Source organism: Miscanthus floridulus, chromosome 6, assembly GCF_019320115.1.
Source record: "Miscanthus floridulus cultivar M001 chromosome 6, ASM1932011v1, whole genome shotgun sequence".
Lineage (NCBI taxonomy): Eukaryota > Viridiplantae > Streptophyta > Magnoliopsida > Poales > Poaceae > Miscanthus > Miscanthus floridulus.
Window position 1 is genome coordinate 10766333 of NC_089585.1, and position 71714 is coordinate 10838046.

Sequence of the window (71714 nt, forward strand, 5' to 3'; positions counted from 1 at the left end):
TGTAGCTCTCAAGGCAAATAAATCAAGCAATCAAGGCACCTCCAACAAGGCAAAGGGCAGCAAGCAAGCATCAACAAGTCAACCCAAAGAAATCAAGTCAACTCCACAAAATGATGATCCAAGTTCATCCTCAAGTGAAGATGAAGATGATGGGGCTGATTACATGAAGATCGATGACATGGCTTTGTTCATGAAGAGCTATCACAAGGGGTTGAAAAAGAATGGGTACAAAATAGTGCAAAGAAGGTTCCTAAACAAGAAGAAGAGGACTTGCTACAACTGTGGCAGCACGGAGCACTTTATTGCTAAGTGTCCCTATGACAAGAAAGAAAACAAATACAAGAGGGACAACAATGAAGGCAAGCATGAACACAAAAAGAGATACAAGCAAATGGGAGAGGCACACATTGGGCATGAGTGGGACTCAACTAAAGAGTCAAGTGAAGAGGATGTGAAGATTGCAACCGTGGACATTCAAAAGCCATCCTCTACATCAAGGCTCTTCAACAACATGTTCGATGGTGATGACCACCGCTCCACTCACGTTTGTCTTATGGCAAAGGGTGAGAAGGTAAAACGAAGAGTTAAATCTCCTCCGCCTCCTAGTGACATCTCCAGTAGTGAACTTAGTGATTCTAGTGATGATGATACTAGTGATGTTGAGAAATATGCTAAATTGACTAAAAAGTTAGATTCTAAAACCAAGCTCTTCATCATGAATCTAATGGAGGAACTAGAAAGTGTCAAAGTCGAGCTAGCCGATAGAGATGATTATCTTGAGGAAACCGAAAAGATGTATATTGGCTGCAAGGAAGCTCTTGAGTTAGAGAGAAGTGAGGTGGACTCTTTGAACAAGGCCTTGGCCGAAGAACAAAGAGAACATGCTCTCACAAAGAAGGCAAATATTGCACTCAATGACAAGTATTATGTCTTAGTTGAAAAGCACAACAAACTTGAGAAGCAATATAACCTTCTATGCGAGAGCACCCCACTTCCCTCCAACACAAATGACATTTCTATTCCCTCCACTGGCCAAGGATGTGGAAAATGCTATAATCTTGACTTAAATGTTTATTCCACTAACCTTGCAAACTTGGAGGTCATGAAAAAGGAGATTGCTAGGCTCAATGCTATGTTAGGAAAAAGGGGCATGGAAGGTAAGAAACCTGCTGGTGGCAAAGGTGAAAAATCAAAGAGGCCACAATACAAAGATGGAAGGAATCCACGCATCAAAGATGGGCTTGGGCACACTCATGGAGGTAAAACCAATGGGAGAAAAGTAATAAATGGATATGAGTGTGTTTAGTTCGTGAGCAAAGGGCAGGAAGGTACAGATAGGTCTGCACAGAAGGTGGCACAAGGCCAGCCCAGAGTAGCACTGTAGCCTATGGGCGGCAGTGCCGCCCCCCATAGAAAAGGGAAGACCACCTCATACAGCTCTGCTCATGTTAAGCCCAAGAAGAAGGTGTCATTTCCAGAGCAGGTTGTTCAGAAACTAAAGAAATCTATCTGGGTCACTCCAAATAGATATGCTTATCAACCAAAAGGCAAAAACACCTCCTCAATGTTTGGATTCTAACTTTGTTTTGCAGCACAACAGCAAGGGGGAGGTGTTTGCCAAGTTTGTTGGAAATGGTCGAAATGTTTATCATAATACTTTCATTTGGGTTCCTAAAGTTCTTGTGACTAACATGCAAGGCCCCAAGAATATTTGGGGACCTAAGACTAGGAACTAAACTTGTGTTGCAGGCATACTTCTCTGGTGGGTCAAGTTGGGTGCTTGACAGCGGCTGTACAAATCATATGACCGGAGAAAGGAGTATGTTTTCATCATACTCCCCAACTACAAATTCAGATGAGAATATTATATTTGGTGACAATTCAAAAGGGGGTGTGATTGGACTTGGTAAAGTAGCTATTACACTTGATCATTCAATTACAAATGTCTTACATGTTGATTCCTTGAAGTACAATCTGCTGTCCGTTTCTCAATTATGTGAGATGGGCTACAATTGTCTCTTCATAGATAAGGGTGTGGAAGTCTCTAAGAGGGAGGATTCCTCTATTGTCTTTACGGGTCACCTCAAGAACAAGCTTTACTTAGTTGATTTCAGCAAAAGTAAAGCTAAGCTTGAGACCTGTTTAGTGGCAAAATCTAGCATGAGTTGGCTATGGCATCACCGACTAGCTCATGTTGGGATGAGGAACTTGGCCAAACTCCTAAAAGACAACCACATACTTGGACTAACCAATATTCAATTTGAGAAAGATAGGCTTTGTAGTGCTTGCCAAGCCGGAAAGCAAGTAGGTGTACCTCACCCACCAAAGAGCATCATGACCACCACACAACCGTTGGAGTTGATTCACATGGATCTCTTTGGACCGGTCGCCTACATAAGCATCGGGGGTAACAAATATGGTCTAGTTATTGTTGATGATTATTCCCATTTCACTTGGGTGTTCTTTGTTTATGATAAGTCCCAGGTACAAGAGAAAGTCAAGATATTTGTGAGAAGGGCACAAAGAGAGTTCGGTCTTCCTATCAAAAAGATAAGAAGTGACAATGGGACCGAATTCAAGAACACTCTAGTTGAAGAGTTTCTTGATGATGAGGGCATCAAACATGAGTTTTCAACTCCTTACACCCCTCAACAAAACGGTGTAGTAGAGAGGAAAAACCGTACACTTCTTGATATGGCAAGGACAATGCTAGATGAATACAAGACGTTGGACCTCTTTTGGAGTGACGCCATCAACACCGCTTGCCATGCCATCAACCGTCTCTACTTACACAAGAAACTCAAGAAGACTTCATATGAGCTTCTAACCGGTAACAAACCAAAGGTGTCATACTTTAGAGTGTTTGGGTGCAAGTGTTTTATACTTAACAAAAGACCCAAAACCTCTAAATTTGCACCTAAAGTTGATGAAGGCATTCTTCTTGGTTATGGATCAAATGAGCATGCCTATCATGTCTTCAACAAAACCATGGGTAGAGTTGAAGTCACGGTAGATGTGACATTTGATGAATCTAATGGCTCTCAAGTGGAGCAAGTTGATTCAAGTATTGTAGGGAAGCAGGATCCACCATGTGAGGCAATCAAGCAAATGGCTATAGGCGACATTAGGCCACAAGAAGATCAAGCCACTGATGATGAGGATCCCCAGGATGTTGCTGCACAAATTTCTGCTGACGTACTCCATCGACAAGGGCAACACTCACCTGCTGAACATCAGTAGGGCGGTAGTGCCGCTCATGAGGGCGGCAGTGCCACCCCATCCACCTCAGTAGCAGCTCCTTCAACTCCTACTCCACCACCTCAAGGACTCAACCTGGAGCCTATCTTTGAACAAGAAGAGGCTGAAGGTCCAGAAGAAGAACAAGGAGGTGTTGAGCATCCAAGGCTACATCAAACTATACAACGGGATCACCCCGTTGACAACATCCTTGGGAGCATTCGAAAGGGGGTAACAACTCGTTCACATTTAGCAATTTTTTGTCAATATTACTTGTTTGTTTCCTCTTTGGAACCTCTCAAGGTAGAACAAGCACTTGGAGATCTGGATTGGGTCATGGCCATGCAAGAAGAGCTCAACAACTTTGAAAGAAATAAAGTGTGGAAATTAGTTGAAAGGCCCAATACCAATGTCATTGGTACTAAATGGGTCTTCCGCAACAAGCAAGATGAAAATGGCGTGGTGACAAGGAACAAGGCAAGATTGGTGGCCCAAGGCTTCACTCAAGTAGAGGGCTTGGACTTTGAAGAAACATATGCACCGGTGGCAAGACTTGAAGCAATCCGAATGCTTCTAGCCTTTGCCGCCCATCATGACTTTAAGCTGTACCAAATGGATGTCAAGAGTGTATTCCTCAACGGCCCAATAAAAGAGTTGGTGTATGTGGAGCAGCCACTGGGGTTTGAAGATCCCAAGTTCCCCAACCATGTCTATAAACTCCAAAAGGCGCTCTATGGGCTTAAGCAAGCACCAAGAGCATGGTATGAATGCCTTAAGGAATTCTTGCTCAAATAAGGCTTTGAAATAGGCAAAGCCGACCCTACACTCTTTACTCACAAAGTTGGAAATGATATATTTGTGTGCCAAATATATGTCGATGACATAATATTTGGTAGTACTAATCATGTGTATTGTGATGAGTTTAGTAGGATTATGACTAAGAGATTTGAGATGTCCATGATGGGTGAGCTGAAGTTCTTCCTTGGATTTCAAATCAAGCAAATGAAGGAAGGGACATTCATTAGCCAAACCAAGTACACCCATGATATGCTTAACAAGTTCGACATGGTGAATGCCAAGCCTATCAAAACTCCCATGCCAACTAATGGACATCTTGATCTAAATGAAGAAGGGAAAGCCATAGACATCAAGGTATATCATTCCATGATCGGCTCTTTACTTTACTTATGTGCATCTAGGCCGGACATAATGCTTAGTGTGTGCATGTGTGCTAGATTTCAAGCTAACTCGAAAGAGTGCCATTTAGTGGTTGTTAAAAGAATCTTGAGATATTTAGTACACACTCCTAATCTTGGCTTGTGGTATCCCAAGGGCTCCAAGTTCAATCTAATTGGCTATTCGGATTCCGATTATGCCGGTTGCAAGGTAGATAGAAAAAGCACTTCGGGGACATGTCAATTTCTTGGACGGTCCCTAGTGTCTTGGAGTTCTAAGAAGCAAAATTATGTAGCCCTTTCCACCACCGAGGCCGAGTATGTTGTGCTCAATTACTTTGGATGAGGCAAACCCTTCGTGATTTCGGATGTCAATTCACCAAAATCCCACTCTTGTATGACAATGAAAGTGCCACAAAGCTAGCAAACAATCTCGTAAGCCACTCAAGAACCAAACATATAGACATCTGACATCATTTCTTGAGAGACCATGAAACCAAAGGAGATATCGAAATTCGTCATGTGAGCACCGAAAAACAACTAGCCGATATCTTCACTAAGCCTCTCGATGAGTCAAGGTTTTGTGCTTTGCGTAGTGAGCTAAATATACTTGATTCTCGTAACATGGTTTGAAATATAGCACACCTCTGTTGGACTACTTAGCGAAATAGGAAAATGATTTAAAAGGGGTATTATATTGTGTTTCAAAACCATTTCAAAAGGCCAACTAAGTGTCATGACCATTGTCTGTATTGTTGATTGCTTACTGGTCATGATATTTAGAGAATATATATCCATATCTGAGGTGAAGGAGGTCATAAAGTTTCAGCGTAAACCCTACAAAATTGGTAGGGCGGCAGTGCCGCCCATCTTGGCCGGCAGTGCCGCTCTTTGAAAACTGGGCCATTTTCAGTCAATTTTGGCTAGGTCGCGGGGCCCGTTTTCTTCTACTTATTCCTTCTCTGGCCCCCGACCCAACTCTCTCCTTCTCTCCCAGCCGACGCCGACGCCTGTGCTTCTCTCTTCCTCTCTCACAAGCACGTGTCGCCGCTATTTCTTGCGGACTGCAACCCCAGCAGTGCCGCCCCTACAGCCGACCGAGACTCTTCTTCGCTGGTCACTGCAGGAGGCTCCTGGCCGAGCCGTTTCTTCTCTTCTCCCTCCACTCCAATGATTTGGAAGCAAGGTGAAACCCTAACCCCTTTCGATCTATGCAATGTGAAGCTTTTAGTCATGGATTTCAGTTTCTAGGGGGAGTATGAAGGGTTTAGAAAGGTTTTTGATGGTTGAATCGAGTTGATTTTGGATTTCACAGGTTGGACGATTTTGGGGAGAGCGACAATGCTGCCCTTGGGACCATTAATGGCACCCCTAGCAGATTCAAACTGCTATTCTCAAGTTCATAAATCCGATGAAGTTCAGAATGGATTGGATTCATTTATCAAAAATTGTTTCTAAAGTTTTTTATACTCAATCTTTCAAATTCATGGCTAGGGTTTCATGTATTCTTTGCTTAGACTGTGATTCTGAAATTGTGATGATGAATAGACACTATTGTAAATAGGATTTAACCAGAACGAGAAAGTTGAAGATGAAATAGTGAAGCAACTGAGGGCGGCAGTGCTGGCCTCAGGGGGCGGCAGTGCCGCCCTACCATGCTGATTCCAAATTCAGCACTGCTTCCTGTGTCATCTTCAAAATTCTTTTTCTTGTTAAAACCTGCTTGCAGCTGTGTCTAACTCATTATCTTATACAGTTTCTTATCAAGTCTCATTTATATTGCATAGATGGACCAATGTAAAAGGAAGGTGTTGACAACCAAGCAAAAGGTCAAGAGAGGCAGGGGACAGGCGAGCTATACTCCTAGAGACAGAAATCTTGATGAAGACCTTGCTGAAGAGGAAAATATTCAGAGGATGGGAAGAACCATTCATGTGTGGCCTGATTCTCCTCTACACATTTTAGAGTTTGATAGCAGCTACATGAGAGATAACACTAATAGGTTTGACCTCATTCCTCCCCAAAACAACGATGATAATAGAGTTGTTGATTATTCCATGAGTTGGAAGAAGACTGGTGAAGTCAGAGAGATTGATCCCTACTCCTCTGATAAATCAAATGGCATTGATTATAGATTTTGGAATGCTTTCCAATTTGATTTTTATGCCACAGCCATCCTATCCAAGTCAAAGGGCAAGATTAGCAAGATGTAGTACATTGACTTTGGTGACTTGGAGAGCAGGGATGATCATCAGTTTGCTACAACAATCAAGACCTGTGACCGCTTTGAGATGACAGACATCATGAGTTTCAGGTATGATTGGAACAAGGAGATTCTTGCCCAATTCCATGCTACTTACTATTGGAACAGGGAAGTGGATGAGCTTCATTGGATGACTGATGGGCGACATTATCGCATTGATTTTGTCACCTTCTATCGTATTCTTGGTTTTGGACACATCCACAGGGGATATGAGAGGATACATAATGAGCGTCATTTTGAGCTAATGGAAGTAAGCTTCATGTGGGAGGATCAAAATCTTGCAGTTCCTGATTGGTCAAGGACAAAGCTCAAGAGCTTCTATTACATCATGAACAATCTCTTCAGGATCACTCTCAACCCTAAAGACAATGCAACAGATTTGAATGGCTATATCACTAATGTGTTGTCTAGGTTTCCTAGCAGTGAAAAGTTTAATGTTCCAAGATTCATGTGGGTTGAGCTAGCATATGCCATGGATGATGGGAGGAGATCTTTGCCCTATGCTCCTTACCTCATGTTTATGATTGAGAGAGTGACTGGCATGTGGTTCCCTAAGGACTGTGAGCACACTATTTACAAGATTAAAAAGACACATGGTGGTTTAGGGGACTTGGCTCAGCTACTCAGCACACTGGTTCTGGAGGACTTGGAGATAGTGGGGTAGTAGGCTTTCACTCTTCTGGAGCTGAACACAGAGATATTCCTGAGCTGTCTAGGGCTAGGAAACAAAAGAAGAAGTCTAAGTGGGGAAAGATGAGTGCATGGATGAAGGCAATCTTTGCTCATTGTACATATGCTTCTCAGACTGCTTATGAGGATAGAATGGAGAACAGAGAAGCAGTGAGGCATACTAGGGAGATGGCAGGGCTACCACCACTTCCACCAGTGCAGCCACCACCTCAGTTTCCTAACTTGCCTCGCCTTTCTTCTTCTGATGAGGAGCAGGATCAGTCACATGAGCACCATGATGAACAGCCAGATGATCAGCAGCATGAGCACTCATATGAGCCATTCAGTCAGTACTATGGGTACCCACAGGGATAGCATTTTGAGGAGCCCCCAAGTCAGCAGGACCTTGGTGCAGAAATACACCCTACAGAGGCCGATCCATAGGTTTAGGCAGCTTTGTTTCGCACATATTCCAGGAGACCACGTCCTTCGACGGATTAGCCAAGGCCTTCCACTTCAGCTGGGGCAGCACCTCCGCGACATTCAGCACGCTTCACTTCACACACCCACGTCGCCGGACGTGCCCGTGTCGACTCCGACAGTGATGAGTGATCTCTCTGCTTTTTCTTCTCTTTTTGGTACTTAATGCCAAAGGGGGAGAAAATTAGAGGGGTCAATAGTTTTTCGACGCCATATGTTCTTTGCTGCTGCGCTTGATGTTCAGATCCGATGAGAGTAGTTGTTAGGTTGTGAGTTTGAGAGTCGCTTAAAACTCTATTTTATGAAATTATGCTACTTTGTGACTTTATTTGCTTCGGATATGGACATGTATTCATGGTTGCAGTTTTAGCTTGTCATATTCTGGGTTTAAATTGTTTTATATCCATATGATCTGTTGTAGAAATCTTATTGCTACCTGACTGACATAGTCAGGACGGCAGTGCTGCCCTCTACTGTATCAGCCAGAATCTTGTGTGCTTGAACTGATTAAACATGTCATATGCATCAAGTTTATTCCTGTGACACTTAGTTCAGCACCGCACAGCAGGCATGGATGTAGGGGGAGGTTCCCATCACACCTAAAATGTGAATCATGGTCTTTCATGCCAATTTGAGAATTCAAATCTTTATTCACATATTTAGGGGGAGGCTCCTACACCCATGGTTCAAAAATCTCAGTTTAGATTTCATATCATTTGTAAGCTCTAATTGGGTTGTCATCAATTACCAAAAAGGGAGAGATTGTAAGTGCAATCAAGCCCTATTGTGGGTTTTGGTATTGATGACCACCAAATTAGAGGACTAATAAGATTTATCAAGATGACAAGCAGGGAATCAAAGAATGAGGATGATGTACAGGTTGTAGGTGTCCTAATTACAAAAGGTGGCCAGACCTAGCTCAAAGGAGGTTTAAATTCGTTTGTGTTTTGAATTTGAGTTTAGGGAAAGTCGTACTATTAAGAGGGATTTTAGGACAGTTGGTCAACTGTTGAATCAGATGCTCAAATTCATAGATCTACATCCTCCCACCTAGTCAAAACAGCCAGCCAACTTTGATATCATATTACCTGTTTTGGCTAGGGCGGCAGTGCCGCCCATAACTGACCGTTGTGCTCGGAGGGTATTTATACCCTTCAGGCCCGGCCCACAATGGTCATCTTCTCCACTGAGTCATTCAGCTCGAAATAAGATAGAACCAAAGCTCACCTCTCTCCTCCATTGTTGCTCCTCCATCCCTCAAGCTAATCCTTGATTCCAACCATCAAAACTTGAGAGAAAAGGAAGCAAAACTCGATTGGAGAGAAGATCCACTGATTCCCAAAGTCTAAGAGCATTTGGTTCACGTTTGGCTGGTGGTTCTAGGGTTTATTACTCTTGGAGCTTGCTCCTAGCTGGCTAGGCATCGCCCTTGTGCTTGCCAACTTGTGTGGCAGCCTTGGGAGGTTTGTAACCTCATTCAAAAGCTAAGAAATCACCCCTCACCTCAAGAGTTCACTCTCTTGATTTGAGAACGAGGGTAAGGCAAGCCTTGGTGGCAAGCTCAAGCCTTTTGTGGCTTCCTCAACAACGTGGACTTAGGCAAACCTTAGTGGTGAGCTGAACCACGGGATAAATCTTGTGTCTCGTGTGCTTCATCTTTACTATACTGTTGTTTACCTTGTTGCTAGCTGTTGTTAGGGTTTAGTTGCTCGATTCACTGTTGTGTGAAGTTTCTGTGGTATTCAGTCTTCGAACTGGATCTTGGCTTAATATAGCAGGATTAAGCAACTAGTGGGGTCAGGTTCATATCTGTTAAATCTCAACTGTGTTAGATTATTTTTCATAGTGCGGCAGTGCCACCCTATAAGGCCGGCAGTGCCGCCCTCTGTTCTAATAGAGTTTTGAGTTGAATTTTTACAGGCCTATTCACCCCCCTCTAGGCCTTCTTTATCTTCCTGTAGATCCTACACTATCTAGTGTTGAAGATGCCTTCACCTTTAGGAGTTCTTGCCCTATGGGCCAACCTCTCCTTCGCCTACGCCTACAAGACAGAGAGTCTCGCCCTCGCCGAAGCCACCGACCTCTCCATCCATATGGCTAGTGTGGTCACCGACGCCAAGACGGTGCCCACCGATGACCTAGAGATCCTAGCGCTAGAGCCTCCACATGCCTCTGCCAAGTCCAAGGAAACAAAGGAGGTCAGCCTCAGCCTCGACGACCCCTCCAAGATCATCAAGATTGGGGCTCAACTCGACCCCAAATAGGAAAGCATGCTCATCTCCTTCCTATGTGCCAATGCCAACGTGTTTGCTTGGAAACCAGCAGACATGTCGGGGGTACCACGGGAGAAGATCGAGCACTCCTTGAATGTCTCGCCGACCGCCAAACCGATCAAGCAGAAACTCTGACGATTCACGCCAGACAAGAAGGAGACTATTAGGGTAGAAATAAAATGGCTCCTAGCTACCGGATTTATTAAAGAAGTGTATCATCCAGAGTGGTTAGCAAACCCTGTTCTTATTCAAAAAAGAATAAAGAATGGAGAATGTGCGTTGATTACACTGATCTCAACAAACACTGCCCTAAAGACCCCTTTGGTCTTCCTCAGATAGATGAGGTTGTAGACTCCACCACCGGCTACGAACTACTCTCCTTTCTCGACTATTACTCTGGCTATCACTAGATATCCCTCAAAGAAGACGACCAGATCAAGATGTCATTCATCATGTCTTTCGGTGCGTATTACTATACCACCATGTCCTTTGGACTCAAGAACGCCGAGGCGACCTACCAAAGGGACATCCAGATGTGCCTTGACCAACAGATAGGCCGCAACGTCAAAGCTTACATCGATGATGTGGTCGTCAAATCCAAAACCGCCGACAATCTCATCACCGACCTTGAAGATACATTTGCCAACTTGAAAAGATACAGATGGAAGTTGAACCCTTCAAAGTGCATCTTTGGAGTTCCATCCGGCATACTCTTAGGCTACATCGTCAGCGCCCGTGGCATCGAACCCAACCCTGACAAGGTCTCCGCCATCACCAACATGAAACGCCCAACCTACATAAAGGATATACAGAAGCTCACAGGCTGCATGGTTGCTCTCAGCTGCTTTATATCGCGCCTCAACGAAAAGGGACTACCGTTCTCCAAACTCCTCAAGGCCTCCGAGCGCTTCTCCTAGTCGGAGGAGGTAGATACATCTTTTGAGCAGCTCAAGTTGTTTCTAATGAAGCCTCCAATTATGACGGCGCCTCGACCAGACGAAACCCTACTGATCTACATCGCCACAACTTCTCGCGTCGTTAGCACAGCTATCGTTGTCGAGCGCTAGGAAGCCGGGCATGCCTACAAGGTACAACGTCCGATCTACTTCATCAGCGAGGTCCTTAATGGGTCTAAAACTCGTTATCCTCAAGTTCAGAAACTGCTATACGCCATTCTAATCACGTTGTGCAAGCTCCGCCATTACTTCGAGTACTACAAGATTGCCGTGGTCACCGAGTTTCGTCTGTGGGACATCCTCCACACCAAAGAGGCCAATGGCCGCATCATCAAGTGGGCTATCGAGCTCAGCACTTACTCCTTTGAATTCAGAAGCAGGCCTACCATCAAGTCACAGGCGCTCGCTGACTTCGTTGCTGAGTGGACTGAGATCCAAGAGCCCATCCCCACTACTTGCCCCGAGCACTAGGTGATGTACTTTGATGGTGCCCTCAATATCAATGGTGCTGGTGCTGGCATTTTATTCATTACACCGACCAAGGACAAGCTCCGATATGTTCTCTGAATTCATTTTCTAGCCTCCAACAACGCCGCCGAATATGAAGCATGTCTCCACAGACTTCGTATAGCCATCGAGCTCGGTGTCAAATGCCTCATGGTATACGAAGACTCTGCGCTAGTCATCAACCAGCTCAACAAACACTGGTCCTATTCCAGTGAGAAGATGGACGCATATTACGTCGAAATCAGGAAACTCGAGAGGAAGTTCTACGGTATCGAGTACCACCACGTGGTACGAGATCAAAATCAGCTCGCTGACCACCTATCTAAGATAGGATCTTCTCGCGCCATGATTATGCCTGGGGTTTTCATTCAAGACCTCTTTACGCCATCCATTAAGGAAGAGAAGGAAGTTCAAGAAATCCCCCCCCCCCTGCCGAGCAGCTGGTACTTGCAGTACCTTCACTGGCCGCCGATTGGAGGGAACAGTTCATCAAGTACCTCACCAGCATCAACGTACCCACCGACAAGACCAAAATTGAACACCTAATCCATCGCAGCAAGCATTACATGCTGGTAGATGGGAACTTGATGAGGAAAAGTGCCAAGGAAGGGATACTGCAGAAATACGTCACCCAAGAAGAAGGAGTGAAACTACTTCTCGAAATTCACTCTGGTTCCTATGACAATCACGCAGCCTCGAGAAACCTGGTGGACAAAGCTTTCCAAGCTGGTTTTTATTGGCCCACGGCCATCGCCGACACAGAAGACCTCGTCCAACGTTGTGAAGGATGTCAACTTTTCTCCAAGCAGATACACGTGCTGGCGCAAGAATTATAGACCATCCCAACTTCTTGGCCTTTCGCATGCTAGGGACTAGACATGATTGGGCCTTTCAAGCCAGTGCCAGGTGGTTTTTGGTACGTGTAGTCGCCATTGACAAGTTATCCAAGTGGATTGAATACAAACCGCTTGTTTCGGCTACTGCAAAGAAGGCAGTCGAGCTCTTCCAAGATATCATCCATAGATTCAGTCTCTCGAATAGCATTATCACTGACCTCAGAACTACATTCACTGGTCATCATTTTTGGGACTTCTGCGAAGACCGATGTATCTCCATCAAATACGTCTCTGTTGCCCATCCTAGAGCCAATGGCCAAGTCAAACGGGCGAACGGCATGATCCTTGATGCCCTCAAAAAAAGGCTATATCAGAAAGAGGAAAAGAATCCGGGCAGATGGCTCAAAGAGCTCCCAGCTATGGTCTGGGGACTATGCACTCAAGCTAGTTGCGACACTGGTGTGTCTCCATACTTTTTGGTCTACGGCTCAGAAGCCATACTTCCAGCAGACATTGCCTTCCGAGCACCTAGGGTGGAACATTGTAACAAAGAGCAAGCCATAGCTGTTCGGACATAGGACGTCGATAGGGCCGAAGAAGAATGCTTGATCACTTGCATCCGCACAGCCAAATACCTAGAAGGTTTGCGAAGATACTACAATCGCAACATAAAAGGTCATTTATTTGCTTTTGGCGACCTCATTCTCCGCAGAAAACAGAAAACAGAAGGGATGCACAAGCTCTCCTCGCCCTGGGAAGGGCCTTACATGGTCAAAAAGGTTACCCAACCAGGGTCTTACCGGCTATGCGACCTGGACGAAATCGATATCCCCAATTCGTGGCACATCGAGCACCTTATATGTTTCTATCCTTGAAATGCTCCAGATATGTACTCTCCACTCCATAATGAATGAAGTTTTTGTCGCCATAATTTGTCTCCATTATTTATCCACTACGGTTTAATCTCCATTTGTGGTCGCTAGCTCTAAGTTACTCATTAACAAACTCCGACAAATATACGTGATCTCCATAAAAGCTCTGCCACGTTTCTCCATACTAAAATATCTCTAAGATATTTTGCCAACCATTGAGCAGCACACGTTCCGCTCTGTGTTCTTTGGAGAAAACCCAGTCTCCGATCTCTCCCTACACGTGCTACGGGCTCCATGCACTGCGTTATGGGTGGTCGGCTACGATTCCTCGGTCACGTCTGTTCCTCCTACACATGCACGGGCTCCGCGCTCGATGTTATGGAATATGGGCTAGCCAAGGCCAAGAGCTTAGTAACGAACTGACTGCTTGGACGCTACTTATACCATGTATAATTGCATTACGGTTAACACTACATTGATTTTTCGCTGAAAGTGCTGGCAAACTGCATAAACAAGCATATGTCACTTTACAACATTTATACACATACATAAATGTTTGTCTACGCCATAGCGCATTTAACTATCCTCTCCAGATGTTCTATACATGATACTTTTTGAGAAGGTCATTGCGTTTGGCCCTCTTTGTCCACCTTGCTGAACAGATCAACGTCATCGGCCAGCTTCTTTGCCGCGTCCGCCACCTCATCCTCCAACTGCTGCTGCTTCGTCACACCCGTCCCTCTAGCAAATCCAGCCCCTATCACTCGAAGATCGATGGCAGGGTAATGAGACTGGACTACCACCAGGGCATGGGTCACGGTGGAGACAGTGGTGTCTCGGTTGAAGCTCTTGAAGTTCTCCCATGCCACCTTGCACCTATCGATGATGGTGTCCAGATGAGGCGGCCTCTCATCGGGCTGAGGAGCTGCCTCCATGTCGATGTAGTCAAGCAGCGACCTAACTCCGGCCACCATGGTGTCAAGCTTTCTCCTCGAGGTTTGCGCCTCTAGCTCCAGCACATCGAACTGCGCCCTGGTCCTTTGGCGATATTCTATAGGCACCAAAGGGATCCGTCAAACGAAGAAGTCACTTCAGCAACAACTCCAACCACCAACTACTCACCTTTCAGCTCCTCAGTCAGTTTCTCCACTCACCCAGATGCTTTCCTCTTCTCCTGGAGCTGACTGATGACCTGACGCAACTGGCTGAGCTCTGCATCTTGCTCTACAAAAGTGACGATCGTCAGCAACATTAAGACTGTTCGGCAATGTAAAGCAAATTCGCCGATCTGCCATACCTTTCTATGCTCGGAGATGTTTCTTAGCTGCTCAGATTTGTGCTCTAGCTGCTCAAAAACACTCATTAGCTGCTCAGAGATGGTGGCCAGCTGCTCAGATAGGATGCCCTTCTAGTACTCTAGGTCCTTGCATTGGACTCAGCAAGAACCTGCTCATGCTAGGCCCTCTTAACATTCTTCTCCATCAGCTTTACCACCTCCTTTAGCTTCACGTTCTCCTCGGCAAGGGGCTCCATCCTCTTGATCAGCTACTGTCGGTGTACGATAGTTCATGCTATGCCCTACAAAAGCACCAAGACCATGAAGAACTCCAATCTCCAACATCAAAGACAGACATTGCCGACGCAATACTAACCTTGATTTGCTTCATGGCTGTGGAAAGGGTGGACTCTAGCCTCCTGACCTCCCTGGTGGTGTCCTCCTCTTTCACGACCACCACTTCATCCCCCACTTGCGGAGGATCTGGATGGCTAAGGTCGAGATTCCTCACGCTCAATCTCCTCCACCTCATCCTCTTCCTCCACATCTGGTGGCGCCACCTGGGGGCTCAGTGGTCGCACAATGTGTCCGACCACGCCCTCTGACGTCTCAGGGAGTGTCACCTGCTCTTCTGGCACCACCAGCCTCCCTACCCCAGACTCTAGCACGACGTTGGTAGCTCCAGCTCCCGCCTTCGAAGATTTAGTGGCTCCCGCCGTCGCTCCTAGCATCTCTGTCGCATCGGCCGCCGAATCCTCCATAGGCCACCGAGCACCCGAGGACTCCAGGACGGGGTCTATCGGCATTGCCTCCACACCGAGACCAGCCCCTAGCTGCTCGCTAGTCTAGATGGATGGATTCAGATCCTCCATATGCCTCGCTCTACATCAGATTAGCTCGTCAATCACCGCAACTGTAAGGATCCAATAGCAAAATGAATCCAAGGCAAGGATACTTACACGTCGGCCTCCCGGTGCACGATTCTAAACCGATGCTACCTCCCTGAGCACCCATGCATGGCTCTAGGGTCAACCCGCATGCCCTGGGCTGGAGGTCTCATGGCCCCCGTCATTGGCCTCTCCTCCGCCTATCGCTCGGGGACTCCCTTCGCCTGCTGCTCGGGGACTCCCTTTGCCTATTGCTCGGGGACTCCCTCCCCTCCTTTCGACTGCACCTCTGCGCGCGTGTTGTGTGGTGGCGCCTCACTGCTCAGAGGAGGAGCTATTAGAGCCTCGTCGTCGTCCGACCACTCGAACATCGCCGCACTCTGCGTCCGAGTGGTCTGATCGCCACCAAGTGAGATGCCTCCCGACTTGCGGGGAGCTACACCCACCGTCTTTCTCTTCTTGTGGGCCGGCTCATCTATCGCCACCCTTTTCCCCTGGACTTTCTCCGACACCAGGGGGACTCTCCGTCTGACCAGCGCCTGTGCCTCCAGACTCCGACGAGGCGCTGATGACACCTTCCTCTGGCTTAGTGGTTGGTCGAGCATCCACTGCTTTTAGTCAATTGCTCCTCAGCACGCCCGAGAAGTACGCTGCTCGTTCCTACGAATGGATCTTTCCACAAGTGAATCAGTTCACTACTCGGCAACGGTACATGATGAAAAGGATTAGGAACAAACAGTTGAAACTTTTACCTGAGGAGGTGGGTTCGTGCAGTTGAAGGCTCTCGTCTGCCCTGACACGCTGAATGGGGTGTTTGGAGCGAATAGTTCGACTACTCTGTGTATCACAGCCTCCTTCGACAGCCTCTCCGTCCTCTCCCAGGTGCCATCAGTGTCACCCTTGAAATCAAAACCCACGTGGGCCCTCTCCTTGCAGGGCTGGACGTAGCGCACTATGAAGCTCGCCGCCACTAGTGCGCTGTTCATCTTTACGCCCTTTATCAGGCCGAGGAGCTCCCTCACCTGATCCATATTAGCACTGCTTGGCTTCTCCAACCAGCTCCTCTAGTTCTCCGGAATGTGGTCGACATCACAGCGGATGGCAGGATGACTCTGCTTCATGTAGAACCACCTGGCATTCCACCTCTTCAGTGAGGTGTCCAGTAGCATAGTGATGTACTCCCCAGCCATCCTGTCATGGAGTTGCAGATACACGCCGCCGACCACTCTGGAACCACCGCCGCCCTTCTTCTTCAGCCAGAACAGGTGTCGAAAGAGGTTAAAATGGGGAAGAATTCTGAGATACGCCTCGCAGAAATGGATAAAAATGAAGATGTGCAAGATGGTGTTGGGATGTAGATTGCATAGATTCACTCCCTAGAACTCCAACAGGTCTCGCAAGAAAGGATGAACAGAAAATCCTAATCCAAGCTAGAAATAATCTTCAAATATTACGACTTCGTCGGTATGCGGCATCGGGTAGGGCTCACCATTGGCCGGACACCATTCGACGGTGACACGGTCAGGGAGAATGCCCGCCTCCACCATCCCGTTGAGCTCCGCCTCCCCCATGAGTGATGGCACCCATTCCTTGTCACGGCTTGATTCGGCGACCGCTTTCTTTGGGTTACCAACTCCCCTCTTCAGCGCCATCTCTCAAATCTGGTTTGGGATTGGCGGCGGAAACGCGAGGACTGAGGAGGAAGACAAGTGGTGAAGTGGCAAAGGTGGGAGCACGGGGTACGGCGGCGCAGTTATAAAGCACCCTCCCCATTTTTCGCATTCAAGGGTTTTTGAGAAACCGCTCCATGATTTGCGCCTCTCTGAATTCTCCAAAGCGGCGTGGTGGGTCGTTACCTAGGCTTCTACGCAACTGCAGCCCATATCGCCCACTTTTCACCGCAACTTGTTACTGCACACCGAATATTCGCCGGCTTTTCCTCAATACCATTAAGGCTCAGTAACCACTACTGTACAACCACTACTCCGGTTTTTTCTCCACGATTTGATTTTCCAAGGTTTTCACTTGTGGCTTGGGGACTACGTCATCATTATGACTTGGTTTCTCACCATGCATGAGATTTTCTTCTGGTTACTGTTGTTTCTGACCCTGGCACCACGTGACCACGTCATCTACTGTCAGGCTCGGGGACTAAGTGGGCACACTTCACCTTGTGGTGAATGTGCTTTTCTCATGTTGGGGCTCTGCCCGAGGACTGGCTGCCTACTCAGCTCGTCTTCTGCTTTTCTTCTACTTTGGACCCTATCACCACATGACTGTGTCACCTACTGTCAGGCTCGAGGACTAAGTGGGCACACTTCACCTTGCGGTGAGTGTGTTTGCTTTAATCTGGAAGACTCCGCTCCTCCTGAAGTTGAAGAAGACTATCTCCCTTTCTCGTGGTTGGACTCTAAGTGGGCACACTTTGTCCACTGTGAGGAAATTTTCGATTTTGAACTTGAGCTCCTTACATCCTTATGGCAAGCCTTACTTGGGATACACTACTCAGCGACGGTTCACAACTGCTCGGTGACTCAGTATGGTGGTCGGACTATGAGTCTGACTGCTCGACTTTGTTCGCACCTGCTCGGACAAGCTCAAGATGGTGTTGCACAACGGATACAAGGCGCTCGGGGACTAGCTGTGGAGGGTATGACCCTAGATACCCATGGTAGACTATATGGGTTGTGCCCCCAGGGGTGGCCTAGCCCACAAGATGAAGCCTTGCAGAGCACGGCACTGCTCGGCGCGCCCCGCAAGACACCGGGAAGATATCCTAAAGATACTACGAGATCTGTTAGGATACGTATGATCCCATGATTCCTGTAATATGTTATTACTTTCCGATTATCTCCTAGACCCAACCGACTTATAACCCTGCCCCCCAGACTATATAAGGTGGGCAGGGACACCCCTCCAAAAACACGCAACATCATACAAAATCAATACAATCCAACAGACCACAAGAGTAGGGTATTACATCGCGCTGATGGCCCAAACCTGTCTAACTCTTATGTCTCTATTGCCTTCTTGTTCTTGATTACACGCACCTCTGCCGATCAATCTACCTTCATGGGATACCCCTCGGAGGACTGCCGATGATATTCTATCGACGGTACTATTTTACTAGACTAGAGTTATGCACAAAACACCCCGACAAGGATCGCCTTCGCAACGGGGCGGTCCCTGGCAGGCCCACACGCGGCGGCGCAGCACTCCGATGGCAATAGTGGCTGCGCTGGCCACGCTAGACCTATCGCGACCACCATAGCAGGCTGATCACCATCTACGACTTCATTCATAGGGATAGGTGGTGGTTAGGGGCTCTGGGATGCACTAACATGAGCTGCAACGGCAAGCAGTACTCCATGGCGATGGCACGATCGTTCCTATGAGCCTACGTACTCCCGGAAGAGTAGAGATGGTGGAGAGGCATCAACAGCTCATCGGAATTCATGCCGCGGTGGTAGTTGAGGCAGAGGGGTGTTGAGGTGGTCTGGCCATGTGCACGCAGCGAGGTCAACAGCGCTCCAGGTGTGGCACCGTCACGTCACTGCACCAATGGTGAGCACCCTGGCCCAAATGGCGCGAGCATCAGTTGTAGGGAGTCGAGATGAGCTCAGAGCCATGAGAAATTGAACTATTACCGATGTAATCCTACCTTTCTTCCCCGTTCCCGGTCACGGCGGTGACATGGCCCGCGATGAGCAGAACCTCGAATTTACGCGATGGAGGGCATCTAAGGCAACTGGTGTGGTCGGAATGGCTAGTTGGTTATGAGTCCTTGCTACAATGGCGCTGAATTGAGCTAGGATGCCATAGTCCGCGCATTATAATTCAGGAAGCGGCGCGTCTGCCAGTGCCCAGACAGAGCCATTAAGGTGTGTCCGCGTGTGGCCACGCGCACACAGCAGCGCGACGTCGTGATGCAGCAGGCTATGCGATGGCATCGAGCTTGGCTTGGTAGGTGGTTCGAGCGGTGAGACGGGCACCATGTCGGTCCAGCGGCTGAGCGGCCACAACTTGGCTCGTGCGCGGCTTTGCCAGCAGCACGCACGTGATGGCCACGCCACGGTAGCCTGGCAGCGCAGTCAGCCCGCGGTGGCGGCCGAGGCCACCCCATCTCGACGCGTGGCCGACAGCCCGCAAGGCCAACCACGGCATGACCATGGCCAAGAAAGGGCCAGAACGACAGTGCGTGCGATGACCGTGGACACGGGCTGCGCCACAACGAGCGGTGATGTGCACGGTTTTTAAAGCGATACAAAAGCTACTGATCAACTCAACTCGGGTTCAACCAGTTCCACTAACCTAAAGTCAGTACTAACACCTAGCTGGCGAAACAAACCTCACATCCAGAGAGCGACTAGAGAGCGAGATAGGGAGGTGCCAACATGAGTTCATCACGCGGGATGGCGGTTCGCGAACCGGGCACTGAACCATAGTTCGCAGCGCGTTCCAACGTAGTTCGGAGAATTTTTGCGCTAGCAACGCACCACCCAACACCACAACTACTTATACCAAGCCCGTGCACTGACCTTGGTGCGACCAACGATGTCAAAATATGAAGCCATCGCTTAAGCATTTTTGTTAAAATTTAAATGACAACATAGCATTGTCCATTATCATTTCGGACAACGAATTCGATGTTCGATTAGAACTAACCTTCCTCAACACTTTTGGTTGAATTTTTAAACGATCTAAGCCTCGTCAATTTCAACTAGACAACATGTCATGACCTAGCTCATACTTCATGCTAACTCATAGAAACAAAACATCTAAGAATTATTTAACCCGTTTGTTCAATATAATTCGCCAAAGAATGATACTTTTAACATAAACTCAAGTATTAGTTAACAACGAAAATGATCCTCCTTAATTCCAAGTTTGATTTCTGAACTCCCAAAATACTAACTAATAGTATTTATTCTCCCAAAATGAATGTTACATTTCCACCTACTTCACTTGCACTCTAAACTTTATTTAAACGCTACATACAAGTGATATTTGATTTTTGTTTATAAAAATAGTTTTTCATGCCCAACAATTAAAGCTATGTATCATATTTTTCTTATTAGGATTTTCACTAACAGTTTTATGCACTAAATGAATTACTTAGGTTTTTATTTGATTCCTCTCAACTAGAAGGTAAATTACATAAGAGTTGTTCATCATTTCGTGAGAGTTTAAATCTTAAAAACCGAGGAACTTGTTCGGTAATTTTTCTTAGGTCCAAATCTCGGTGCTTAGCGAGCTCGTAACATCAGAGGTGTTACAGCAGCAATAGAGGAGAATCCCGATGCCTTGAGAAAGGGAAAGTGGCCTCGTTGCACTCAGTAGTCTGCTAGGTTTGCTGGTTGTATGGTTCAGTCATGAACAATATTGTTTAGTATTGCTCTTTCCACTGTGTTTTCATGCACGGGAGTTTTCATTTTGTTGACATGTACTGGACTTTTCATTATGTTGTCATGTATTGCATCTTTCTACTGTGTTCTTGTTTCCTATACTTTTGGTCATAATATTCATTTCAGTATTGCAGAGGTAATAAAACGAGTTCACGTACTGGAATTAAAAGCTAAACAACAAGAGTAATATATAATTGAAAACACACAACACAAAAAATGGCATATGAGGACCTCTGCCAAACAAGGGTAAACAGGTCCTTGACCAAACCTGACATACCTTAGGTAATTAAATCAAACAACAATGACATGGATGCACCATGTCAATAACATAGGTTATTCCTAGTAGTGCTCCCACATAACAAATTGCGTTGCACCTTCTCCACAGTATCCTCCTATTGTAGGCGGTGGTGGTGGTGACGATGGTGGCGGAGGCCCCTTCTTCTTGTGATAAGGGCAGTTGCAATATGGATCAGTGTAGAGTGTCTTCTGTGAACCGGCACCATTGCTGTTGTCATCGTCTTCGTCGTCCTTCTTACCGCTGCTAACTTCCCTTTCTAGATCGAAGATACGGTCCTGCAGATAGTAGATGCAATGCTGATGCGGATAGATAGGTCGAGGATCGACCCAACTAGTGAACACGCAGTTTTCTTCGGCCTCGAAAGACTGTAACAAAAATCTGTTGTAAGTTATAGAAAAGAAGAGAAACATATTTAATAAATAAATAGTAATAATAGTTACCCATGCTCCCGGGCATTTGAAGAAACACGGGGTGGCGCGGCAATGCCGCGCCATGCATGGCGGCGCGGCGAAGCCTGGCGTGGCAGAGTGCATTTGCCGCGCCATGGGGCTTGGCGCGACCAAAAGGGTTAGTTTTTTTTAAAAAAAATCCCATGTTAGATTTATAAATAGTTTAAAAAAAGTGTTAAAATAAAAAAAATTCGTACGGTAGTATAATTAATAATAAGGATTTACTAAGTAGAGAGATTTCACGTTACGTTATTCCGCAGGTGAGAGACGTGGAAATCGATTTCTATTTGTATTCTCCCCTCCGTATTGGGCTAGGTATTCCTTTGTATTTCCGAACCGGATTAGGCCGAGTTATGCATGCATGGGCCGGAAGTCGTACCCACACACGATTTTGGGCCATTAACAGAGCGGCATGACCATATTCTCAAAGGAACTAGGTCCATATCGGCCCAGCCCTAAACATATATTTTAGCTATATAAATAGATCTTCCGAACCCTAACTAAACTCCCCCTCCCCACCGCCGCTCCCTCTTCGATCCCCCATCTTCTCCCACCATGTCCTCCTCTCAGCCTGACCGCCGCCTCCTCTCTCAGCCTGATTGCCTCCTCCTCGCCGTCAAGGCCTATCTCGGCCAGCATAGGAGCTTCACCACCGCCAACCCTAACTAAACTCCCCCTCCCCACCGCCGCTCCCTCCTCGATCCCCCATCTTCTCCCACCATGTCCTCCTCTCAGCCTGACCGCCTCCTCCTCTCTCAGCCTGATTGCCTCCTCCTCGCCGTCAAGGCCTATCTCGGCCAGCATAGGAGCTTCACCACCGCCAGCACTACCACCAGCAACCACGACAAAATCGAGGTATCCTTGTGCCCTGCGAGGCCGCCGCTCCCCTCCAAGCTCTACGTGCACTGCCCAGACCTAACCCTCACCGTTCCCCCCCGCGTCATCCGCATGGTGGAGGATCTCTTCCTCCTCCGTGTCGCCGTTGGTTCTCCGCACGATGGAGCCTCCTCGGTGGACGACTCCGACTATTTTGTCTACCGGGCCGGCAACGAAAGGCAACCGTCGCTTCAGCGGCTCCTGCGTCCGCATCCCTTCTTCCACGACGACGACGTTGGTCTACTTAGCCGCGGCGCCAACTACACCGTCGCCGTGTTGGAGCCCGCCACGGGCTCACCGCTCTACGACCTCCACATCTTCCACAGTGAGAACCCAATGGAATGGATCTATCGGAAGGTGTCAGTGACGGAGCCACAGCGCAGGTTCCCGCTGATGATCCCCAAGAACTGCGGTCGCCTCCTGTACCACGAGACGAGCACCGTGATTTCTATAGGAGGTGAAGCCGGCACCATGGGATGGGTCGATCTCTGGCACGGCATCCTTCTCTGCGATGTGCTCCGCGACGAGCCCACGCTCCGTGGTGTGCCTCTGCCTGTGCCGCTGGACCTGGTGAGCTGCGACAATGGCCTGGGCACTGAACTAGGCTCTCCAATCCCCTTTCGGGGTATTGCCTTCGTCAAGGGAGGGGGAGGTGGAGGTGGTGACAACCCCGAGGACTGCCTCAAGCTTGTTCATTTGGAAACTAAGGCCACTTTGGTCCCGGGTAACGTTGAAACAGCAGGGTCTCTCTCATACCAAATGCACGACTGGACGATCCTCACATATACCAACACTGCCATGACAAGCTCCTGGAAGGATTGGCGCAGGGATTGCAGGATCCAAGCTTCTGACATCACAATCGACACCCAGATCAAGTCAGAGTTGCTGCAATCTGGACTGCTTGGTTCCGCATCAGGCCAAGCCTTGCACAACCTATTGGTGTCCCACCCTGCTCCAGACATCTCTGCTGCTGCTGATCATCAAGGTATTGTTTACCTGATGGCCAGGAAAAAATACCAGCACCCCGAGCCCGAGGGATGGATGCTCGCTGTTGACACCAGGAACAAGACACTGCTAGGCACAGCTGAGTTTGGCGTTGAATGGCAGCCATGTGCATCTCACATGTATTGCCCTACTGGCATTGCCAAGTATATTAAACCGAGCACAGGTATGCCATTATTTTAGAGCATCTGTCCCTAAAGGAAATGCAATGTTCTATGGTTTTAATTGATCCCTTTCTAACTGCTAAGTATAATGGAGTAGTTAATCAGAACAATTAAATTGATATGTGATTTACATTCAGCTACTTTGTAATCAACTGTGTTTTCAGTTTATATTGACTGAAATCTGCTTGGCTTTTAATTGATAGATTTGCTAGTTCTCAGGTGACTGAGATCTTGCATCACTTTTATTTGAACTGGCAAATGGGGATGGGTTGGGGATTTGGGCATTACCTTGTTTTGCAGCCTTACCGGCAGCTCTGGGGAGGCTTGCTGGCTGGCAGTGGTGAGAAGTGGCAGGTGGGTGGCGACTGCGGTTGGGGTATCGTTTGCCAAGTGGTTCGCATCAGTGGCAGTGAAGGGCAGCAGTGTGCTGCAGGAGCTGGGCAGGGGGAGATGGCGGATGAGACAAAGAAAGAGTGTCTGAGAGAGGTTGGGGTGTGGGGCATTGTTGTTATTTAAGCAAAGGTGCATTTGAACAGTTGGATCTGGATCTGATGGCCTCAAAATGTGAAAGAACTGCAAAATTGTCAATAAACTAAGGAGGTGGATCCTTATTATCCACACCTGGTGGCAAATTAACTGCTTCATTTATATTTTTCTAACAAAAATGGCTACCGTTAGCGATCAAATAGTAGTGTTTTCTTCTTCTTTAGTGATCTTATGACTGCTTTTGTGGAGGAAGATTTGCAAGCCTGGGATCATTGGGTTTTCTAGTTCATGGGGTGTTGCACTGAGGAATGTGAAAAAACAAGATAAGCATAAATATTGTGGCTTCTGTCATCTAGTTGAATGTTATGAATAGATGACATTCAATCATGGTTTTATCAATCAGCTGCATTTGGAGGATTCTTCTGTCATATGCACTGCTGTTATTATTTATCCATTCTAATTGCTTTGGTTTTACCTGGTTAACTCTTCTATTGCGGATGGTTATGCAAACTGCTTGAAATACATAGCTCTAATTTAAGGCACTACTTTGTTTTCCATACTTGCTGATAATATGACTAGGTGCATGATTAATTCAGGATGATTTAGCCTTAGGATCCTCAGGTGGATCAATGTAGGAAGTTTTCTTTTTCTTTGTACCCAGTTGAGTTTTAATAGCTAATAATGCGAAAAGTCTAGATAAGCATAAACGATGCAGTCTTGTGCACAAGTGCTTATGCTGTTTTCACTGGATGTTTTTACAGGCGATAAGCGAAGGATGCTAGGAATGCTTAAAGCCTGAAAATAAAGATGTAACATTATGTCCTGTTCGGCTGCTCATATTGCAGCCGGCATCTTTCAGCCATCCAACAGTTGCATATAGTCTCAGCAAAACACATGCAGTAGCAGCTGGAGCAGCGGCAGCCGAGGCTGTAACAAGCAGCCGAACAGGAGTATATGTGTCCCTCTTGCTTGAGTTATTCAATAATCCTGGTCGTCATCATGGTGTGTTGTGATGTATGGCGAGTATATGTGTCCCTCTTGCTTGAGTTATTCAATAATCCTGGTCGTCATCATGGTGTGTCGTGATGTATGGCTTGTTATTTTAAGTTTGTCGTTCTAGGTGGATTATGTGTTCGCTTGTGTTAAGAATTGCTTGTCAACCTATTCTACTTGTCATTACAGTATCTATTGTGTTTCCAGTATACTGTTCCAAAATATAGCTACCTTAAATCATAAAGCGTGACAACGTAAATATATAATGTTAACGGATTCATCATGAAACCAACCATTATAACATATAACACTTCCTATTTGAAACAAATTATTTTTAGAGGTATTTAGAGATATTGACTTGGGACAAACCTAAATATAGCTATATTCTGGAACGGTGGTAGTATGTATCTGATACTTTGCGGTGCTGTTGATGATGTGAGAGTTTTTGCGGAGGCTGTTGTTTTTCCATCTCCCCTTAAAAAGAACAATTTGCTATTATGGTAGCAAGAAATTTCACTATTTGGGTTTAAATTCGTAAGTCTTTCATAATTTGACACCCTGTTCCACATGTCAATGACTCTAGTGACCCCGGGCCGTCTTCTGCGTTGCGTAATGTGCACAAAACGGTCGCAGGTATTCCCAATGCAACAGGATCTCTAATAGGCCGATCCTTGAGACAGGTGCAAACGGGCACAAAACACTCGCAGGTATTCCTAATGCAACAGGATCTCTAATAGGCCAATCCTTGAGACAGGTGCAAACGGACTTTCAGTACAACCTGTATGCAGATTCAGATCTCTCGCAGGTAACCTTGGACTTTCAATATACAACCTGTATGGAGATTCAGATCTCTCGCAGGTATAAACTTGGGAGGTGAATACGGCTCAAAGAAAGCTAAGCCGAATTCTCACTTTCATTTCTAGACTTTTATCCAAAATCCCGAAAGCTCTGATCCATTCTTTGTTAAAATACCTGTATTGTCTCTAATTTATTTTTCCCTTCGCTAAATCTCCGAACTCACCAATCGATCACCAAAACTCATCATAACTCAAAGGCTAGAGACATAAACCTTTCGATCTCTTTTTTTTTTTTTTGTGATTGACTAGTGTGTGGCCTTGTGTTGCGATGGGCGGCAAAGGATTTTTAGCGCAATGCGCAAAGTACGGGCAACATGATGTTTTGTGGCTAATTGAGACATCAACCTTCAAGCATCAACTTGTTTTGAGATCGTGAATCACCTACAAATGTAAGACCAAATGGCCATAATCCAACATAGAATGAAATAGATTAATTTAAAAAAACATTTCGGCACAAGTTTCCATGATGATGAATTAATGGCACTTTGGATGGCATCAAACCATCAGCAGCAGTTTAAGCACTCCCTCACTTTTGCTCCCTATTACACAACACTGAACTATGTCAAACTTTTCAGAAACCATACAACAAGCATGTCCTTCGAGGACATCTTGCTACCTTCACCTCCAACCTCTCCTGTTTGCTGAGCATAGAATTTGTCAAATCTGTACCAGGCAAACAACCCAGTCTATCATTTGTTCTTGGATTCATATATCACCATGTGATATTCAAAAGAAAAGAAATAAAATAAGAAGGATGCATACATTTTGGCACTTGCAACAATATTCGCTTAGCTGCACCACCATTTGAAACCTACAGCTTTTTTATGCAAATGTCCTCGATACAGTCTAGCCAGACAGGTAGATGAAAAATGTAAGAATCAGATCAGTAGCACGCCAAACAGATTTACAAAACTAACAACGGTTAATTAAAAAATTTCTAATTGGAGCGATTCCCATTCTGTCCTTGAACTATTTAGTGTAGAATAGGCACGGTTAGAAATAATTAAACCAACAGGTTGATTAACAATGGTTAACTCAAAATTATCTACTTGGATCCATTCCCATCCTGTCCATGGACAAACTATTCAGTGTAGCACTGGAATGGTTAGAAATAATTAAACCAGCAGGTAGCATGCTTTTGCTAAGCATGTGCAAAAATCATTTCGGTACTTACCAGCATTTATCACTCCCCTTCTTATCACGAGTTGCTATGTCCTTGATGCTGATCAAATAGCCTTGCTCCGTACATTCAGTTAGACCTCCAGATGATCTCTTTCGGGTCGGGCATTGTCCACATCCTTCATCAATCAGTTCTTTAGAACTTTTGCGGCGCACTTTCAGGAACCTGAACATCTACTACTCTTCAATGCAAACAGGAAAAGAACCAATACTTGTTTAAAACAGTTTTCTTATGCAGAAAATGCAGTCACTGAAAGTACATTGTAATTCTTGTTTCCCATTTAAAATATTTGGTAATTGAATGGATCACGGTTTAATACACTTCAATTTTTTGGGAACAGACAATGTGTACACATCAGAGCCAATCACATAGTATTGTTTCAGGAGGTTGCTCTGACAGAAAATGTGGTGAACCTCACTGATGATCTGATGTGTGCAAAGAACCTCAATGCAGCACAACTGATGATTTATTAGAACCATAGTTTATATTCAATGGCATCAACAGATTAGAAAAATAAGGACAATCTACAGTTTTGATCATGCATATATTGACTGAAATTCAGGGCATGACACCATACACAAAGGCAACCTGCCACAATTCACATACCTTTGGCTGGCACCGTAACTGTAAGTACAGATCAAAGGCCACTTCCAGGCAACAGGTACCCATAGAAGGAAGGCCCCAATACAGCTTCCACCCCGTAGCCGTTGTTTTGATCGCTGGTTACGTGCCTTGGGTGTTAGGCCTCGCCGCCAGTCCAAGGCAATGGGTGGACGGTGACTGCAGATATCTGTGGCAGTGACGATCTGCAAAGAACGTGGCCAACTTAGCTTGTTGTTTTATAGAGATCCAATCTAATTGGAGAAAAAGTCCATTCACGCCCTGAGAAGGTAAGGTATGGAAACAAGTGCAGTAGTATAATATCAATGCATTTGGCAATTGAGCAACAGCAGCCATCAATTTGCTTTGTTTTCAACCATCACCTCAGTGAGTCTGATTACATAAATAATTGAATAATTGGTGCACTGTTAAAGGAGAGTCAGAAACTAAATGCTAAATTAAAGTAACTGCTATAACTTTGCTAAAATAAAATTACAAAAAAATGCTACCATGCAGTCGAGAAAAGTTTAGGGCGCGTTTGGTTCGTATCTAGAGCACGCCGTAACTTGCCGCAGCACGCCACGCCCAACATTAGCCCATGTTTGCTTCTTGACCTGACTTACGGCGTGCCGCACTTTGCCTCCATGATGCTAATAGTTCATTTTGACGCCTCCACTCGCCAAATCTCCGGCGCCAGTTTTGCTCGCCTGATTTTTGGCGTGGCCCCAGTTGAGTTACGGCGAGGTGTGGTCACAGGCCAAACACGCTCTTAATTTGACATCTCTTCATTTCATTTGTACATCATCAAACCGCAATTAGCTCTTCCATGAGCAGAAAGACAATTAAAGCATCACATAATGAATGGGATAGAGGGAAGGATTGAACATACCAAAAGATCTGATAGCGCCGTGGACAACTTGCGCGCAGGCCAGGAGCAGCAGCATCTTCTCAACCAAAAGTCAGGGAGTCCAATGGATGGGAGGTAGGACAGCTTCTGGCAAATGGCCTTGCACTAAGGATAAACATCCTCATTCCAAAATCCACAGACTGTGTTAGGGTGAGCAGTCTGCGTTAGACATGGAAGTAATGTTCTGGCTTGGTCCAGCAGTGTGGATAAAACAAGCACTCTATGCCACAGATTCCTGAGTATATTCTTCTATTACACAATTCAACAAACACGGGGGGGGGGAGCTTTGCCATGGAGATCTTACCCAGCCAGAGCAACGCAAGTGCAATATGAGCGGATGGGCGATCGGAAGCCGGCGGAGAGGCCACTGCCTCGAAGAGGAAGCTGCCGGGTTAGGTGCACGCGTAACACTACCGGCGCGGCGGCAGAAGCTGCCGCAGAATCCGGTGAGCGGTAGACAGGCCGTGTGCCACGAGGAATGTTCTGCACCTCCACAGCAATCGATTAGTCAGCAACAGGCATCAGCTGGACCTACAAGTTTAGTGATTCAGGTTCTAACATTGTAACACCAGACGTTAGGCACCGCTCAATTTCTTAGCTGGGTGTATGGTTATCAACTGTCATAAACTCATTTCATTTGCCAAAACTTTGCCTAAGGCGTGATGAAGAAATTGTGGCCACATCTTAGAACATTGTTTGGCGAAAAAGCATGGTTGTGTTTCTATAGGTTCATGGGCGCAACTGTAACAAATCACTAATCAAAGCCGTGGAATCGGCATGTACCGGACCATTTTCTACATATTAATGAAATGACACGCAGCTCTCCTGTGTGTTCAAGAAAAAAAAAACATGGCAATGTCTGGTAGTGATCCAAGCATACCCTAAGTTCCATTGCATCATACAAGCAACAATATTTGATATGCAAATAGCCAAACAAAAGCTACACACATCCCTGCCTCCCTGGCATATATTGGACCTCACAAATATGAGAGAATTTACAGCATAGAATGTAGTAGTTTTAGGGAAATTTGGTTAACACCCGGGCCCCAGATTCAACAGAAAATTTTAGAGTTCAATTTATTAGAAAAATTGCCAACACACTGTCAAGCAAAACTACAAATCAATACACAAGTGAAAGCATATCACTATATCAACTACCACGGTACATGATGTTTTATGGACATGAATAGTTGCACTTCGACAGGGAAACACATTGGATGTCTATTTTCTTCATTCATACTGGGAAGTAGTATTTTCAGGGTTTAGGACAAAACGCAACCACCAAGGCAGCTAGACCAGGACGCTCTCGAGGATCCTTGTTGTAGTATTTGCAGCAGTAAAGAGTGGCTGCAAAGTACCAAATCAAAGGACACAAGAAACCTAAAAGAAAACTGCAACCACAGCATGTTCAATGTGCAATTCTGAACCAAAGTTGATATGAAGGCTGGAGTAGTAAAGCAAAGTTTGCCAACCGTGGGTTTTCTTCATCTCTGAGTAGTGTATACTTGCCAACACACCCCTGGCAATGGCAAAATTCATCCGAGTGTGCTATGCAAAGCAAAGTAAGAATATGATCAGCAACTGAAGTTTCTATTTAAATCTCGCAAACTAAGATAATGTATAGAGCAAGTATTATGCATCCTGTTTAGAAGTGTTAATGAGAAGCGCATTTTCATAAGCATGAAGTGAACTATATATATTTGATTAAAGTTAGCTTATACCATGCTGATGTTTACATATGACAGGTATACTAATAGATTCCTCCCCACCAGTGACTAATTCAACAAATTTGACCGCAAGAGTTTTTGGTTACAGGAAGCAGCTAGGTACATCCAACATGCAAGTTTCCCTGAATCTTCATGACGCTGCACTGGAAAAAAAATTACAAACATGAGTAAATTGATAGGAATAGATGCATGAAAAATGCATAAATTCCTTTGTCGTACATAGGCACATAGGCACAAATGCATGTCCTTTGCAATTGATAGGACCATAGGAATTAGTCCTACATACAGCACAGCAGCAGGTGCCATGTCTAAATTTCCGAACACCAGCACACAAAAGTTTAATAATATAGACATGTGATATCCTAGCACAAACATGTGATTTCCCTGTCTTAAAAAGACAGCGTGTCAGAACACATGCAAGCACACTGTCCACCAGTTAGAGGTAGTGAACAAATATACCTTGCCCACTCTATGTTAGAATCATGTTTGCATTGGATCTATCATATGCAGATGGGGGAGTTAAAACAGAGGAAAATCAATCGTTTCATATGCAATAGGATAGCTCGAGGAATTTAATCTATGACCCATCAATTGATCATGAACATCGACGGAAGAAAATGCGGTGGTTCTTATGGAAGCACATGTTTTATCAGTTGGTTCATAGGTTATTGAGTTGTAGCTACTACTACGAAGAGGCTAGGTGATCATACATGTTTTTCCAGCCACAGAATCTCCTACCAGCTCTCAGATATTTTTAAACGAAATTACCTACTCAAGGCAACATACTTGCAACTTCGCAAGTCTGAACTAAATGCATAGACACAGTTGCCCAGGAGAACTGACCTGAACAAACAAATTTAAATTGTTGCGGCAATACATAGCTAGACAGAATACTTTGATGGCCAGCAAAAGAGACAACAGTCTTGAATGAGTAAAAATTGCACACAAAAAAAATAATGTTAACATATACATACTTGCATGATTAATTTAATCTAGATCCATGTATCAGTCTCAGTAATTCTAATCTGGAGAGGAAAAAAGATGGATACAGGGCAAAGGAATGTGTGACTTTGGAATTGCCAAATCACCTAGTTTTCCACGGAATTTGTGAAGCTCGACTAGCGCATCCGCATCGCTCGTGCTCTGTCTCCGCAGGGGGTGTAGGTGGGGATCGAAGGGCATGGTGTCCCGTGGTCTCGTGGTTTGTCACTACTGCGGGGATAGGGGTGTGTCCCTGGTGCATGCGGTGAGCATGGCCGGCGTGCAGCCCCCGGTGGTGAGGCACATAGATCTGCCCACCCTGCAGGAAAAAACCAGGTTGCTCCAAAATTTCACCAAAAGTCAAACAAATCAAGTCCGATTGGTCTGAGATTTTAGCCACAACTTCAACATATCAAGGGTAATTCATTCCAACAGAGAGAACCTAAAAATACTGAAAAAAAAATCTTGTCAATTTCAGAAATCAGAATACCCTAGATAAAGAACAAATTTGAGAAAACATCAAATTGGTGGTGTTGCCCATACCTCAACGTCTGGGCTGCTGCTGTCGGAGGAGGTGGGCACGGGATCTAGCCATGGCGGCATGGAATTCGTTTGCCACGAAAGGGGCACCCACGCATGGAGGAAGCCGTCAACGTGGCTGACGTCGAAGAGGGCGCAGCTGCTTGGGAGAAATTTCAATATTCGACGTCCAGTTCGCAAGCCTTTTCACTCTTTTTCCTTTTCCTGTAACTACGTTCGTGCCCGTGCGTGGCTAGGATCGCTAAACTTTTATACTTAAAACATACAGACAGTACGATAATATAATAATGCTATAAAATTAAATATATTAAAGTGACATATAATCTAAAAAGTAAAATTCGTAAAATTAACACAACACGAAGAGTATGGTGTTGTAGGCTCACAAACTCTATTGTATAAACATTTCCGTGATATGGCTAAGATAATGTTTATATCGGCGGAAAGAAATCTCCGATATCCATTTCTTTCATGCGCCAATAAATTCACGAATAAAGTTCCACCACATCTCTATACTAACTTATACATAGATTCGAGTATATATGTAAATATTAGTGCCGAAATATTAGGTGTCTTGAAAAATCTTCCATGAAACCTTAAAACAAAGTATGTTATACTCATCGTGTAAACCTTTTTCAACAATTACATTGCAACTCCACTAATTACAATGCAAAACACATATGACGAGAAATATACATCGTATGACCTAAAAAAAATTATAAAACTAACTAGAAGTTTCTTGAAATACTAAAATGATGGCGGACATCCTACGCCGTTGTAGCCCGTGCTGCGCCACCTCGGCCGAGCCCCAGCAATCTGTGGCGCCGCAGCTTCCCTACCTATCGGTGTTTCGTACAAGCACCGGCAAGTAAATTTATAGTAATGCGCGTTAGGCTCGGATGGTGCGCTAAAGGACACAAGATTTATACTGGTTCGGGCCGAATGTCCCTACGTCCAGTTTGTTGCTGCTCGTGTTATTAGCACCGTGAACGGTTTATAGTAAGGGATACAAACGATCGAGAGAGGGACTGGTCCCAAGTCTCTGACGGAAGGGTTGAGAGGAGGTCAAGAGCTTCGTAGCAGCTTGACTGTGTGTATCTCTACGTGGTCTTGTTCCGTCCCCCTTTTATGGGAGAAGCGCATCCCCTTTTATATATAAAGGGGCTGGCTTTACAAGGATGAGGGCTCTATCTAATCTTGTGGCTTACATCTACCCTGGCCTGGTCCTTCATTCTGATGAGTGCGAAGGAAGATAAGTGCCTACAACACTGTCGATGTCTCTGTAGAATGTCAGGTTGATTACAGAATGCTGCCCTGCACAGGGTATGGGCTGTAGTACAGTGGTTTTGACTTATTAGTCTTTTCCAGCCTTGCTCTGCACGCCTTCTGGTTCCTATGAGTCTTCGTCGGACGGACGAGAGGTCGGGGTCCGGAGTAACGCCGTGGTCAAGGCCTTCTGACTTGGCGGACCTGAGGGGTCGGGAAGCGGGCGCTGCTCCCTCGGGTCCATAGCGTGGTGACGGAATACCCGTCGTTCGTAGAGATAGCAAATCTTCTTCTGGAGTGTAGCGGTTGTCATATATCTTCGTCGGGTTCCGTGTCCCAGGGCTGAAGGCGGCGCCTATAACTCTACAGGGCGAGGAGCATGCCCCTGTACAACCTTTCGGGCCCTGCGGCGCCCGGAATGGTCTAAAGCACCCGTCCTGTCATCCCCTGGCAGTACTTTTCCTGCCAGGGCGCAGGGTATGGTTCTTGGAGCCACGGTTGACCCGAACGTCTTGTCTTGCCTTGTCCCTATCATCTTGAGGGAACGGGGAGAAGTGGTCAGGTAAGGTGAATCCAGTCTTTAGATATGGAGCAGGGTGAGGCTCGTTCCTTGCCGTCGAGCGAAACGGAGATCAATCCCTATCTCCTGGGCGAGACCGACCCTGCCCCTCTAGGGTCGGGCGAGGCGGAATCTATCCCTCAGCCCTCGGGCGAGACCGAGCCCGCCCTAAAGGCGTCGGGCGAGACGGAGACTAGCCCTGAGCCCTCGGGCGAGGCAGAGCCACCTCAAAGGCGTCGGGCGAGTCGGAGTCTATCCCTCGGCCCTCGGGCGAGATCGAGCCCGCCCAAAAAGGCGTCGGGCGAGACGGAGACTAACCCTGAGCCCTCGGGCGAGGCAGAGCTATCTTAAAAGGCGTCGGGCGAGGCGGAGTCTATCCCTCGGCCCTCGGGCGAGACTGAGCCCGCCCCAAAGGCGTCGGGCGAGGTGGAACCAAGCTCCTGTCATTCGAACAAGGGGTGAAACAGCGCTCTTATGCGTCCAGAAGTTTTTAACGTTCGATGGTTATTGGTTCCACCTTCTGGGGTACCCCAGTATTAGGTCTCCGACAGTAGCCCCCGAGCCTCTAGGTGATTCGAGTAGAACCGCCTGGAGGGTGTTTTTTCTTTTCGTCGAAGTTACTTTGCCAGAGGGTGCGCGCGAGCGCACCCGATGGGTGTAGCCCCCGAGCCCCCGGGTGATTCAAGTAGAGTCGCCCGGGGGGTTGTATCGGTCCCTTCACGGGTAAGGCTGAAGGACTTAATTTCTCGTCAACTGGACATTTTTTCGAGAGGGTCGTGGTATCCCGTTCGCGGGGAACTCATTCAGGGCTGACCTAACTGGTGCTTGCGCCCTTGATTTTGGGTCGTTCGCGGACCCTTCCTCAGTTGGGCCGGCCGCTGAGCTTCTGGGCCCTAGGTGGGCCAAAGAGAGAAAAGGCCTTCGTGGCTTGTGTTTCCCAGGTGGGTAGAGAGTCTGGATTCGCCTGGGGAAGGTGAACCGTCCACCGTGATTTTCGGGGTGAGAGGATAGGGACTGCGGGCGCGTGTCCCGCGACGTGACGCGGTGGTGCGCGTGGCAGGTCCGGAGATCGAGGTGGACGGTTGCCCTTCTCGCGTCCGTCGCCCCCTATAAAACCGCGGGGTTCGCCCCCAAGGTTCCGTATTTTGCTCCCCTGCCTTTACGTTCTGAAACATCCACCGCCAATCGCCCTAGCCTCCTGCGCCCGTGTCGCCACCATCGACCGGCTTGCGCTCGTGTTGCAGCCGCCGTCAAGCTTGCGCCTGCCCTCCTCCCCCATTGCTTTAATGGAGTTGTGGGGCAGATCTAGCATCACCTCATGGCATTTGGAGGGCCTCGTCCGCCATGGCCTTCTCCGCCCACTGTCCGCCGTCCAGGAGTGGCTGCTACCTGGCGACGAGGGTGAGCCGGTGCCGCCCGAAGGGTATGTCGTCTCTTTCGCCATCTTCCATGAGCGGGGATTCACGGTACCCACGCATAGATTCCTTTGGGGGCTGCTAGATTACTATGAGGTGGAGCTGCAGCATCTAACTCCCAATGGGGTTCAACACATGGCAGCATTTGTTGCCTTGTGCGAGGGTTTCCTGGGGATCGATCCCCATTTTGATTTGTGGCGATATTTCTTTAACATTAGTTTGTCGAAGAGGAAGATTGGGGGAAAGATGTGAACACGCCGATGGGATGTGCCAGCATTCATCTGCGCCATACTCGATCGAGGGGTTACCCATACATGCGTCTGGCGACATCCAACAAGGGATGGCACTCGCAGTGGTTTTATGTTAGGGATGATGTGAGTGCCACCCTACCGAGGTACACTGGACGCCTCATTGTAGATGCTCCGGAGTTGTGGAGCTAGGGCGTCCAGTCCAAAGACAAGAAACACCTCTCCGACCTTCTTTTCGCCCTCCAAGCCCTGAAGGATCGGGGTGTAAAGGGGACGGGGATTATCGGCGCCTATCATGCGAGGAGGGTGGCGCCACTGATGGCGCGCGTGCTTCCCCTGCATCGGATGATGCCCGGGATATCGTTCGAAGGGACGGTGCTCGTTGACGAGGCGCTCCCTTTCTCGGAAGTGGCGCAGCGCATTAAGGAGGCGACGGAGCCGACGAAGGATTCCGCGGGCAGGGTCCTCGACATTGTGTATCCGGTGCCCGGTCATCCCCCAATGCGGCCGGAGCCTGGGTTCTTTGAATTCGTAAGCCTTCTTCTCTCGTGCTCTTTTCTTTTTTCTGAATCTCTATTTTTTTATACTCGCCTTCGTGACGTTGGAACCAGCCGAGGGGGCTAGTCTTCAAGGACAGTCCGGTCCCGCTGCCCAAGGATAAGGCCATGGCGGCGGTGAATTGACTTGTGGCCGAGCAGGACAAGAAAGCAAGAGAGCAGATGAAGAAGGCGAAACGATAGAAGCAGGAGGCACGGGATCGGGGAGAGGACGTGAGCAGTGAGGATGAAGACGACGACGATGATGATGACAACGAGGTAGCCGTCGGCGTGGATTGGGGTGTCCTGGAGGATGAGGACACGCTGATAAGTGGCCACCCATCCGTGCAGGGACCCTTCCCTTTCCACGTGGAGGGAAGTGAATCAGTGAGGTCGGTGGAGGCCGGCGAGTCCGCCGCTTCGCACGGCGTGCTGGCCGAGGACCGGTGGATGGAGGAAAGCGGGCCTGCCGCTGCCGACCCCGGGGAGACGGGGGAGGGGAGTGGCACTGGAGCCGCGCTCGGCTCTGGTGTCGCGCCCCGTGAGACGATGGAGGGGAGCGGCTCTGGTGCTGCGCCCCACGAGACGATGAAGGGGAGCGGCTCTGGTGCCGCGCCCCACGAGGTGAGCCCCCCTGCCCTAGAGCAAGGGGCAGGCTCGAAACGGTCCCGCCCAGATGAGTCGGGGCAGGGATCTGGGGATCCGTCCCCAAAACGCTTCCACCGGCCGAGGACGTCAACGTAAGCTGCTGATTCCTCTGTTTTCATCCTTTTTCCATTTTTATTTTGACTTAATGGTTATTACCTTTGTGCAGGTTCTTGCGGACGGGTCACCCCCTGGGGCTGGCACCCAAGAAGAGCCTCGCCATTCAAGTGGGACAGATGGCGTCGCCTGGCGTCACCCCTGTTTCGGGCAGGAGTGGTGCCGATGTTGGGGCCGCGTTGGCCGACCCGACGGCGTCTGTGGTGGCGCCCACGCCCGCGGAGGTTTCCGAGCAGGCGGCTTCCTCCATGGCAGATGTGGTACAGCCGGCTGAGGGCCGTATACCGCCGGTGGAGGCGATCGTGACCGCACCAAGCCAGGACCAGCCAGGCACGGCCGTGGTAGCGCACGAGGGCGTAGTGCAATCCGCGCCATCGGGGGCCCAGGTGGATCCGCCCGTGGCGCTTGAAGTGGCCCAGATGGAGGAGGATCCAGTCGGAGGATCCTCGAGCGCGGCAGTGGTGCCGCATAGGGTCAGGAGGGAGCCACCCCCGGCCCCTTTGTCGAGAGGAGACTGCTCCCCCGTGCGGGGGAGCCGCCGCTCCAGTGGATGGCCGCTCAGGACCCGACATTGGCTCTTTTCTCGCTCGATGATCATTCCGAGAGCATGGAACAGGAGGGTCTTGACATCAGGATCTCGACCATGCTGGACGCCCTGGACCAGGCCAGAGGAGCCCTCCATGAGATCGTTATTCCTACTACTAAGGTATTTGCTGGGCTTTCTTCTTTCTTCGCATGTTTTTGTGTTTTCGCGTTTCTAATACCAGTCTTCTTCCTCTTTAGATTCTTGTTGCTTGTAGCTGGAATAAGTCCCAATTTCTCCGTGAGCAAAAGGCGGAGAGGGATCGCCTTTCCGAGGAGGCCCGGCTACGAGCAGACATGGCCGCCCAGCTTGCTACCGCCCAGGAGCGGGAGGCCCAGGCGCGTCAGGATGTGGAGGAGGCCCACGGGATGTTTGAGGATTTGTCGGCGAGGTCTAAGCTGGATAGGGAGGAGATCGCCAGGCTCCAAAAGGAGCGAGACGAGCTACTGCAGAGGAATGCCGCGGCTAATGAGAAGGCCGGCGAGGTTCTGAAGGAGCTGGAGATGGAACAGGACCTCAGGCGGAAGGCCGAGAGTAGAGCCACGGCCCTTCAGCAGAAGGTGGACGAGGACGTTGAGGTGGTCCGCTCTCTCTGGGCGGATCTCGGTGACGTGGTGAGCCAAAGGTTGAGCGCCGAAAACGTCTCCGTCAAGCTAGAAAAAGAGCTTGCCCATGCACGAAGGGGCCTTCAGGTTGAGAGCGATGAGCACGATCTTCTCCAAGCTACGGTCGGGGTGGTCCTTGATGCCCTGAAGGTGGTGGAGCCGGTGGAGACCAGCCCGCTCGCGGCTCGTGCTGCAGGTATCACGGCTCGGGTAGGCCAGCTTGAGGAGAGTGCTTTTCACACCAGGATCACCCAGGCCTTCACCATCGCCCATGCCCATTACGAGAAGGAAATCAACCTGAAGGTGATGAGCGAAGGTTTCCCGTCCACCTATGAGGATGAAGAGCTAGAGGAAATGGAGAAGATGGTTGCTCCCCTTGTGAAAAACCTGGCGGATAATCTGAAAGAGATGGTTCTCCCTTCGCGGGAGTAGTTAGTCGAATAATTTTGAGAACAACTTATATGTAATATGTGAACAAGTGTCGGTATTTTCGAATCTGGATGCGGTTTCGTGATTTTGCGTCGTAATTTCGTTTTGTTTGATTTTTTGCGATCTTACCAATCTGTTCCCCCGAATCTTGCCGCTGGTCTTGATGCAAGGAGATTGTTTCGAAAGAAAGAAAGGAGGTAGCCGTACCTTAACCAGCCCTCGAGTAAGGTCCAACCCCCTGCATTTGCTGGGGTCGGGAGTTACTGGAGATCTGAACCGTGGTTTTGGTGACAGGGTTGACGAAGTCCTTGGATGGCATCGCAATATTTCCCGCCCTGTCTTCCAACAGAAATCCCCAACTGGGGACTCTATGGGCTCGACAAGGTAGGGCCTTCGAACCTGTGTCCCTGTATTTATTGGCTCAAGCCCCCGGGCCCTGTTAGGGTCTGATAGGGGTCGGCCGTAATTTGCGTGTTACCCCATCCTCAATTTTCATGATCGGAGGGGCTGAGTAAACGACACTTGCCTCGATGGCACGAGTATCGCGCTCAACGAGCTCACTAACGGGTACGTTCGTGTGGAATCCGGGTCCATCATTTGCTGATGGGGTCGGCAGAGCCCTCTGGTGGCACTCCACAACTTCTTAACCTACCTCCCGGCAGATGCCCGAGCCGTTTGATAGGCTTAGGGGGCCCGATGGCCTCTCCTCTATGGAGATTCTGTGGGTTTGGCTCGGGGTTAGAATCGAACGAGAAAAGGTTGAGATGTCCCTGTCCGCTTCTGAGCGAGGTCAGGCAGGGCTGCTGGGGCTTGTCTCAGTTATTTCTCCCTGGCTCTGTTCGGCACGAGGCGGCCTCGAGCCCTTCGCGGGCCGGCCTTCGAACCTCGGCCTGTTGCCGCCTATATCGAATGAGGCGACGGCCGTTTCGTGATGTGACATGAAGCGTTGGGATGTCTTGTATATGTATAATATAATTGAAATGAAGGCGGGGTCGGTAACGTTACCTTGGCAGATATGTCCGTGCGGGGTTTGGGCCCTGATAATGAGGTTGGAGTAACCTGCATAAGAATCGCTATTCTTTGTTTTTCGTATCTTGGTGGTGGTCCGAGCTGTTTAATTGACTTGGGTAGCCTGACAGCTTCTCCCATGGGGGAGATTCTGTAGGCGGACCCCTTCGAACCCTTCTTGCGAAGGCAGGCGTCGAAGCTGGAGACGCGGGGGGTGTTGAGTATGATTTTTCTGGTGAACAGAAACACCGTAGCAACCGAGGCGTAGGGTCTGCTAGTTCGTCCAGTTTTACTCAAAGTTTTATGCCCGTATGTCGCGCCCTTAGTTTCAAGCGTACGGAGGGGTCGGGTGAGAAGGATGTCTAGACTGGTAGACATCCTCGGCAGCCCCCGAGTGATGTTCATGTCCCCGCCGTATGACGGGGTCGGAAGCTCGAGAATGAATTTTAACGCGTAAAGTAAGAAGGCAGAGATGCTTATCTTTCTTTGGACGTTCGTTCGTCGTCTCTCCTGGGCCGAATGTCTGGCCTAGGAGATCCGTTAGGGCTCCACTTCACAGAGGTCCTGTCGTCGGATCGTCCCGTGGTCCTGCTTGGGGAGGCGAAGGGTTGTCTGCCCACGTGGGCGCCTTAATTGCCGTGTCTGGAGCGGGTCAGTGGCGGGCCATACCCGGGCAGTGTCCAGTTTGACCGGGGGGGACGCCTCGTCGACCAGGGCGCGTCCTGTCAGTTCCGGCGTGTCCCCTCAGGTATCAATTAGCATTGATTTTGTATTTAAAGAGGAGAAGGGAGAGGGTTTTTCGTCCAACCTTTCACCTTTCCTTAGCTACAGTGGCTCTTCTTTAAATAGGGAGGGGGAGGGGAGTTCTCATCCCACCTCATCTTCTACCTCTGAGCTGTTATCTTTCCTTCTTCTTCCTTTCCGCCGAATGCATCCGTGCGTCGCGGCGGTTCCTGAGTGAGGAAGAGTAATGCCAGAGAGAGAGAAAACTCACAAATCCGCTTGTGAATCTAGAGCATGATGTCGAGCCGGAGGTCATCCAACGTAGATGAGATGGTGTATGCCGCCCTTGGTGAAGAGTCGCTGCTGCCGAAGGAGAAGGGGCGCTGGGGGGCACCGTGCGTCGTCGACTTTGCCATCATTCGCCGTGCTCCTCCTTTGGCGGGAGGGGTTCCCTGCCCTGACGCCGTTGTCAGGGTTGTGGCCGGTGATGATGGTGTAGTCCCCGGACGCCCTGGCGGAGATGTCGCTGTCGGGGTTGCGGTCGTCGACGATGGCGTAGTCCCCAGACGCCCTGGCGGAGACGTCGCTGTCGGGGTCGTGGCCAACGACGATGGCGTAGTCCCCCGACGCCCTGGCAGAGGCGTTGTAGATGACGGTGCCTTCGAGGATCCTGCGAAGCGGCGGGATGTCACCGATGGAAAGCATGGCGTGGCGACCGGGGTAGACGAGCTGGCCCGTGTACACGCCCTGGGCGTCGCCGATGGAGAGCGTGGTGCGGCGACCACAGCAGTACTTGTAGTAAGGCTAAGCAGAGACTGTAATTGAATAACATTGTGGGGAAGCCCCCGAATAAACAGTCCTCTAAATTTACAAGTACATTAGACCTTTTTGTAATGAAATCACTTTGTAAGTGGTGAATTTGTGCAAAAAATGAACAAATTTACATCTTTTGTTTATGGCAAGCAATTTTTTATCTCTCTTTTTGGTAGAAACAGTTTTGGTGCCTTCTGACCCCTCTCACGGTCTAAGTCACAAGAAACTAGGAACATGGGCGAATTAATTCTGATTGAACTGGTGAGCAAAGAGGTTGCAGCCGCTGGGGCGTGGGTGTCCCGCAGTCCTACCAGTTGTATTCAGAATTGGTTCCCAAAATCTTAGCCCTTAGGACTCGTTTATGAGAAGAATGGAAAACTTAGCGAATGTTTGCAAATATAACACAGGAGGTTTTTGCAAGCGAAATACTTGTATTACTCACGTCATATGTCAGCCCCCGAGTGAGGTCTGACCCCTCACGATTTGCAGGGGTCGGAAGTCACTAAGGATCGAGGTTTTGTGACGACAAAGACTGATAAGGAAGAGTATATGCTTATTTTAAGGGTAAAAACGACGTAGCTGCTCAATGTTCTAGGCGTTGGTGAAGACCTTGTCGTTGATGGTTTTCAACCTGTAGGCGCCCGGGCGAAGTACTTCTGCGACGACATAGGGCCCTTCCCAGGGTGGGGAGAGTTTGTGGCGGTCCTTGTTGCTCTGCACAAGACGGAGGATGAGGTCTCCAACGTTGAAGGCTCGACCCCGCACCCATCGGCTGTGGTACCATCGCAACGCCTGCTGGTACTTAGCCGAACGGAGGAGGGCGATGTCGCGGGCTTCATCTAGCTGGTCCATGGCGTTTTGGTGAGATGCTTCGGCCCCCTGTTCGTCGTATGCTCTAATTCTTGGTGCTCCGTAGTCAAGGTCCATTGGGAGAACGGCCTCGGAACCGTAGACCATGAAGAAAGGTGTGTAGCCGGTGGCCCGGCTAGGAGTTGTCCTTAGGCTCCAGAGCACGGCCGGGAGCTCAGCGAGCCAGCGTGCGCCGAACTTGTTCAATCGGTTGAAAATTCTGGGTTTGAGGCCTTGAAGGAGCATGCCGTTTGCGCGCTCGACCTGCCCGTTCATCCGGGGGTGTGCGACGGCTGCCTAATCGATCCGGATGTGTTGCTCATCACAGAATCGAACGAATTTCCTACCGGTGAACTACGTGCCGTTGTCTGTGATGATGGAGTTCGGTACTCCAAAGCGATGGACGATGTCGAGGAAGAACAGCACGGCTTGCTCAGATTTGATCGTGGATATTGGTCGAGCTTCAATCCATTTTGTAAACTTGTCTATGGTGACCAGCAGGTGGGTAAAGCCCCTAGGTGCCTTTTTGAGTGGCCCAACCAGGTCGAGCCCCCAGACCGTGAAGGGCCACGTGATGGGGATCATCTGGAGAGCCTGGGCCAGGAGGTGTGTTTGCCGAGCGTAGTACTGGCACCCTTCGCAAGTGCGTACGATTTGCTCGAAATCGGCTACTGCGGTGGGCTAGTAGAAACCTTGTCGGAATGCATTCCCAACCAAGGTTCTTGGTGCGGCATGATGACCGCATACTCCATCGTGGATGTCGCCCAGCAGGAGTTTTCCCTGTTCGCCAGGGATGCAGAGTTGCAGAATTCCGATGTGACTTCGTTTGTAGAGTTCGCCCTCTACAAGAACGAAGGACTTGGCGCGTCGTGCGAGCCATCAGGCTTCTGTCTTGTCTATCGATAGTATGTCGTGGAGGAGGTAGTCGAGGTAAAGCTTCCTCTAGTCATCGGGAGGGTCGGACTCCACTGTTGGGTCCTCTTCAAGCTCCATGACCTTGGGGTTGGGCGGAGCAGTTGGCGGATCGGCCCCTGGAGTCGGACTAGAAGGGCCATCATTGGCTTGTTCCGACCCCGCGTAGCATACCGAGGGTTTGTGTTGATCACTGGCAAAGACGCCTGTTGGGACTGGCTCTCGGCCGGATGCTGCTTTTGCGAGCGTGTCGGCTGCTTCGTTGAGGCGCCTGGGGATGTGATTGAGTTCAAGGCCATCGAATTTGTCCTCCAGCCATCGGACTTCTTGACAGTATGCCTCCATCTTGGCGTCATGGCAGCATGACTCTTTCATGACCTGGTTGACGACCAGCTGAGAGTCGCCCCTGACGTCGAGGCATCGGATGCCCAGCTCGATGGCGATTCGTAGGCCGTTGATGAGCGCTTCGTATTCTGCAGTATTGTTTGATGAGGGGAAATGGAGCCGAACCATGTACCTCATGTGGACCCCGAGGGGAGATACAAAGACTAGTCCTGCTCCAGCGCCCTTCTTCATCAGCGATCCATCGAAGTACATTGTCCAGTACTCTTGATCGACGGCTACTGGTGGCATCTGGACCTCGGTCCACTCCGCGATGAAGTCAGCCAGTACCTAAGATTTGATCGCTGTTCGGGGGGCATAAGAAATGCCCTGATCCATTAGCTCGAGTGCCCACTTTGCGGTTCTTCCCGTAGCGTCATGGCTACGGACGACCTCACCGAGGGGGAACGACGTCACTACTATCATGGGGTGTGACTCGAAGTAGTGGCGTAGCTTCCTTTTGGTGATGAGGACGGTGTAGAGGAGTTTCTGGATTTGGGAGTAGCGGGTTTTGGAGTCGGATAACACCTCGCTGATGAAATATACAGGGCGCTGCACCCTGAAGGCGTGCCCCTCTTCCTCTCGCTCTACTACTAGGGCGGAGCTAACCACTTGGGTGGTGGCCGATATATACAGTAGGAGGGATTCTCCATTGCATGGAGGAACTAGGACCGGCGGTTTAGTTAGAAATCGCTTAACCATATCAAGCGCCTCCTGAGCCTCGGCCGTCCACTCAAAGCGGTCAGCTTTCTTTAGGAGTCGATAAAGGGGGAGTCCTCGTTCGCCGAGGCGCAAAATGAATTAGCTGAGGGCGGCGAGGCACCCTGTTATCCGCTGAACCCCCTTTATGTTTTGGATCGGGCCCATCCTTGTGATGGCTGATATTTTCTCTGGGTTGGCTTCGATGCCACGCTCAGAGACGATGAAGCCAAGAAGCATGCCCCTCGGGACCCCGAAAACACATTTTTCAGGATTGAGTTTGATGCCGTTTGCCTAGAGTTTTGTAAAGGTTTGTTCAAGGTCGGCGACAAGGTGGTCAGCTCGCTTGGATTTGACTATGATGTCGTCGACATAGGCCTCAACGGTTCACCCAATGAGGTCTCCGAAGCAATTAAGCATACAACGCTGGTACGTTGCCCCAGCATTCTTCAGACCGAACGGCATTGAAATGTAGCAAAATGATCCGAAGGGAGTGATAAAAGATGTCGCGAGCTGGTCAGACTCTTTCATCGCGATTTGATGGTAGCCAGAGTATGCATCAAGGAAACAGAGGGTTTCGCACCCCGAGGTGGAATTGACTATTTGGTCTATTCGTGGCAAAGGAAACGGATCCTTTGGACACGCTTTGTTGAGGCCGGTATAATCGACACACATTCTCCATTTCCCGCTCTTTTTTTGGACAAGAACAGGATTTGCTAACCACTCTGGGTGGTATACTTCCTTAATGAATCCTGCGGCCAGTAGTTTGGCTATCTCCTCGCCGATGGCCCTGCGTTTTTCCTCGTCGAAGCGGCACAGGCGTTGTTTCACCGGCTTGGAGCCCGGGAGGATCTGGAGAGTATGCTCGGTGACCTCCCTCGGGATGCCCGGCATATCCGAGGGTTTCCACGCAAAGATGTCTTTGTTGGCGCGGAGGAAGTCGACGAGCGCGCTTTCCTATTCGGAGGAGAGCGCGGTCCCGATATGGACTTTTTTGCCCTCGGAGCTGCTAGGATCCAAGAGGACCTCCCTGGAGCCTTCTGCCGATTCGAACGATCCGGACGACCTCTTTGCGTCGGGTGTCCCTTCAATGACCTCGTCCCTGAGGGTGGTGAGCTCTTCGAAGGCGATGACTGCGGATGCGTGTCCGCAGCATTCGACTTCGCACTCATAAGCGCGCTGGAAGGAGGTGCCGATGGTGATGACCCCGCGGGGGCCCGGCATCTTCAGCTTCAGTTACGTATAATTGGGAACAGCCATAAACTTCGCGTAGCATGGTCATCCCAGAATGGCGTGGAAAGTCGCCGGGAACCCCACTACATCGAAGGTGAGGGTCTCAGTCTAGTAATTGGACCGATCCCCAAAAGTGATGGGCAGGTCGATCTGCCCTAGTGGCACGGCTTGCCTACTAGGCACGACGCCATGGAAAGGTGCTCGGATGGGACAGAGGTTCGTTCGGTCGACGCCCATCTCGTCGAGCATCTTGGCGTACATGATGTTGAGGCCGCTGCCCCCATCCATCAGCACTTTGGTGAGCCGCTTTGGACCGACGATCGGATCGACGACAAGTGGGTACCTTCCCGGGTGTGGGACGGCATCCGGATGGTCGGTCTGGTCGAAGGTTATGGTGGATTCCGACCACCGGAGGAAGGCTGGCGTGGCCGGTCCGGCGGTATAGACCTCGCGACGCGCGACCTTCTGGCGGCGCCTGGAGTCATAGGCCGTTGATCCTCCGAAGATCATGAGGGCGCCGGTCGGCGTTGGGAAGGCATCGTCCTTCTCCTCTGTGTCGTCAGTGGTGGGAACAGGTTCCTTCCCCTGCTCCCCCTTGTTAAGGCCCCCGGCCAAGTATTTGCGCATAAGGCCGCATTCCTTGTATAGATGCTTGGCCGGGAAGGCGTGGTTCGGGCATGGCCCCTCGAGCATTTTCTCGAAGTGGTTCGGAGTGCCCTCCGTGGGCTTCCAGCCACCTTTGCGGTCGGCAGTGGCCACGAGCGAGTTGTTGCGCCGTTGCTTCTTATTTTTCCCTTTGGCGGGACGGTTGGAGGCGCCTTCGCCGGCGTCCTCGTCCCGCCTTGTCTTTCCGTCGGACCGATCAAAGATGGCTTCGACCGCCTCCTCTCCAGAGGCGTGACTGGTGGCAATGTCCAGGAGTTCCTTAGTAGTTCGCGGGCCCCTGTGTCCTAGCTTGTGGACCAGGGATTCGCAGGTCGTCCCGGACAAAAAGGCTCCTATCACATCAGCGTCGGTGACGTTCGGGAGCTCTTTGCACTATCGAGAGAAGCGCCGGATGTACCCGCGGAGGGTTTCATCGGCCTTCTAGCGGCAGTTCTTGAGGTCCCATGGGTTTCCATTGCGTTTGTACGTGCTCTGGAAGTTGCCCACGAAGATCTCCATCAGATCCGCCCAACTCTGAATAGCATTGGACGGTAGGTGCTCTAGCCATGCTCGCGCCGAATCGGCCAAGAACAGCAGGAGATTGTGAATAATGAAATTGTCATCACTCGCACCACCGGCCTGACATGCAAGCCGATAGTCTTCGAGCCAAAGCCTGGGATTTGTTTTGCCAGAATATTTAGGAATGTTGGTTGGCGGTCGATACCTTAGGGGGAACGCAGCGTTGAGGATGTGTCGGCCGAAGGCCTAAGGGCCTGGTAGGCCGGGGCTTGGGCTTCGGTCCTCGTTGCTGTTGTAGCGTCCGCCACGTCGGGGATGATAGCTGCGGCGTGCTGCTTCTCCATCGTCGCCGTGGGCGCATCTCCGAGCGTCGATGATGCTGCGTACGTCGCGGTCACGGCCGAGGCGTTGATGCACTGGGACGGCGGAGGGCTGCCTGCCGCCCGGCGGTGTTTGGTGGACGGACACGTCCTTGGTGGGACGCACTAAGGGCGCGCACTGGCTAGTGTCGGGTTCACGTCGTCGGGACAACGAACTTTCCGCCTGCTGCGCCGCCGCCCACTCGAGCAACGTGCGAATTTCTCGGCGGGCGCGGCGATCTTCGGACGTCGTGGCCTCCGGAAGGCCATGCAGCAAGGCGGTTGCTGCGGCGATGTTCTGACTGGCTCGGGCAAAGTGAAGAAGGGCCCCATCATCGGTGAGGATCCTTTGGTGTACGGTGCGGGCCGTGGCGCGCGCGCCCCCTGTCTTTGCGGTGTTCAATCTCGCGATTGATGTCCGCGTACTCCCGGACGAGCCCTTGCCCGGCCTCATCGATCTCTTGCTGGCGGGCCCTCAGCTGCTCCATCCTTAGGCAAGATGGGGCGGCCGTCTCTTCCCTGGATCCGTCGTCAGGGTTGTTTGTGGGGGTGACCTCTTCCCCGGAGACACTTTCGACGTGACCCTTGGGGGTCTGCGTCATGAAGCATTCCCGAGAAGGGTGGTGGCTCCCCCTACTAGAACCCGAGCTGGAGAACGATCCTGGCTCCTTGTTGAGGAGCCTGTAGAGGGTCTCCGTATCATGCTCAATCGTCCCCACGAACTCGATGTCCGTGGGTGATTGAACCATATGTAGCGCCAGAAGGCGGCCAGCGGTCGCCGCAGCGTTGCGGAGACCGAACGGAAATGCTGTCGGGGCATTTCGTACGGACCCTTCCGGACACAAGGTGGCGTTGTGAGAGGCCTCCCTTGATGACTGGACTCCCAGGGAGTTGCCCGGCGGGCCCTCGAGCCTAAGACGGCTGAGGTTGATGGAAGGGAGAGATGGGGTGGCTGAGTGAGTCAGCGCCAGCTCTCCTCCTAGTGTGATGATGAAATCTAGATCGCTGAAACACACGTGTGCGCCTGGGGCCCAGGTGATTGCGTGGGTGGCCATCCGAGGCCTGATTTGGAACGCGCAAGTTCCCCTACCTGGCGCGCCAACTGTCGGTGTTTCGTACAAGCACCGGCAAGTAAATTTATAGTAATGCGCGTTAGGCTCGGATGGTGCGCTAAAGGACACAAGATTTATACTGGTTCGGGCCGAATGTTCCTACGTCCAGTTTGTTGCTGCTCGTGTTATTAGCACCGTGAACGGTTTGTAGTAAGGGATACAAACGATCGAGAGAGGGACTGGTCCCAAGTCTCTGACGGAAGGGTTGAGAGGAGGTCAAGAGCTTCATAGCAGCTTGACTATGTGTATCTCTGCGTGGTCTTGTTCCGTCCCCCTTTTATGGGAGAAGCGCATCCCCTTTTATAGATGAAGGGGCTGGCTTTACAAGGATGAGGGCTCTATCTAATCTTGTGGCTTACGTCTACCCTGGCCTGGTCCTTCATTCTGATGAGTGCGAAGGAAGATAAGTGCCTACAACACTGTCGATGTCTCTGTAGAATGTCAGGTTGATTACAGAATGCTGCCCTGCACAGGGTATGGGCTATAGTACAGTGGTTTTGACTTATTAGCCTTTCCCAGCCTTGCTCCGCACGCCTTCTGGTTCCTATGAGTCTTCGTTGGAGGGGCGAGGGGTCGGGGTCCGGAGTAACGCCGTGGTCAAGGCCTTCTGACTTGGCGGACCTGAGGGGTCAGGAAGCGGGCGCCGCTCCCTCGGGTCCATAGCGTGGTGACGGAATACCCGTCGTTCGTGGAGATAGCAAATCTTCTTCTGGAGTGTAGCGGTTGTCGTATATCTTCGTCAGGTTCCGTGTCCCAGGGCTAAAAGCGGCGCCTACAACTCTATAGAGCGAGGAGCATGCCCCTGTACAACCTTTCGGGCCCTGCGGCGCCTAGAAGGGTCTAAAGCACCCGTCCCGTCATCCCCTGGCAGTACTTTTCCTACCAGGGCGCAGGGTATGGTTCTTGGAGCCACGGTTGACCCGAACGTCTTGTCTTGCCCGGTCCCTATCATCTTGAGGGAACGGGGAGAAGTGGTCAGGTAAGGTGAATCCAGTCTTTAGATATGGAGCAGGGTGAGGCTCGTTCCTTGCCGTCGGGCGAAACGGAGACCAATCCCTATCTCCTGGGCGAGACCGACCCTGCCCCTCCGGGGTCGGGCGAGGCAGAATCTATCCCTCAGCCCTCGAGCGAGACCGAGCCCTCCCTAAAGGCATCGGGTGAGACAGAGACTAGCCCTGAGCCCTCGGGCAAGGCAGAGCCACCTCAAAGGCGTCGAGCGAGTTGGAGTCTATCCCTCGGCCCTCGGGCGAGATCGAGCCTGCCCAAAAAAGGCGTCGGGCGAGACGGAGACTAACCCCGAGCCCTCGGGCGAGGCAGAGCTATCTTAAAAGGCGTCGGGCGAGGCGGAGTCTATCCCTCGGCCCTCAGGCGAGACCGAGCCCACCCCAAAGGCGTCGGGCGAGGTGGAACCAAGCTCCTGTCATTCGAACAAGGGGTGAAACAGCGCTCTTATGCGTCCAGAAGTTTTTAACGTTCGGTGGTTATTGGTTCCACCTTCTGGGGTACCCCGGTATTAGGTCCCCGACACTACCCCTTGCCCGAACCCCCTTCGATGCCGACAGCTCCAGGTGGCCGCCCATGCGCCACCCCACCTAGGCCGCTCCACGTCAGCACCCACAAACAAACGCAAACCCACACCACTCATCGTGTATGAGTCCATAAATCATGCTGAACAAAAAATATCAATTTAACTTTGCAGTGGTTCATTTGTTTCAACATCATATATGTACAAGGTACATATTTGTTTAAATAAAGGTATGTAGATGACACATATGCCCTCATCAAAAGTAAATTGGTTCTAGCCACAAGCCACCCCAAGGAGACATGCATATAACTGGAAATACACCTGATAAAAAGGACACTATTAGATGACAGCCTGCTATCCAAATTTTCAATGCTCAGTGTCTATACTTTCTTAAGATTAACTTGTGCACAAATACTCAAATATCACGTAGACATAGTTACATACAGATAGAAAGATTTGACAAAAAAGTATCTAAAATAATTTGTCGCGCATCTAAACCGTCTATGCATCACTTCAAAAACAAGATGTAGCACAAAATTGCTACTCAACAAGGGCAATAGGAGGCTCGATCATCCTCCTCCTTTGATTCCATTGAACCCTACAAATTTGACCAGAGAGATTCAGAACAAAAGAAATAGAATCCATGAAACTAAACCTACATGGTCAGAGTTTTGGCTGAATTCAAGAGTTTGCCTGGCACATCTAGTCAGTGGACCATATTAGCAGTTAAATAGACTATCAAATGTCAGGTACAAGACTCTAGAACTCTTGTTTTCAAAGGTGGATTGATGTTGGAAGATTCCCATTTAGATTCTTGACTCTATTTCAGCTACGAAGATAGGAAATTACAGAACAATGAAACATAATGGTTTTCAGGTTTCAACATGTTGGACCAAATTTAAACAAAGAGTGAGAATAGAACAAGCTGTGTGGCATGATGGAATTTGCTGCAGTTTTGCACTAATGCTAGGAATGAAGGCGGCTTTGTTCTGCTGCAAGGCATAGCAATTCAGATCCATTTTTTAATCGCCTTTCATTTATTATATTTTGATAAGCATACTATATGAGATATGACAATGTTTCATGGAACCTGCAGTGTCTCCAAGATGTGGATCACTAGATCTGTTGAACCATACGACATGTACCAGCCATCTGGAGACCATTATTGGTTAGCCAGAGCTGACTGGGACTTGCTGCTCTCTTGCTTCCAACCAAATGCATGAACCTCAATTTTCGTAAGCCTGACATCCAACAGAAGGTGCATTTGCAACCAGGATAGCTAGAGCTTCCTTTGTCTCCTCTCTGAGTTTTCGCGCTTCTTAGCTTCCCTCAGATCACGGAGAAACTGATTCATAATGATATGATCCCATTTTTTATTGAAAGAATCCAACTCATAAGAAATATTTTGGACAACCTTGAGTATCAAATCTTCTGCAAGATATAAGTCGTACTGAAATTTTGATTCAGAAAGCTGAAGAAATATAAACGCATCTAAGCAGTTCATTTTAGCACTGTGAAGACTAATTAAGATAGTACTGCAGCAGCAAGGGAATTAATGAAGCGGACAACAACAAAAAGCATCTTGTATGGTTGCATAAGGAATAATAATGTACATGACAAATAAAAACTTACCATATCTCTGCTTCATAGAAATAACACCATCGAGTAGTCTGCGTTGCAAATAAACTATTTCACATTCTATTCATCATCAGGTGAATGCTTGAGAGTATCTGATGACTTTGCTTTACAGACTTGATTCAGGGCAGCTTTGTCTGCTAATTACCCAAATTTTGCTGATGAACCACCAAGGTCCTCATCATGAAGAGAGCAAGATAATAACTCTTCTACTCAAATTGGTAGAAAATAAAGTTGATCTTTTAGATGTGAAAAAAGAAACTGGCAATGGATTCTGTTTAATTGACAGGAAGGAGGCAGCAGGAATTTACCATCATAACCATTTTTCTGTATTAGTTTGCTCCAAGTTATTAATCCACAAACCTTGCAACCTTTTCTCAATGACAGGATGAATATAGCAGCAGTAACCATCCATGCTACATGGGGAAAAAGCAAGATTAAGTTATTTATCCATTCAAATGAAATACTGCCTGTAATAATGCCTGAAAAAGCAGGATTATAGCATGGATGTTCATCAAGGACAGTAGAACAAAGCTTATCCGCAAGAGCTCTGTAAACAATAGAACTGCATTTTTAGTTAAATGACAATAGTACAAGATTAATTACTCGTGAAGAAAACGTTTGGAGCATTTTCAAAGCTGCCACTCTAATTCAGACCCAAATGAAAGGAAACAGTGAAATTCATATCAAATTCACAAAAAAACAACGAGAAATTAAAACTTGTACCATATATTTACCTTGAGGCATTTCAGTGAATACTGGTGGGCATCATCCCTGTCAACCTTTATGCCATACTTCACAAATACAATCTGAGTATGAAATTCACAAGCCCTGAATCGCTGATACCCTTCGCGACAGAACATGACAAGCAGGTGAGCAAGCAAAATCGGCAACGACAAAACACACACACCAGATCGGATGTCCCTGCCCTGGCATCCTTTGGTATTCCATCTCTCTGTGAAGGGGATAAGGGAGGACATCATGGAAGAGAAATTAGGAATCACGAGGTGCTGACCTTGCCAGTCGAGGTATCGAGGTAGATCGAGATCGCTGGAGCGCAGAGGAGGTGCATCGGGGCTGGACAGTGGTGGCATCGTCATTGTCATCTACAATGCGATCGTCATCCACGACGGGTGTGGACGTCAGCACCCTCCATCCCCAAATCCATGACAGGAGGATAGGCACTTGCGTCCGATGAGACAGCCGCGCTCGAGGGCTCGAGGCGCTCCCGCTCTCGGAGGAGCTCGTCCTCACCGTGCTGCCGCGTCCTCCCCCACGGGCGGAGATGCGGCAGGTGTTAGCGCAGGCGTGGGCGGTGGGGGCTGGCCAAAGGGCGCGCGAGCGCCAGGCGGCTAGAGGCCACGACGGCGGGCGAACGTGGCAGCCCGTGCACGCCCATGGCGGCGTCGGCGAGTCTATGGGCTCCTCGTCCTCCATAGCCACACCGCTGTCGTGAGCGTGATTTCAGGCCGGGACAGGCGCCTTTCATCTGGAGTCACAGGATTGCATCGTGTGGGTAGAGCGATGACTCGCGGTATTGCACGGGGAGAGGCAGACCCAAAACAAATGTCGCACCAAAAAGTGTCCACGCTTTGTTCTTTTTAGTTGTAGTTGTACTAGGTAAATGACCGTGCGTTGCAACGAGAACACATAATACCACGATAACATATGTATGAGCGTGTGTTATACTGTTATGTAAAATAGATACCGCAGTCATAATGTTCTAATCAATATTACATAAGTCTTCATGAAAGATAGATAGTTAACATATAACTCTAAATTTGAATACAAAACTAAAACATCAACCAGGGGAGTCTACAAAAAATAGCCATGAATTAGAGTTGCTTGTAGAATAACCACTGAGGTACATGTATGCGAAGTATTTAAATAAGAAGAATAACAAACATATTTCTTCTTCTGGCCCACTATGAGCCTTCTGTAGGGTACGATACTCGATGACTTCTTACATACTAACTCCTTTCTTTAGAATATCCATGTGCCACCCAAGCTCACCCTTAGGGAAGAATAGAGGGTATGAAAGAGCATCGTAACATCCATGATATGAGCGGATGCTGTGTCTGCTTCTATCTTTCCCATGTAGGACAACACTATTCTAGAACTAACCAAGGAGTTTGCTTCCCTCGATCCAAACAGCAGCCACCTATGAAGTTGACGGTATATTGTATTTTCTCTGGTCCAGCCTCTGGTCAAGGTTTAGTGTGACATGATAGTCCTCGAGGTGGTGAGCCTAGCCCACACTCCTAAGATGTTGTGAGTATGGGTTGTCACGAAGGATGGCCACAAGCCTCCTAATGACTTCCTTGTCTTTTTGGCACTTCTCTTCACGACATCGTCGATAGCGGTGCTCAAGGCTTGGATCATCGTCGTAGAAGTAAAGCTCGAGATGTCTTGGCTCCTTACCCTCTTGTCTGCCAAATGACCTTATGTTGTGATAGATCTGGCCATTTGCACGAAAGGTGTACATGCCACTGTTCTTCCAGCTTGCAGTAGCGCTATCGAGGTGACAATATAGAGAAGTGAAAGAGAAATGACCATTGAAAAACCTAATATTGTTACGAAAGTGCCTAGCATCTGTGTCATTACTTGACCAAAGCCTCGTAAGCTCATTAGGTACGTTTAGTTCATTGAGCTCGACCTTTCCGTCGTGACAACAGAACCCACATGGTTCATGCTCAAACCTTTTCGCATCATAATGCTCGCAATTTGCAACAGGTTTTAACATATGGGTATCTGTAGGCATGTTACTATACACCTCATCATATCGGTTAGGTACTTCAAGGATAGAAGTCGTGTCTTCCTCAAGGTCATTGTCTTGGACATCATCATCATCTTCCTCTTCTGAAATAGCATTTAAGCCGTAATAGTTTAGATAAAGTAGTGGAAGATTTGATTTATATTCGATCTTTCATACAAATACCTTGCCCAGCGAACAGGTATCCCTCATCCTCTTTGTCATCCTCTTCAAATATATCTCCCTCATCATCATCTATGGCCATCAAAGATACATGAGTTAGTAGAACTATGGGTAAAAATAAACAAAGGAGTTCAAATAGTTTAAAGAATGTTACAAAATAGTGTAAATTACCACTGTCATCAAATAGTGGTGTCATCGGTGCATCTGATGCAGGCTAAGGGCTAGGTCCTGTCCTTTCTGATAATCATGTAATGACCATGGTTGAGTTAGGTATAATATGGTATACAATATAGGTCACCTAAATGGGGTCATGAGGCATTAGTATTTATCATTGTTGGCCAGGACTGATTAAGGCAAGGGTGTGTTATCATTCGGGTATTCTTCAGCCATGCATTCACAATCATCAAACAGTGGTGCCATCAGTGTGGATGATGTAGCCTGAATGTTGGGTCCTGCCCTTTCTGTTAATCACGGAATTACCATGGATCGGTTAGGTATAATATGGTATATAGGTCCCCTAAATGGGAAAATGAGGCATCGGTATATACCTTTGTTGGTCATGACTGATTGAGGCAAGGGTGTGTTAGCACCCACTCGGTCTTCAGCCATGCAGTCACCATCTTTATTAGATGCCCTTGTGTTCGAACCAATGCGGCCCTCAAACATCGTGTTACGACGCGTTAACAACGCATGTCTTTGTCCAGATGGAACATGTGATCTTTGTGTCATATGGCCAGACAGCAACTCATCGCATCCTTCATTATAGGCCTCCACATGAGGTGGAGGAATATAAAGAGGTGTTGCACTAGACTCTGGGATAACCCAATCACTGGATTTCACCATGGATCCATGAGCTCCAGATGCGCTTACAGTGGGCCACACAAGCTCAGGAACAAATAACGGGTTCTCCATGGTGATAGAATCCCGGTGTAGGGTGTCCTTTTGCACCTCCCTTCATCTTTTATTACCCGCTACTTTGACCTCCTTTCGCCCAGGCGCCCTATAACTTTTTCGTTGTTGTTCGCATCTAGCCTCCCTCTGTTCTGGTGTCATATTTACATATCGTTCCCTAAAGTACTGTTGACATGATTTATCAAAAGTAGCATAGGTACCACAATCATGACTCAAATTGGTGTCCACACAGTCTTTTGTACATGGTGTTTTATTCAAGTCAATGATGCTACTGTTATCTACACTCATCACCGAGCATTCACCTACATAAGAAATTTTGTTCATTATTATGAGGTGACACCATTATCCTAGACAACACCACACACACACATATATATATATATATATATAATTCACACAGGTTGGTACGACTGGTTAATATGGAGCCAATCATTATTCTCGGTGTCAACTGTGTTTTCAATGTCGGTTGCAACGTCACCATCTACAAACAAGTTGCATGCTATTTTAGATTATTAATATTAAACACACGGGCATTACTAGTAGTGTGCCATAATAAAGCTAAGAATGTCACCTATAGATAGTTTATCATTTTTAGAATTGGCTTTTTTCTTGTGATATGCTTCACATCGCTTTCTATTAATTTTGCTCCGTTGTTCTTCAGTCATTGCCGCATGACGCTCCGCAAGCCTTGCTCTGTCCCTTTGATATGACCACATCATCAACCAACATGTTACAACCTCCAATTCAAGTAACACCAACTCAAGTATCACCTACATCGACACCAGCCCAAGCCTTTGGTAGCCCAATTACACGTAGTCGAGCAAAGAAGCTACAACAAGAGGTGAACGCGCTACTTTATGAAGTTCAATTTAATATTAATGAGAATTATATACTATCTAAGTCATGCACGTTGTTGTTGCTCAGGGTCACTAAAGAGAATGGCAAGAACACACAAGGTGATGACCACAGAGAAGAACCACACTCGAACCAGACCAGTCCTGCAGAACAGTCGAAAAGAAATATTCATAACTTTTGATTTCCAGAGGCTATGAAGGTGAATGAGCACATTTTGGAAAGCTTGTCGAGTCTACTTTCCAATGATGCTAATGCTGACCAGTTTGGACTTCTAACAAATGAAATCCGACCAGCTTAGTACATACTAGTCAGACCTCTTGAAACTGATAGAACTGTCAAGAAGAAAATATCATAACTTTTTATTCCCGAAGGCTATGGAGGTCAATGAGGACTTTTTGGAAAGCTTGTGAAATCTAGTTTCTAATGCTTCAAGGCCGATCAGATCCAACCAGTTTTAGTGTAGATCCGACCAGTTTAAGTGCAGACTGCTCAGAGGGTTAACAGTCTTCTTAGGACATGATATTGGTACAACTTCTCATATTAAATTGTACCATTCTACAATGTTTCGTGGTGCATGCTATACATGGTGTGAAACCTTATCAAGTTAGCTTTCCAACGCAACCAACAACATGTCATTTGGATTTTCCAAGATGGAGTTATTGCCAAAACACTGAAGACTGCGCAGAAGACCAACAGCCACGCGGAAACTACTCAGAAACTCATTTCGTGGAAGCTTGTTCACATAGCCTACCCTTTCTTTTCCTTTTTGTGTTTATACCTATCTAGGAGGGATATTCCTAGTATAAATATCCATATACTCCTAAGCAAAAGGAGACTTTTGATAATCTAAATACAGAACCCCCTTTTGTTCAGCTGTGTGCTAACAAATATTGAGAGTGATCTCTACCCCTTTGCTCTTGTGATTTCCTTCGTGGGATTTACAGAAGCGATGACTTCATCCGCTCCCAATTGGTGCTCCTACTCCCTTCGAGGTTTACCTTGATTGATTGTAGGTTGTGTTGGTTGGTTTCTTGAGAGTGTGGTTGGGCGAATCCTCGATTCAGGTTGTCGGTTAAAGACGGTGGTTGGCTTCGAGTTTTATTTGCCAGGTTGCACTAGTTATCGCTGCCTGCAGCAAGTTATCCAGGACGTGTGTTTAATCTATTTACATCATTCATATCCTATGGTCAGCACTAGGCAGAGAACTTCTAGTTTGGATTGTTATTTAACTTTACAACAACTAGATTTCAGATTGCATTCCTTGTGTATCACTCCCTACCAAGCTCCACATACAAGCCATCGTAATCGGTACTCTCTGGTCTTGTATTCGCCTAGCCATCACTTTCGTTACCACCACACGCTGTTTTCCCTGTAACCCACAGGGACTTCATAAGAGTTTCGGTTGGTATGAGAGGTGAGGTTGTGAGAGCTACCAATTTTTTTTTATATTCCATAAATACCTATTGTTCATTTTTAGCTAACCTTACATAGGAGATGGGTGATATAGAAGATTGTGTTACTATGGCACAATTTAATGAACTCCGGCAAAGCATGGAAGAGAAGCAAGATCGATTGACCCGAGATCTTCAGGCTCTTTTGACTGAAATCAGAGGGCGTCGTCAACCTCATGATGGTGCAAGCCACCATGGTGAAGATGGAGAAGATAGTGATGGAAGAGTTGCTGCTAGAAGAGCAAGAGAACAAGAAAGGAGAAACCAAGGTGCTGCACATGGTAGAGGAAGAGGATGAGGTCGAAGAAATGATGACCATGATGAATCTGAAGATGTGGATGAAGATAATCATTCCCAATATCGTGGTGGTCGCCGACATCATAGCAGAGGCAACCATGAGGAGAGGTTTGGCAAACTAAAATTTACCATGCCAAAATTTGATGGAGGATCTGATCCTAAAGCTTACTTCACTTGGGAGTTGAAGGTGGACAAGATATTTCACTTGCATAATTATTTAGAGGAGAAAAAATTAGCCATGGCATCTCTTGAGTTTGATGGATATGCTCTAATATGGTGGGAACAACTTCTGCGTGATCGAGAAGAAGATGGAGAAAACCCTATCGCAACATGGGATGAGATGAAGCGAGAAATGACAATTCGTTTTGTGCCGAAGCACTATCGGCGTGATCTTTTTGATAAATTGCAGAATCTGAAGCAAGGAAGCCTCTCTGTTGAGGAGTATTATAAAGAGATGGAGAAGGCTATGATTAGAGCCAATGTGTATGAAGATGAAGAGCAAACTATTGCACGTTTCATGGCTAGGTTACATCACAATATCCAGCGCATTGTTGAGTTTCAGCCGTACCGTCATCTTATTGATTTGGTACATCAAGCAACTAAAGCTGAACGTCAATTGCAGCAAGATGCTAAGAACAGCAAGCCATTGTCATATGGCACGAGGACTATGTCAGGAGGCAAGTCAATCTCGAGGTTTACTGCTACACCCTCATCAGCGAAAAGCTCAAGTGGAGACTTACATTCTAATGTGCAGGGTGTTTTTAGAGGGAAGAATGCTGCTGCCCAAGGCATGAGCTCTAAACCATCAGCATCCACCACTACTTCAGTGGGTTCTACAGCCAAGAGTAGTGGGATTCAATGCTTCAAGTGTGGAGGTCGTGGGCATGTAATCAAGGAGTGTCCGAATAATCGTGTGATCATTGTGAAAGACAATGGAGAATATGAATCAGCTAGTGAAGAGGAAGTTGAGGAAGAGTATGATGATGAGGCTCATGAAGATGAGGAACATACTAGATGTGAATTTGAGCAAGGTACTGCTCTTGTGGTGGCTCAAATTTTGAGCGTTCAAATGAAGGAAGCTGAAAATGGACAGCAACATAATTTTTTCAAACCAGAGCTAAAGTGCAAGATAAAGGTAGTCAAGGTGATCATTGATGGTGGGAGCTGCCATAATCTTGCTAGTCGTGAGATGGTTGACAAGCTTGGTTTGAAACTACAGCGGAACCCTCATCCATATCATGTCCAATGGTTGAATGATTCAGGAGATATTAAGATTGGATATAGAGTAAAGGTTCCATTCAAAATTGGTGAATATGTTGACACAGTAGAGTGTGATGTGGCACCGATGTCTGTGTGCCACTTGCTGCTTGGAAGACCTTGGCAATATGATCGATATACTTAGCATTGTGGGAGAACAAATCAGTACACACTAGATTTGAAAGGAAATAAGTTTGTACTCAAGCCTATGATGCCTCAACAAATCATGGCTGAGCACTTACAAAAGCAAACTGAAATTAGTCTGGCAAGTGAAGGAAGAGAAGAGCAAAAGAAATTGAGTGCCATCCACAATTCGGTGAGTGAATGCCACAAGCCAAATTTGAGAGATAAAAAGAAAGGAGAGGGAGAGCATCTAGTTATGCTAGCCACAAAATCTGAGCTAAGAGAAGTGAGGAAAACCCAGATCAAGTGCTCTTTGTACTTATGTGCAAAGACATTTTAATTTCACCTAATGATATCACCTCTCTTCCTAGTGTTGTGTCTCATCTTTTGCAGGACTATGAAGACATTTTCCAAAAGAAACACCGGCTGGACTACCTCCCATTCATGGAATTGAACATCAAATTGATCTCATTCCAGGGGCTGCACTCCCTAACCGTCCACCATACCACACCAATCCTAAAGAAACAAAAGAAATACAAAGGCAAGCACAAGAACTTCTTGATAAAGGTTTTGTTCGTGAAAGCTTAAGTCCTTGTGTTGTTCCTGTGATATTAGTACCTAAAAAGGATGGTTCTTGGAGGATGTGTGTTGACTGTAGAGCTATAAATAATATCACTATTCGCTATCGTCATCCTATTCCACGGTTAGATGATATGCTTGATGAATTGAGTGGTTCCATAATATTTACTAAAATGGACTTGAGAAGTGATTACCATCAAATTAGAATGAAAGCGGGAGATGAATGGAAAACTACATTTAAAACTAAATTTGGGCTGTATGAATGGTTAGTTATGCCTTTTGGTTTGACTAATGCCCCTAGTACTTTCATGAGATTAATGAACCATGTCCTGCGAGCTTTTATTGGAAAATTTGTTGTTGTCTACTTTGATGATATTCTAATTTATAGCAAGCCTGTTGGAGAGCATATGAAACACATTCGACAAGTCTTGGATGAGCTTAGAAAGGAGAAATTATTTGCTAATCTTGAGAAGTGCAGTTTTTGCACAGACCATGTTGTGTTTCTTGGCTTTGTTGTATCAGGAAAGGGCATAGAAGTAGATGAATCAAAGGTGAAAGCCATCAAGGATTGGCCAGCTCCTACGAATGTAAGTCAAGTAAGAAGTTTTCATGGCCTTGCTGGTTTTTATAGGAGATTTGTGAGAGATTTCAGTACCATCACTGCTCCTTTGAACGAATTGACAAAGAAAGGGGTTGATTTTAAATGGGGGAACTCACAAGAAACTGCTTTTCAAGAATTAAAGAAACATTTGACTGAAGCACCATTACTTGTTCTTCCTGATTTCACTAAAACTTTTGAAGTAGAATGTGATGCTAGTGGAATTGGGATAGGAGGAGTTTTAATGCAACAAGGAAAACCAGTAGCATATTTTAGTGAAAAATTGGGAGGTGCCCATTTAAATTATTCTGTGTATGACAAAGAATTGTATGCTTTGGTGCGTGTACTTGAGACATGGTAGCACTACTTATGGCCAAAGGAGTTTGTTATTCATTCCGATCATGAAGCTTTGAAGTACTTGAAGGGACAAGCTAAGCTGAACTGTAGCCATGCCAAGTGGGTTGAGTTCATCGAAACATTTCCATACATTGTGAAATATAAGAAAGGTAAGGACAATGTGGTTGCTGATGCTTTGTCTCGAAAGAGTGTGTTGTTAAATCAACTTGAGGTCAAGGTGTTGGGTCTTGAAAGTTTGAAAGGTTTGTATAATAATGATCCTGAATTTTCAGAACCGTATAATCATTGTAAAGATGGAAAAGGTTGGGAAAAATATCACATACATGATGGATTTCTGTTTAGAGCTAACAAGCTTTGTGTTCCAAATTCTTTTGTTAGATTGTTTTTGTTGCAGGAATCACATGGAGGTGGACTAACATGTCATTTTGGACAGAAGAAAACATATGAACTGCTAGGTGATCATTTCTATTGGCCTAAGATGAGGAGAGATGTCATCAGATTTGTGGAACGATGCATCACCTATCACAAAGCTAAGTCAAAACTAAATCCTCATGGCTTATACACTCCTTTACCTGCTCCTAACATTCCTTGGGAAGACATAAGCATGGATTTTATTTTAGGGTTACCTAGAACTCAGAGAGGAAAGGATTCTATATTTGTTGTGGTTGATAGATTTTCAAAGATGGCTCATTTTATCCCCTGCAACAAGAGCGACGATGCTTCACATGTTGCTAATTTATTTTTCAGGGAAATTGTGAGGCTACATGGGATGCCCAGGACCATTGTGTCTGATCGTGCTGTCAAGTTCATGAGCTATTTTTGGAAAACATTATGGGCTAAACTTGGAACCAAGCTCTTGTTCTCAACAACTTGTCACCCTCAAACCGATGGACAAACTGAGGTGGTAAATCGTACATTGTCAATGTTGCTGCAAACCATGGTGAAAAAGAACTTGAAGATTTGGGAGGATTGCTTGCCACATGTGGAGTTTGCTTATAACAGGGCAGTACACTCTACCACTAACTTGTGTCCTTTTGAAATCGTATATGGTTTCAAACCTATTGCTCCGATCGATTTGTTGCCCCTTCCATTGCAGGAGAGAATCAACATGGAAGCTTCCAAGCGTGTTGCATATGTAAAGAAGATACATGAGAAGACCAAGGAAGCAATCGAACTAAGTGCTAAACGCAAGTCTACAAGTATTAACAAACATAGGAAGAAAGTGTTATTCGAACCAGGGGACTTGGTGTGGATACATTTGCGCAAGGATCGCTTCCCTGATAAGCGCAAATCCAAATTGTTGCCTCGAGGAGATGGACCATTTCGTGTTCTTGCAAAGATCAATGATAATGCATACAAGATAGATCTTCCAGCAAGCTATGGTGTGAGTACGACCTTCAATGTTGCTGACTTATCGCCATTCATAAGAGAAGACACTTTAGAGTCGAGGACGACTCCTTTTCAAGAGGGGGAGGATGATATGACCATGTCATCAACCAACATGTTACAACCTCCAATTCAAGTAACACCAACTCAAGTATCACCTACATCGACACCAGCCCAAGCCTTTGGTGGCCCAATTACACGTAATCGAGCAAAGAAGCTACAACAAGAGGTGAACACGCTACTTTATGAAGTTCAATTTAATATTAATGAGAATTATATACTATCTAAGTCATGCACATTGTTGTTGCTCAGGGTCACTAAAGAGAATGGCAAGAACACACAAGGTGATGACCACAGAGAAGAACCACACTCGAACCAGACCAGTCCTGCAGAACAGTCGGAAAGAAATATTCATAACTTTTGATTTCCAGAGGCTATGAAGGTGAATGAGCACATTTTGGAAAGCTTGTCGAGTCTACTTTCCAATGATGCTAATGCTAACCAGTTTGGACTTCTAACTAATGAAATCCAACCAGCTTAGTACATACTGGTCAGACCTCTTGAAACTGATAGAACTGTCAAGAAGAAAATATCATAACTTTTTATTCCCGAAGGCTATGGAGGTCAATGAGGACTTTTTGGAAAGCTTGTGAAATCTAGTTTCTAATGCTTCAAGGCCGACTAGATCTGACTAGTTTTTAGTGCAGATCCGACCAGGTTTAGTGCAGACTGCTCAGAGGGTTAACAGTCTTCTCAGGACATGATATTATTACAACTTCTCATATTAAACTGTACCATTCTACAATGTTTCGTGGTGCATGCTATACATGGTGTGAAACCTTATCAAGTTAGCTTTCCAACACAACCAACAACACGTCATTTGGATTTTCCAAGATGGAGTTATTGCCAAAACACTGAAGACTGCGCAGAAGACCAACAGCCACGCGGAAACTACTCAGAAACTCATTTCGTGGAAGCTTGTTCACATAGCCTACCCTTTCTTTTCCTTTTCGTGTTTATACCTATCTAGGAGGGTTGTTCCTAGTATAAATATCCATGTACTCCTAAGCAAAAGGATACTTTTGATAATCGAAATACAGAACCCACCTTTTGTTCAGCTGTGTGCTAACAAATATTGAGAGTGATCTCTACCCCCTTTGCTCTTGTGATTTCCTTCACGGGATTTATAGAAGCGGCGGCTTCATCCGCTCTCAATTGGTGCTCCTACTCCCTTCGAGGTTTACCTTGATTGATTGTAGGTTGTGTTGGTTGGTTTCTTGAGAGTGTGGTTGGGTGAATCCTCGATTTAGGTTGCCGGTTAAAGACGGTGGTTGGCTTCTAGTTTTATTTGCCAGGTTGCACTAGTTATCGCTGCCTGCAGCATGTTATCCGGCTGTTCTTCAGCTAGTTATCTGGTGATTGATCCTTCGTCGTGAAGATCGGGACCTCGCATCGTATCACCCTTTGCCTTTTTAAGTTCCCGACGATCGAAGACTTGTGTAAGTGGATTAGATCCACTTTCAACGCCTACTTTTTTTAGAAGACAGACTTAACATCATTAATTATCAGATGTTAAAATTTTCACATACATATACACATCGACATCAGTATTTACCTTCATTTATCTGGTTTGACAAGTCTCTCAATGGCATGCGACAACTGTGATTTTCATTAGGATCCATGCAGGAAAGAGGTCTAAAAATACATGAAGACATTTAAAAAAAATGAAAATAGTCTTTTAGATTTAGAAATAACAATCTTCTAAAAATGTGATCGTTCTTATAGTTGTAAATAATAAACTGTGAAACCAAAGCGGCTATAAATTATTTCATGCTAGCAAGTTAAACAAAATGATGACATATTTTCTCAAACGATAAACAAAATGATGATATACCCTATTTTGCTAAATTAGAAATAATATTTTATGCATGTACCTATGCACTCATATGTACATGTGATCAGTTTGAGAATTGACTAATACTGATAGGTTTAATACTGTACCTCTACACATTTGAAACATGTAATTTCTAATTCCGATTAGATTGAAAGAAAGTTGGTAAAAGTATAAATATGTGCAGTTATTACATTAAAATGGTCAAAAGATGAATGGATCATATATCGAGAACCTTTTTTATCTTCAGTATAAACTCCCTCTGTTTCTTAGGTTTAAGAGGGTTAGGGGTAGAGAATCGAACTTCCTTGTCTTCGAAACAAAGTAACTTTAGTACCTGAAAAAGTTGACAAAAAATTGAGGATCTAAACAACACCATATATTTCAAACCTACCCATCCCCAACCATAGAAAAGCATGGTTGAATCTTTTATTTTTTAGAGGTGGTTGCAACAACCAGGGCAGATGGGTTATATTAACAACAACCAATTTGCCAGTGATCACAAGTTTGGATTAAAATCAATTTTAGCAGAGAAGACTTATTGCAGTCATCGGAGCCTTTCCCTAAGGGGAGGCCTCAACAACCAGTTTTCTATCGTGCTTCGATCATTAGGTGCTGTTTGTGGCTGCTGTCCCAACGGACCTATTAAGATGACACGAGCGATCCGTATTTGCATATCATCAAGGCAACTCTATGAACTTGCAAGTAAATAGCAACAGGTGTTCAGGAAAAAAAGTTTTGTTCCACTTAGTTTTTTCATGCCCAATACCTATGTATGAGCAAATTTTGTGGGCAAAAGAAATGAAATGTGGTTTGCATGGCAAGATATGGACTGAATTGGCGATCATCAGGCAGTGCAAAAAGCTCAAAATTCCAACCAAAATGGATGGACTAAAACCAAACAAACTCACTGCAAATTACCCAAACAGCGCGACATATGTTCTTGTTCAAACAAATGAGCTCACTCTGAACTATACAAAATGCACTAAATCTAAAGCATTGCCATATTACAGAGATAGAAAAAAAGAAAAGGAGCACATTTAGCTTCCAGTTGAGTAGTTGACCATGGTGTAATGAAAAATGTAATTATAAACATTATGGTCTCGATAACCGATCATGCAAAGGGAGACTATTCTTCTGAAGGAAAACGGCAAGAAAGTGTGGACATGTCATCCTGATGTCATCAAGCTAACAAGCTAGGAACGCACGTGCAAAGCAGAGCACGGAATAGAGCACGACCGGTGCTCGGCGGCCATTTCCTAGCAATGCGAGCTTGCGGTTGCGCAGTGTGCCTTGCACGCGCGCGTGCATGGAGAAGGAGCGCAGGGGTGTGGGGAAGCTCACCTGTAGCTTACCAAGGGCAGAGGAGCAAGGCCAGGATTGGCTATTCCCCAGAGCGAGCTCACGCCTAGCAATGGCAGTGCGGCATAGGAGTTCACGGGAGTGATGGTTGTGCTGCCCAGCTGGTAGTGGTGGGCTGGTGGTTCACGCTAAGGAGCTCGGCCACTCGCCATGATCACCGATCTATTGTAGGCTCTGTGGACTGCAGGTGGTGAGATCAGTGATATGTTGCAACAGACATCGGAGCAGCATCCTGATTTCGCGTGCCTAGCGTGTGTCAGTGGCGGTGGAGACCTGAGCCTGTAGTGGTGCAAAGAAGCAGCATCAGTGGGAAGGGCGTGGCGCCACGGAGACTTGAGCGGGGCAATTCGGCGACGGCTCCACTGGTTGTTGTCGTCCATGTGCTTCTGCTAGGATTAGCCATGGTCGTCTTTGCCCACATGTTGCTGTTAGGATTTGGGTTTAGGTGTTTCATTTTGCATAGCTAGAAAGGAAGACAGATGGGGATATAGGGTCCTGGTGATGTACCTGGTGGGTGCTCATCGCTAGCTCGGCATTGTGATAGGGTACGCCAGCCTCAGCGGGTAGGGCGGCGAGGCGACGGGTGCTCCAGCAGCGTTGAGGTGATGGGGATAAGATGGGGCGTCAGACGGGGCCGGTACGGGGCAAGACATGGATAGGGCGCGATTGAACGATGGCGTTGATCGGCGGATGACGTGTGTGATGGCGAAGGTGGCATGAGGGCCAGGCACGAGGAGGTGAGGATGCGGTGTCGTGCGACTGTAGAGTGCCAGAGAGGTCACGGTGCAGGTGATGGTGCGGTCTCGCATGATTGGCGGCGTGGGGTGATCCCAGAATTGATCACGATTGTTATGGGAATTGATTTTTGCCTTCTTGATTTGTTGCGGCTATTATGGGGATTGAGCTTATCACATAGAGCGAGTGTGCATTGCCTTCCTGATCTGATCGCATGGAGCGGCTTTGGTGTCGCACCTATGGACGGAATAGTTATGAATGTTTTAGTTATAGATAGAGACTAGGTAAATGCCCATGCGTTGCAACAGAAACACATAATACCATGATAACATATGTATGAGCTTGTATTATACTATTATCTAAAATAGATACCACAATCATAATGTTCCAATTAATATTACATAAATCTTCATGAAAGATAGATAGTTAAAATATAACTCTAAATTTGAATGCAAAACTAAAACATCAACTTCAATTGTCGCATCACTTCATGCCTACGATACGCGAAAGATAAGCTTGCACTTCTTTAGGAATCAAGTGCTACGGAAAGATAATCATAACAAGCTTGTGTTTCACAATACATGTTTTAGAATCTATTCTACAATTAAGAATCTAATCTCTCAATAGTTCGACTAAGAGAACGTGCGTTGCATGAATACCAAGCTACAATTGGTCACCAATCAATGATGATCTAGAAGATTTTCTAGTCCAAGATGCGGCGTCTGACTTCTTGCAGTTGAAGCATGCAGATGGCTGAAGCTGTAGTTAGAAGTATCCTACATATAAGTTGTTTGTTAATTTTTAAAGTTAAAGTACCATTTGATATCCTTAAAAAATATGTATCGACGTGTGATGCATTACCTCTTTTATGGAGTTAGAACCTCTTTATATACGATATTCTTTGTGAACATATCCTTTGTCGCTTTCTTCTTCGCCTTCCCTTTCCCTTTCCCTTTCCCCTTGTTCACATCCTTTTCAGCAGCCGACAAGGCTAGGATCTTAATGTTCGATCTTGTCGTAGCTCTTGATAGCACCATATACAATTGGCCGTGCGAGAACATTGGTTCCGGCAAGTATGCCCCGACGTTAGGGATAGTCTACCCCTGCGACTTGTTAACGGTCATCACGAAGCTAAGCCGGATAGGGAACTACTTTCGCTTAAATTGGAAAGGGAACATCTCATCGTTCGACGGGCATAACGGTATACGAGGCAATAGTTATGAATGTTAAAAAAAGTTAGAGGCGATGGGGAAAATGTTGATGGAGAAAGACATACTTGGGAAGGTGAAGGCCTATGTATATGTAGTTGAGTTCCAGAAGAGGGCTTGCCGCATGCACACTTCTTGCTAATCATGTGCGGGTATGACATGCATCATGCGCGGGTAGGATGTGCACCGATATCGAGCCCATGGTGGCCACGTCCTAGAGTCATAGGAGGGGGCAACAACATAGCACTATGAAGTCAACTAAAAATGAGGGGTCAAGTTATGCTCGGCATCACGGTCACGGTGGGACGAACCCATGACTAAAATGTTCAAAGGAGGTACGATCCCTCGACCGGCTCAAAGGCTCGGTCCATAGACAGACAACACAAACACACAACGAACCAACACACAAACGACGGCCGAAGGAGTAGCACATTTCCATAGCACAAGAGATAGACACCATAACAAAAGAGATAGACCGGCACGAAGGCACAGCATAGGCATAGATAGATAGATCATGTATGAATGAGTATAGATGACAAGTATAAATCAAATGAAAAGAAGGAGCTATGTCGACGTCGAGGATGGCATTGACAGGGTTGAAAGGTTCAACCTTGAAGATGGCAGGGAAGGCGAGGCTCGCTGCGGGTGATCAGCGGAGCGCCGGGATGAGCTATGGCTAGTTGTAGCTAGCTCAGGCTAGTTGTGGCTTGCTGTAGCCACCCTTGGCTGGCTATGGCCTACTGCTGCCTAGCTACTGGCATGCCTAGCGTGGCTACAGCTAGCTGGACGTGGCTACAGCTGGCCGGGAGCTGGCTGCTATCGGCTGGGTTAGGTCGGCGTGGTCTAGCAGCTGCTGCTCCTGGCGAGTGGTCGAGTTGGAAGGCGCATTGGCGCTGTAGGACATCGAGGACGCGGCTAGGGCAGCCATGCCAAGGGAGAAGCAAGGTGCAGCCCTCCTACAAGACATAGAACTTGGCACGACGGCCGGTCTCAGGCAGGAACATGATGGGAAGGAAGAAAAGCGGTGGCTTTGGTTTACGGTGGCTCACCGATGGTGGCTGTTGTGGTCTGCGAGGTGATGGTGAGCTAGGAATGGCACTGGTGAAGGGTTCGATGGCGTGGTGAAGACGGCGCGGTGCAATTGCTGTAGGATGGAGGTGAAGGAGCTCGCGATGATGCTCTGCTGCTCGGCGAGGAAGTGGAAGGCGAGACAGGCTTGGAGGAGTAGAGCGTGGTGGAGGTGCTGTAGCGTGGACATGGCAAAGGCATGGCGAGGTGGGCGTGCTAGATGATGACATTGTGGACACGCTAGATGATGGTGTCGCAGCCATGCCGGTCCTGCAATGGCGCGACGAGGATGACGTAGATGTGGTGAAGGTCGCGGACGCCGATGAGCTGGTGCCATAGAACAGAGGCGAAGGTGCGGTGGGCGGCATCACGGCCCTAGATGGTGAGGCACGTTCACACGGGGGTGCCGGTGCATGGCTGCCATGTCCGTCGTTGAGGTGGCCACGACGAGCTTGGATGAAGGCATCCTGAGGCACTGCAAGGACGGTGTCGTGGGCACAGTCATGAGCAGGGTATCATCGGCGAGTAGCTATAGCCCGGCTTCATTGCGGCGTGGTGAGGAGAAGAGGTGGAGGTGTGGGCTCAAGGAGACGCTCGGCGAGGAAGAGCGGGGCTAGAGCAGAGGCTCGCGTTGACAGTGACCTCAGGTCACGGGTGTGGAGGCGGGTGCTGGCCAGTGAGGACGATGAGGGCTCAGAGTGGAGCGCGTCAAGGCCGCATGGTGGGAAGGGTGGCTTAGGCCCCTACGTGGTGAGGTGGCTCTCTGTGACATGGCCTTGGCCACTCTGGTGATGACGAATGATGCCTCAACAGGGAAGCTCAGGGTGGTCGACGTGGTGCTAGCTCGGTGAGGTGCTTGATCGCGGTGCCGTGTGAAGAGGAGGGAAGGTGATGGCGGTGGTGCTGGGAAATGGAGAAGGGAGCGGCGGCGGCTAGGCCTCTTATAGGCGCAGAGGCTAGGGTTCCCGTGCTTGTCTCGGTGGCTGTGCCATTTGATGTGATGGTCGAGACATGCGGCGGCCGATCCAGGGCTTGGAGTACGGACATTGAGGCATCAGGGTACGGTCGTGGGCGTGCGTGGAAATGGCGCGGTGACCCAGGTGCAACACGAGCGCACAACGCACGCTTAGGGTTTTAACCTAGGGCGTGGCGGCTGGGCCTGCGGTTGCCAGCGAGTGGGCCTATGGGGGTAGCGGTGCGAAGCTGGGCCATGGGCTACACGGTGGGAGGCAAGCTGGGCCACGCGTGCATGGGCCTTCATGGGAGTAAGCGTGAGGCAGGCCAGGCAGGGGCATTGCTGGGCCGCTAGGCTAAGAAGAGGGGGAGTGTCATAGAACCGACCAATTTATAAGAGCAAAAGTACAATGGTAGCCCGGAAGCGGTCGCACAGTCCGTCGAGTACCACGACGGGTCTCGATAAACGATCATCATACAACCAAGATCGTACATGATTCAACATATATGTCACATGTTACATAAAGTTCACAGATACAGTTCATTCATCAAAGTACGAAATAGAGTTATTACAAACCAAGTTCGATAGATAGTAGCAGAAGCAAATTAAAGTTTGAAAGTAGCATTTGCCAACATAGTTCAAATATAGTGCCAACACATGATCACCATCCACAAAAGCATATAGAAGGATTATTAAAGATGCCTGCCCAAGGCTCACTCTTCATCCATGGCGGGATAGATGCAATTCTTGCAATAGCCATGATAGATGGTGCCATCTGCAACAATGGAAATAAAACCCTAAGTACGAGAAGGTACTCAGCTAGACTTACCCATCATAAACCAGAAATAAATTGATTCCAAGGATTATGCAAGGCTGTATAAGTGGAGGTACCTTGACAACATTTTGCACAAAAAGCGATTAACTCAGTTATACAATTATAATTTGGTCATCAAGTTAATTATAGCTATTCATCTCTAGATTAGCAACTATCCTATGCCAAACATGTGGTATATCATTTAAGAGCATACAATAGTAACCATAGCCAGTGTAGTAATTCCATGTATATCCGAACCATCACATTCTATAATACAATTACTACGAGGTTGGAGCTAGCCAAGTTTCTCACTATTCGGGAGAGACGGCGATTCAAATCGATTTTAACCAGCTAGGAATTTATTCCTAACACAAACCTAGGTAGACCAAATCAACGGTCACCTTAGGTCACCTTTGGTATAACTCAAGTCCACATTTCATGGGTTTGTCCAGCGCTGCCAATCAGGGACAACTAGCTGCTAGGACGTTTAGGCCCGGCCTGCCCTTGGGCTCACGCCTGGCTCCCCACACATCCTTACTACCATCCAGAGTGCGCACTTTGATAGAGCGGGGCCTGGCCTAAGTTGAGCTACTCAGCTTCACGATTGGAACAAGTTATCCGGCCAGCTAAGTGATAGGCATGCGTTCAATCTTGTCAAAAGGTCCAACAACGGTACGGTCCTTAATCGGCGCAAATGGAATCACATGAGTCAACCCACACATAGACTCTGTCAGGCCTCCATTTACATTACCCCATGGTTCTTTTCCACGATAGCAAATATAGCCAACCGTGCTTCGGTATCCACCTATATCTTGCAGGTGATAGGAAATCACCCGACTTCTATCGGTCTAAGCATGGCTAAGCATATATTCGATCCTAGACCTACACAGGGTTAAAGGTGTATATATCTGGACAAGGTAGTTCCATGCATCAAGTGTTTCTAGTCAACTCTTATAACCTAATGCATCAATCATAAAGGACTCAAGTAGTATTTTGTAAAACACGGGGAGACTTATAATGCTCCGGGGCTTGCCTTTGAGGAAAGAGGTGGGGTGGTGATCAGGGCTCTCAGGGAGCTCTTCTGGAGTCTGCTCCTCTTCTCCTAGAGCTATGGCTTAAGGAGTCTCCTACTGATCCCCTTCCTCTTCTTTGTTGAATTCTAGCAACGTTATCTCCTCGGTCGATCCTATATGCATGAATATGGCATAAGATATCGAGAATGCATGTATGATGACACGTATAATATGATAAAACGTGATGAATGCATCCTCGTAAGTAATTTCAATAGCATGGTGTCAAAGTAATAACAAGTGCATCCCATTTTACTGAGTAGGTGCATATCTCTTCTCTATTACTTAAGCAAATACTTCTGCAAGTTATTTACCGAACTACAAAACAATGGCTAATTGTTTTAACCATAACTAGAGTTATATACATCAAAATCATATGGTTGTGGACATTCTGGAAATCTTATGAAATTTTCTACAACTTTCTTTTAATACTCTTAAGGTGATTCAACAGTTATCTAGGTCAAACAATTCAGTCAAACAAATCTATCTAGAAAGTAAACAATTAGGATAGCAAATTTCTAACAGCCAAAACTCTTAAACCCTAAGGCCTATGACCATGAAAATTTAACACAAGGTAGATCAGTAAGTTATCTACAACTTTGTTATTTACAAGTTTTACAGAAAAGGCCATTATCAATATGAAATCAGCCACACAACCGAAACTATACATGCAACCACTTATTTGAATTATAAAGCAATAATTAATTAGTTGCATACAACCAATTGCTTCTAAGCCTTACTATGAACATCAACAGTTACTATGCATCACAAGCATCATAGAAAACATCATGGTCAATCACAATTTAATTCTTTATTAATTTAATTAGATAATTAGGGGAAATAACAAACATATAACAAATGTGCACAATAAATTCTCAGCAAATTACAGTAGGTTCCTAGTGCTCACAATAGTCCACTGTGAAAATTTCATACCATTTGAACATGTATAGCATTCTCTACAAAAATGACAAGCTAGCAAGGTCTATTTTAGTGAAAATAGTTAACCCTATAGAAAAGTGTCAAACAAAATATTATATATTTTTACTAGCTTCATATTAGTGTCATACTACTGTACAAAAATTTGCATAGCAATATGTTACATATTTTTATCCCTATAATTTTCCTTAGAAAATGCCATTTATTAATAGATAA

General features: G+C 47.4%; 2 protein-coding genes, 1 long non-coding RNA gene and 1 pseudogene across 16 annotated transcripts; 2 read left to right on the forward strand and 2 right to left on the reverse strand.

Moving 5' to 3' along the window:
* The first annotated feature begins 22084 nt into the window (after nt 1–22084).
* On the forward strand, nt 22085–25295 carry LOC136457612 (uncharacterized). Its single transcript, XM_066457641.1, has 2 exons — nt 22085–23627; nt 24873–25295. The coding sequence occupies exons 1-2, from the start codon at nt 22304–22306 to the stop codon at nt 24908–24910; spliced, it is 1362 nt and encodes a 453-aa protein (XP_066313738.1). The 5' UTR covers nt 22085–22303; the 3' UTR covers nt 24911–25295.
* A 1133-nt stretch (nt 25296–26428) lies between these two features.
* LOC136461639 (uncharacterized) lies at nt 26429–32095 on the reverse strand. Of its 14 annotated transcripts, none has more exons than XR_010760407.1 (11): nt 31900–32095; nt 31464–31807; nt 30370–30518; nt 30121–30196; nt 28953–29131; nt 28631–28788; nt 28356–28524; nt 27748–27947; nt 27136–27322; nt 26724–26807; nt 26429–26624 (listed from the first exon to the last, which is right to left on the reverse strand). It is a non-coding gene; the product is annotated as an uncharacterized lncRNA (long non-coding RNA). The 14 variants fall into 14 exon arrangements; XR_010760406.1 differs by having other exon boundaries at nt 28251–28524; XR_010760413.1 differs by lacking the exon at nt 28356–28524 and having other exon boundaries at nt 31464–31675.
* Nucleotides 32096–52870: 20775 nt separating this feature from the next.
* LOC136460205 (uncharacterized) lies at nt 52871–54844 on the reverse strand (annotated as a pseudogene).
* Nucleotides 54845–57056: 2212 nt separating this feature from the next.
* LOC136460206 (uncharacterized) lies at nt 57057–60489 on the forward strand. The gene is made up of 6 exons (XM_066460000.1): nt 57057–57267; nt 57381–58466; nt 59641–59705; nt 59805–60053; nt 60141–60349; nt 60468–60489. The coding sequence occupies exons 1-6, from the start codon at nt 57057–57059 to the stop codon at nt 60487–60489; spliced, it is 1842 nt and encodes a 613-aa protein (XP_066316097.1).
* The last annotated feature ends 11225 nt before the right edge of the window (nt 60490–71714 follow it).

What these genes read in the sequence shown, in the direction of transcription:
- LOC136460206 (XM_066460000.1), top strand. Translation starts at nt 57,057, where the DNA reads ATGGTGAAGATGGAGAAGATAGTGATGGAAGAGTTGCTGCTAGAAGAG. An exon ending in AGAGGCAACCATGAGGAGAG is followed by an intron (nt 57,268 to 57,380) that starts GTTTGGCAAACT and finishes ATAATTATTTAG; the next exon opens with AGGAGAAAAAATTAGCCATG. An exon ending in ACAAAGAATTGTATGCTTTG is followed by an intron (nt 60,054 to 60,140) that starts GTGCGTGTACTT and finishes AAGTACTTGAAG; the next exon opens with GGACAAGCTAAGCTGAACTG.
- LOC136457612 (XM_066457641.1), top strand. Translation starts at nt 22,304, where the DNA reads ATGTCCTCCTCTCAGCCTGACCGCCTCCTCCTCTCTCAGCCTGATTGC. An exon ending in GTATATTAAACCGAGCACAG is followed by an intron (nt 23,628 to 24,872) that starts GTATGCCATTAT and finishes ATGTTTTTACAG; the next exon opens with GCGATAAGCGAAGGATGCTA.